General features: G+C 49.6%; 2 protein-coding genes and 1 long non-coding RNA gene across 3 annotated transcripts; 1 reads left to right on the top strand and 2 right to left on the bottom strand.

Annotated features, from left to right (window-relative positions):
• Positions 1-11,463: 11,463 nt before the first annotated feature.
• On the bottom strand, positions 11,464-20,601 carry LOC101435701 (SPOC domain-containing protein 1). Its single transcript, XM_023592532.3, is given in 12 exon segments — positions 11,464-11,674; positions 11,676-12,292; positions 13,190-13,376; positions 13,638-13,727; positions 14,192-14,341; positions 14,677-14,828; positions 15,640-15,751; positions 17,553-17,678; positions 19,089-19,205; positions 19,290-19,449; positions 20,267-20,348; positions 20,526-20,601. Coding segments are annotated over 11 exon segments (1,848 nt in total). The 5' UTR covers positions 20,335-20,348; positions 20,526-20,601; the 3' UTR covers positions 11,464-11,605.
• On the bottom strand, positions 20,400-45,477 carry LOC139439633 (SPOC domain-containing protein 1-like). The gene is made up of 6 exons (XM_071217171.1): positions 44,101-45,477; positions 22,277-22,318; positions 21,108-21,284; positions 20,735-20,923; positions 20,526-20,601; positions 20,400-20,413 (listed from the first exon to the last, which is right to left on the bottom strand). Exons 1-6 carry the CDS (start codon positions 45,475-45,477, stop codon positions 20,400-20,402), a joined length of 1,875 nt encoding a protein of 624 aa, XP_071073272.1.
• An 11,048-nt stretch (positions 45,478-56,525) lies between these two features.
• On the top strand, positions 56,526-59,128 carry LOC101435407 (uncharacterized). Its single transcript, XR_188687.3, has 3 exons — positions 56,526-56,732; positions 57,726-58,367; positions 58,735-59,128. It is a non-coding gene; the product is annotated as an uncharacterized lncRNA (long non-coding RNA).
• Positions 59,129-60,948: the final 1,820 nt, after the last annotated feature.

Here is a 60,948-nt window from a genome sequence, read left to right as displayed (position 1 = left end):
CACCTAGCACTGCACTTGAATGACTAGAGAAGGCAAAGGAATGGGATGGAAATATTTTCTCCTGGTAACAGTGGGGAAACGGAAGCAGGGACCAAGAGAAATATTCATGAATCCGGGGGACGCTTCACTTAGAAAGGGAAGCTGGGCCAACTCTCCGCCCTCTGCCCTCTGGAGCCGATCTCTGACCCAGTCCCCTCCACCCCTGGCTCCTGAGACCTTCAGGAAGCCTGGAGCGCTTCACGTCACCCACTCCTGCTCAGGCGATTTCACCTCTGCCTTCAACAAAAAGGGTAAAGAAATCCCCTGAAGCTAACGACGCCAAAAAAGGCCAGGTTGCTCTCCAGAGGGCAACGGCACAGCAGACGAATCTGCAGCATTGAGGACTGTGGGCAGACTCGAGGAACCTCCTGACCACCAGGATTTAATCTCTCAAGTGATTCTTAAAGGAATGACCAAGCGGGAAGGATGGGGGAGTGGCCGGCCTATCCAAGGGAGCCAAGCAGAGGTCAGGGATGGGCTGTAGGCCTTCCTGGAGGCAGGGGAATGGCCTGGTTGACTTTCCTAGGAATTGGTTCTCACTCGAGGGGCTGCCACTCCATCTCAGGGCCCATCACTCACGTTAATTACCGAGAAAAAGCCAATTTCTCCTAATTTCCAGACTCCAAACGACAATGTCATTAGGCTGGGTAATACACAGAGAAATTGTGCGTATCTGTCTTGGAACATGTCTTGAGCCAGAATAGGTGAAGATGCCCCTGGCAGGGAGTTGTCTCAGAGATGCTCCCCGTGGCAGACAGCCAATTATAGGAAGAGACGCTGTGCCACCAGGGCAGAGGTACTCTCCCTCTCTGTTTGACAGGCCCCAATGGTGGTGATTAAACCACACTAAGCAATGTTATGGTTAACAGCCCAGAACATGCAGACCCTGCCAGATATGAACAGAGCCCGGGATTCCCCTCTCAGGTTTACACAAGGCTGTGAAAACCCTTGTCGGATGAACTTGAACTCACACTTGTCAACGGCCAGAGCCCTTCCCAATCTTGCCTGCACCCTTTGCCATGAGCTCACCGCCCACCTCTGGATGGAGGTGTCTGGGCACCTTCTTATCTCTGGCAGGGAGGAGCTGGCCATTCCCATGCACTCTTTTCTTCCCTCAGCAAAACCACCTCCGCGGCTGTGAACAGAATGCAGCCCCCAGCCCTGGAACACCAGCCCCGGCACTGTCACAGCCCTTCACCTGCAGCGTCACACTCCTCATATTTAATCCTCACTCAAGCCCACTTAACGTATGAGGAAATCGAGAGAGAAGTGATTTGTCCAAGCTCAAATCTCAGAGCTAAACTTGACCCCAGGTCTGCCCAATGCCAGTGCTCAGGCTTGAGACAGAGTCCTCTACACCATCCAACCAGAATTCCAGAGCACGTACTAGGTCCCAGCTCTTGATACAGAGAATCAGACACAAACAGGCCCTACCCTCAAGAGCTCAAGTGAGGGAGAGGCAGGATGTAAAAATATAATTATAGCTCAGCGTGATCTGTGCATGACACAAAAGAGGAGATACAAAAGGTTTATTCTCACCAGTAATCAAAGAAATGCAAATTAAAACAACAATATGATGCAGTTTTTATCTATTGAAATTAATACAGTTTTTTTTTCTTTAAGGCAGCACCATTGTTGGTGAGAACTGGAATGGAGGGCACTCTCCTATTCAACTGATGAAAGGGGAAATTAGAACCACTTTTCTGGAAAGCAGTAGGTCAGTGGTGTCAAGAGCTTTAAAAACAGACAGATCCTTAGGTCCTAGGTCCCATCAGTCTACCTTTAGGAACTCAATCCAAGAAATAACCCAAAGATAGTTCTTAAAAGACTATGCACAAGGATGCCTATTGCTGTTATCTAAAACTACAAAATCACAACCCACACAAATGTTGAGCAATAGAGTGTTGGTTAAATAAATTTTGATACATCTATATATGAGTATTTTGCAACCATTAAAAGTCAGTTCTTGAAGGATTTTTAATAACCTGGGAAAATGCTCACTATAAAATGATTAGTGAAACAAAGAAGGAACAAAACTGTACTTGGAAGACGGTCTTAATTTTGTTTAAAAAAATCAGTGCATTTAAAGCAAGTCTGGATGGAAATAAAATGAGTTATCTGAGAGGATTATGGGTAATTTTGTTTCAATTTTCTGTTTTTCTTCTACAAATTTTCTGAAAGACAAAAGTCCTTAGATGTAAATGCAATGGGGGGGGCGGGGAGAGGTTAGCTCAGGATGTTATGGGAATTCAAAAGAGGGGCCCTAACTCAGCTTGGGGAAGGTCCAGGAAGGCTTCCTGGTGGAGGTGGTGCCTGGGCTGAGTCTCTGAGAATGAGTAGCCTTATCCAGTAAAGGAGGGCTTGTGTTCCAGGTATACGAAACTATGTATTTTCTGACTTCTGGAAATGCTTGGCAGCTTGTGTGGCCAGCTGAAGTGGCAACAGGTAGAGCCTGTGGACGCCGAGATGGCAATGAGCAGGGCCCACACTGGCGAAGGGCTGGACGGCCAAGCTGAGGAGTGGCACTTTGCCCTGAGAACAGCTGTGAGTTAATGGGTCCTAGGCAGCGGGGGTGGCATGGGGTGAGGGGAAAACATTATCCAAGTCATGTTTTAGAAAGATCGTTGTGGCCGCAGAGCGGAGAGGGGACAGGGCGTGGGGGCGGGGCGGGGCAAGCCGCGGAGCCTAGAGACCAGGGAGCCACCAGGAGGCTGTCGCCTCACGTGGGTGGGAGGAGGCTGGGCTGGCTGGGCTGCGGTGGCAGAGGAGGAGGGGCCTGCTGGGGCCACCAGGAGGGGATCTTACAGGACTTGGGGATCCACTGGAGAGGGGAGGTGGGGGTGGAGGAGGGGAGGCTGTAAGCACACGCTCGCACACACCACACACTCAGAGAATTAGACTGCCATTTCAGAAGTGCCTTTCTCCCCCATTTCCCCCAAATGGGCACATTTGGGGCTTATTTGACATTGGGCTGCAGACCCTGGAAGAAGTTGACCTTGGCCCCGCCACCACGCCTGGGCTGACCTGCTGGTTCATCCTCAGCCCTGAGCACCTGCTGCCCACCCCCCGCACTCCTAGCCGGCTGCCCTGAAGGCGGGGGCAGGTGAAGGGAAAGCCACAGGGAGGTGAGGGCCAAGGAGAGGGGAGTGGGTAGGAAGGCCACGGCTGGGACCCTCCCTCAGGACGCAGACACTGCCACACGCATGGGCGTGGGTCCCCACATCCAGCACGGTCGAGTCACGGACAGGAGTGTACACCCAGAGACACAGCCTGACAGGCCCTGCCACACGCAGCCACACACCCACCGTCTGACAGCCTCAGAGAGTCAGCCCAGACTGAGTCTCACACTCAGGCCATTGTGCTCAGCTGGAGCCCCCAGGGTCCTCTGGCTGCCCCCCCACCCCAGCCCTACACCCCCTCCCCCCTCCCAGGAGGACAGGACAGAGGGCTGGCAGAGGGGCCAGGACCGGGGACTGGCACAGGGACCAGCAGCCAAATGGGGCAGACGGGAGGGAGGCCTCCGAGAAGGGGTTGCCAAGGCAACAGGCTCCTGCAGAACCAACCAGAGGCTTGGATTCTCGGCTCTTATTTTTAGAAGTTGGGCCTGGGCTGGTGGGGCTGGCCAGTGGGCCAGGTGCCCCTGGGCAGTGCTCGCGGGCACAGGCACCAGCATCGACCCTCCTGAGGGGCTCTGGTGGGCACTGCCCACGCCCAGGCTTTTCCCACACACGCCCCCAGCTCCTCCCTCTACCCTCTTCTCTCTTCACATAGACCCAAGGTCCCTCGACCAGAAGTACCCTCCACCCCCCCGCCCCCGCCAGCTCCCGGGAGCGGGGGGCACAGCCTGCCCTCCCACTGCAGCCTATTGATGTCTGTCGCTTCATTTATGGGGGTGGGAGGCGTGGAAAGGGGCTTGGCCAGATTTGCAGGGTGCTGTGTGTAAGGCTTGACTGACGATGTGTGTATGCATCTGAGGGGGAAATCACGCTCACTCTCAACTCTGTGTGGGGGCGTGTGCATGTGTGTGAGGGAGACTTCCCTCTTCTACGGGGGCAAAAATGAAGCCCCCCTCTCCCAGAGCCCTCCCCTAACGTCCACCCCTGCCGAAATCTCTAAAAGGTGGGGAAAAGGCAGAGCTCTCAAACTGGAAGGGCAGTGGAGGGCCTGGCCCTCGTTGTCCCCCCTTGTCTAGCACCTACCTATGTCTGAACAGGTGGCTTCTCCCAGGGCAGCAGGGTGGTGGCAAGGACGGTGGGGGCAGACAGACCCAGGTAGACAGAGACTGGGTGAGGGGGACAGCAGAGGCTCAGGCTGACTTTAGGTGACTCCTCCAGCTGCTGGGGATTTCTCCGTTAATCTGGGACTGCTTGTTTGCATTTCATTTGCCTATATTTGCATAACAAGGGCCTGGCTGGCACCAGAGTTTGAAATTCCTGGCTTGGGTAATTGTGTGAAAAGAGGGGCCTCTGGAGATTGAGCTGGAATCCAGGGGCCAGGGAAACAGAGGCAGGGGGCTGGTTGTGTAGACGTTGATGGTCTGCACCCAATCCCAGGAGCCTCCACTTCTTCCCTAACCCTGGGGCAAGAATGGGGTGGGAGAGGTGACAAGATTAGGAGTCCAGTCGTCACTGAGAGCCCCTGGCCCCCAGCAGGGAGCTGGGCCCAGAGCATTGAGAGCCCATTGAGGCCTGAGTGTGGTCAGGGCAGAGTTGGGGGGGGAGGTAGTAAAACCCCACAGCCTCTGCCCCTGCCACCTCCTTCAGGCCGCCTCTCCAGCCAGCGTGCTTGGATCCCATCCTGGAGAAGCCACGTACTAGCTCCAGTACCTTCAACCTGGGCCACCAAGGCCGCTGCCCTGGGGCTCCCCTTTCCAAGGCCCCATTCTGGCGCTCTCCTGCACGAGGTGAAGAATTCGAAGATCCATGGGGCTGTGCCCACTTAGTGCCCCAACCTCCTTCAAGACCCAAAAATCCCCTGCCCAAACAGCCCCCACCAGCTGCCTGGGCCTGTGGGGCCCCGTGCCCACGTCCTTCCTCCTCGGGCCCAAGGGGCGGCCACAGGGTGGCTCTTGGCCAGGAGCGCGGACCAAGCTGGGCCTGGAGGGTTGGGGCGCGCACAGGAGGCCCCTCGTGGTGCAGGATGGAGCCCCGGGTGGGAAGAGAAGCGGGGGGAGGGGCCTCCATTTCTGCTCTTGTCCCGGGCTCTTCAAATGTTTGGGGAGGCCCTGACAAGCTGTCTGACCTTGGAAAGTTACTTAACCTCTCTGTGCCCCCAAATGCGGTTAATAATAGTACCTGTCTCCTAAGGAACTGAGTTAATTCATGTAAAGCACTTAGAGCAGTGCTTGGCACAGAGTAAGAGTGCGTGAGTGTGAGCTGTTGTTATATTACCTAATATCCTGGGAGCTGGCTCTTTCCCTCCAGCTGCAGCAGCACACCTTCCCTTTCACTTGAAGAGAGTTGGGAAAAAGTAGAAGTAGGGACATCTTCCATTTGCTTCCCTTTCCTCCTGCCTCAGAGCCGAGAACCTCCTTCCTCTTCCCGCCCACCCCCTGCACCCCCAGGTCAAAATGCCAGCAGGGCAGCCAGGTCATCGGACCTAACCTGGCAATTTGTTAAATGTCCTGATAGGTTGAATGAATGAATGAATGCATGAAAGTTAAATAGAGGGCTGGGGTGACAGGACTGCCAGGCAGATGTTTTGGCTTTGGGAGCCGCAGATCTGTTTCTCTGAACACCACCACCGCTTGCTGCTGTTTCCACTGTGCGGGGCGAGGGGCCTGGCCGAGATCCCCTCGCGCTCAGCCTGGCGGCTCTGGTGAGCAGTCCCGGCTCGTCTCTGTGGAAGGGGCACGTGCACCTGTACCTGTGGGTACCGGGGGCGGTGTCTGCCTGTGGCTGGGCCCTTTCGTGTCCTGTGGGTGCCTGAGCATGTGCCGGGGCCTCCGTGTGAATCCATCTCCTTGCCCAGCCATGAGAAGCCCGGGGGCAGACCCCGAGCGGCCCTTGGCTGGGGGGGCTGGGGAGCCGCACTGCCTGCTTATTTACACTCCTGCTCTCCGCCCGGCAGAGCCAGGCCTCGGGCGGTCACCCGCGTGTCAGCCAGTGGGTTAGCGGTGGATGGAGAGCTCTCCTGGGGCCCCGTGCCTCCGCCATCTGGCTGGGATCAAGGAGAAGGCAGGCCCAGCCTCGGGACTCCTCTCTGGGGCCTCAGGCTTGGCACCAGGCTCATTTCAGAGAGTGGAGGGTGTGTGGGCGGGTAGGAGTGGGGGCCTTCACAGGTGACTTTGTGGGTTCGATCTCTGGGGTGGAGGGAGTCTGGGCATGGGTGGTTAGGTCTAGGTGGGATTTTGAATACAGGTTTTTAAGCGTTTGCATTCAGGACTGTGTGTTTGTTTCTGTGTCCGTGACTGTGTCCTTGTGCTTTGGGGTTCTGTGCAGGGTGGTGTATGTCCCAGCCTGTGGGTCAAGTGCACAGGAAGCTCTGGGTTGGGGGAGAGGCAGGGAGGGCTCGGACCCAGTGGGGCCTGGAGCTGTGCCCTTTTTCCGTGAATTCCTGGTTTGACTTTCAGTCAGGAGAAATTAACCAGCTCCCTTTCTTACAAAACTGTTCTCATTTCTCTCCTCCTACTCGGTAAAGCACATTGGTCCTGAGCTGCAACAGAGGAGCTGGAAGTCCCTGAGCGGGAAAGTAAGGCAGCCTGAGAGGATCCCTGACTGTCATCAAACCCTGTCCCTTGGAGGTGAACCCTGTTTCAGGCATCATCAAATTCCCAGGCTCCCCGAGAAGCGGCGCCTAGAAACTCCCCTCACCTGCCTCAGCACTGAGTCAGGAAAGTCACATGGCCACCGAAAGACACACGTAAAGCCACGCTGATGTACAGTCACACATTTACCCAGACACAGGCACCACCACAGCATCACGCAGGAGCCTGACACATGTGCAGTCACAGATCTGCCAGACACTAACCCACATACACTTAAAAATACTCATACAGCCACACAGTCACACAGATGTGCAGGTATGTGTGTGTTCACAAAAGTACTCATAAATTGGTGAAATCGCCATACACACTCTTGCAAGGACACACGTGCTTGGCCTGACGGGCATGCAGACATACTTGCCTGTATACTCTCACACTTTCTGTCCTTCTGTGTCCTCTCTCGCCCACATTCTAGTTCTCCTTCTAATGCCCTGCTTAGCCAAAGGCCCTTTGCATGGTGAGCCTCAAAGAAGAGCAGATGCCCGTGTGCTTCTGCAGGGGACTTGTGGAGCTGTGTGATGGCATTCTGTGAGTGGGTCTGTAGATGTATGTCTACACGCACGTTTGTGTATCTGTTCAGTACTATGTGTATACAGCTTTGCGGTCCAGGATCCACAGGCGGGCTAGGCTGGCTCCCCTCCCGGCAGAGGCTATGGCCTGGGGCGGGTCTGGGCGGGACAGGACTGAATCCCCCAGCCATTGACAGTCGTATTTACAGAGCTCCAAGTAGGACGTAATTGCTTCTATTAATCTTTTTCTGGTTGTTAATTGCTCACTTATCGGGTTGTGTATTATGCCAACTGTTGCTCTTAATTCGCCTCCATAGCTGCAGGTGTTTGCTGCCTTATTAACTGTTAATCGGCGTGGCTAGGGATGGAGACTTAATTGGCCCCCAGCATGGGACAGAGGCAGGCCAGCCAGGCACTGTCAGGCTCTCGGCCTGTCCCTGGAGCCTTCATCTGCGGAGCACAAGTGGTTAGCAGGGAAGGGGCTGGCCCACCGCCATCCTCGGGCAGACATCAGTCCTACAAGCCATGGTCAGAGTGACAACTCATGGTATGACTCCCATGCAGTTCAGCTTCCTCCAGAAAGTCAACTGACGAAACAGAATCCAGCTCCTATACCACCTCCCCTTCACAAACAACCATCGTCTACCTAGGATAGGAGCCAACCTTGTTTATTTTTATTTTCTGGACCTAACTGAGAACGAAGAGACCAACACAGAGTGGAACTAGTTCTCCCCTTTAACACTGCCTCTGTTTCCCATCTGATCTTAAGAGTCAAGGCTGTTAAGGTTACAGAGACACTGGGAAATAGGAGGACAACATATCCAGAAGAAGCCAGAGCAGGGAGGACTGAAATTAGACCCAGTAAGGACTTCCCAGCTATTCAGGAGGAAATCTGGAGCAGCTGGAGTCCAAACAAGAACAAGAATGTCCAGGAGATCTGCTGCTCCATCCCAGCCACCCTCAAGGGGTCTCTAGAAGCCTCTGCTTGCACAGCCCCAAGAACAGGAAACTTGTTCCCTCCGCAGCACAGCTACACAGCTGCAGCTGTGAGAGGGTTCCCATACTGAGCTGCTGTTGCCCCTCAGTCGCAGCAGAGGAGTCCCCATTGTCCATAATGGGGAGACTGAGGCCCAGAAAAGGCAAGGGAGTGGCCCCAGGGCTCCCCAGTCCTCTATGGTATAGGCTCAGACATGTGGATCTCCCAGCGAAGTTTCTGCCCTCAGCCTCCTGCTCCTTTCCAGGCATCTCAGCCCCAGTGGGTATTTCCTCAGTGACCACCACCTCAGCTCTGGTCTTCAGCCTCCCAACTTCAGTAGCAGCTGCTGTAGCCACCTCAGGCTCCATCAGCTTTGGGATAGCAATGTAGTGTTTCTGGAAATAATCGGTTCCCTGAGGGAGACAAGGATATATATACGCTGCGGGGAGGGGTGAGTGTCTGCTGCTCCAGCCTCCAAGCAGGACAAACAGGCAAACCAACAGTCCTCATCTTGTGCCGCATTGAACCCATCTACCCTGACATCTGGAAGTTTTTCCTGGTATCTGGCTGCCATCTCTTGAGCTGCAAAGGAAGTTGATTCTGCTTTGAGTGCTGAGAGGAGCGGGGCTCTTTGTGGGAGAGAAGAAGTTACCATGGAATACCTACTGCATGCCAGAACCAGCAACATGCACACAAAAGCAGCATCTCATTGAACCTTCACACCACAGAGAAGGAAACCGAGGCACAGAAAAACAAACCAAGCTTGCCCAAGGCCACACACCCAGGAAAGGGCAGAATAGGAATTCCAAACAGGCCGAGCATTGTCTGGGGAGGCTGGGTGTCTGTGGACACAGGTTCCCGGGCGGGTTTCATGCTTATGGTTCAAGAAGGAGGGGTAGTGGCAGGGGAGCGGTGGTCACTATCCCTGTTCACCCACCCACCCCACACCTGGGAACATCATAGGTAAATCTGCATGCATGCGCAGTCCAGGTACCTATCCAGCTGTTTGAGAGAAGCAAAGTGAACTGTCCCGGGATACTTGCCCAAGCAAGTTCCGGCCCCGCCTCGACAATGACATGCAGATACATGTAAATTTGTACACACAACTGCTCAAACCTTTGGGGGCAATGGGGTGACACTGGAGCTCTTACTGTGGAAACCTAAACGCGACCCCCCTCCGCCCCGCACACGCAGGCGCATAGACACGTCGGGAGAGACCCAGGGTTCCTCGCTCCAGAGCCCGGAGGCCCCCGGAGTCGCAGAGGGTGAACCCGGAGGCTCCTCCGAGCCCGCGTCCAGGCCGAGGGACAGAAGCCGAGGTCCGGGGCCAAGCGCGGGGAGCGCAGAGTCGCGATCTCTGCCCGCCCGGGGGGTCGTCTTCCACTAATCCGGGGGAGCTAGGTGGCGGGGCCCCCCTGCGACACCTACTCCTGCCTAGCAACGCAAGCCCGCCCAGCGTTGCTTAGCAACGCGCCTCGAGCCTAGCAACCACTGGGCATGCCCCCTAGCAACAACTTGTCTAACCCAAGCTCCTGGCCTCAGCCAAAGGCAGCAAGATAGGGGCTTGTGCAGTAGGGGCAAAAGGTGAGGTGGGAGTCATGCTGCACAGCTCCCAGAGTCGAGGCAGGGTGCAGGATTTCGGGGTTCACCAATTGCCCCCTCCGCGGGGCGAGGTGGCGTTATCACCCCATTTACGGGAAAAACTGAAGCTCCTAAAGTACAGATCTCGTTCTTCCCTAAATGCCCAGAGAATAAACTCTCCCCGACGTGGGGATCTCTTCCGTCTCTGTCGGGGGAAACCCTGGGCCTAGGCGAACCATCGTGCACAGCCCTCTCCCACCCCAATCGGCGTTAGGAAGACGACCCAAGTTGCCGGCTCAGAACAGGAGCCGCGGGTTGCATAGTAATTTACGACGTTTGCATACGGCGGGCAGGCTGTGGCACTCCCACGGCCCTGAGAGCCAGAAAAGTTCCCGCGGAGTCCCCACCCCCTCCCCCGGTTTACCTGTCCAGCCCCTCTCTCTACCTCCCACCTGCGCCCCACCCGCACCCCACCTCCAACCCCCTTCCACCCAATTCCCGCCCCTCGCCCCGCCCCTCGGCAGGCCTCCTGTCCCGCGAGCCCCGGCCTTCATCCCAAGGCCGAGGGCCCCCTCTGCTGTCGACCGCGGGTAGGGCAGCCGCAGAGCTAGTGGGGCAGAGAAAGACTAGGCCCCGCCCCGCCCATCGCCCCCTCCTCTCAGTCCAGCTGGGTCCAGGCGAGGCTGGCACGTGGGTAGACTTCCAGAGGAGGTGGGCAGGGTTTACTCCTCCTCGGGCTCGGCGGCAAAGAGCGGGAGCCTGCCAGGGGTTCCCTCCCCCAAGCCATGCCTTATTTCCCCAAACTGGGTCGGTCAGCGAGGGGGCAGCTGGTTCCCAGGTCAGTTCCCAGACTCAGTTTTCTCGAGGTGCACCCCACACTAACACGCTTTACAACTGGAGTGGCTGCTAGGAGCTCATTCCAGAACCAAGAGGGAACAGCACCATTCAGCTCTAACTCCAGTTCCCAACCCCAGCCTGAATGCCCACCCCAAGGCCAAGACCCCTGGCTTTCTCTGGTACCAGGTTCTAGCAGGAAGTACAGGGAGAAATTATCCTACCCGGAACTCCCAACTTCCTCAACGGAGCTCCCTGTGCAGATATGGAATCAGACACATTCACACATTCACACACCTGTCCGCAGGCTCACGCACAGTTAGAGGCCCTCAAAGAGGCACACAGACACATAGGGGATGTGGAAGAGGTCTGAGCTACCCCCAAACTATTCAAAGGAAAAAATCTTGGTAACTGAAAAATTAAAAAAACATTATAATGTGCTCTCCTTTTTCTCTTGCAATCTCTAAGTGGCTGTACTCCTTCAACAGTCACTCCATTTCTCTCCTCTCCACTCCAGTCCTGCCTTCTCTCTCATCACCACTTCTTCCTCCTAGTTCAAAATCCTTTTGTCAGCTGAATCCTGGGGCACAGGACCTCGGCAGCTAACAAGGCTGCCACACTCCACCCCCTGCACTTAGATTCTACTAAGTCTGTGCCCAGAAACTCTCAAACACACCGACTGGTCTGGCGACTCTCCTGACCAGTTAGCAGATGCAGCCCTTACTTTGCCAAACTCTTTATTGAACCAAAATCAACACCAAACAGATTGCAGAACAGGAAACAAACAGGGCATGTGCGTGGAGCTGACCCTTCCCTTACTCCACCCCTGCCTCTTTCCCTGGAAGAGCTCAGGGTGTAGCACTGGTGAGGGAACCAAAACCCCTCTCCTGGTAGGTGACAGAGTCAGGCCCCTCTGGAAAGGGGGCACTCAGAGCCAGCCCCATCTGTAGGACCCAAAGAGGAGTCAGGGGCTTGGGCCAGGGGGCTCTGGAGCTGCAGGGGGCTGGCAGAAGAGGCCAAGTATTCCAGTGGGTGCAGGGGGCTGGGGAGGTGCTGCAGAGAGTAGAGGCAGGAGCTCCTGGCCTGAGGTTGACAGGGAGGCTTGGAGCTGATGGCTCATGGTCACCAAGGATTCAAGGTGCTGGAGCAGGGCTTGGTGGGGGCAGGAAGCCCTGTGGAGGTGCTGGCCATGGTGCTGGCCAGCAGCTGCCGCTGCTGAACAGGGTGGCCAGGACTGGGACCAGCCTGGCTCTGGGGGCCTCTGCCCTCGCCCAGGCCCCTGCCAGGCTTCAGGCTCTCCCCATGGTCTCCCCCTGCTTCTGGAGGACTTCTGCCACCCACAAGCGCGTCGTGGAGTCAGGCTGCTTTTGTCCTGGCTCAGTGGCAGGGTACCCCCTGGGGGAGGGGAGTCCTTCAGGGCCACGTCCTGCGCCCTGACCTCCGGCTGGTAGAATTTCATTTCCACCTTTCTGTTGAAGGAGACCGTCTTGCGAACCTTACCCTGCCAGGGGCTGGAGCCTGCTGAGCCTGGCAGTCCTGCCTTGGGGAGCAGCACAGCCAGCAACAAGCTTGAATGAGTGACTTCCAGGCCTGTGGTGGGGGCGGGGAGACAACAAGAGCCTAGTGGGGAGAGTGCAGCGCCCCTAAAAGCTGTATTCTGGGTGCAGCAGGAGGGCTGCAGGTTAGACCCTAAGAAGAGCTTCCCAGCACTAAGGCCGATGGAATGGTGGAAGCGGGAGGGCGAGCCTGTCTCAGAAGATTTGGGCTTAGGTGGAAAAGGGTTCACCTGACTGAGGCAGGGCCTGGATGGTTTGATCTCAAGGCCATGGGTTCGAAGTCCACCCAGGGCCCCAAGGACGGGCAGCTCTGAAAGGCCAAGCGCTTTGCTCAGGGAATGAGCACAGTCCACCCCTTGCGCCCCCCACCCCCTCAGCGGCTTCCTGGAGCTGCGGCCTGGCTGGTGTCCATACACAAAGGCCCCGCGCGGCCCCGCATAGCTATGGCAAAAACATCCCTCTCTCCTGTCTTGGGCAGTGCTTTCAGTCCACAGTTTGTACGTCATGCCTCTGTCCTGCTGTGTCTGCCCCATGAGTGTCTGTTCCAGGGTGCCTAAGCGGAGGGGCCGTCTAGCGTGGAGTTGGGGAGCCCAGTCTCTGCAGCCACGCCACCTGGGTGGAAAGCCTGGCTCTGCTGCTGAATGCTGTGGGACCTTGGGCAAGTCACTGACCCCCCCCCCACCTCAGGGTCCTCATCTGTGAAATGGAGAAACAATAGTACCTGCCTGATGGGATTATTCTAAATACTGAATGAATTAATACGGGTAAAGCTTTGAGATCGGTGCCTGGCGCGTACACGAGGAGGAGCTACGACTGGTACTGTTGTCATCACACTGGCCTGTCTCAGGAGTCCCCTTCTGCGAAGTGCCTGCCTCCATCAAGGTCACCAAGTCAGGGGAAGCAGGGACAGCGTGGGCCTCAGGACACTCACCTGGGCCTCCAAGAGGGCGCAGCCTGGCGGGCAGGGGCTGGAAGGCCGGCAGGGGCAGCAGGACCACCCCCACGTGTTCCACAGCGGCCAGGCCGTGGCGCTGCTTGTTGTTGAGGTAGGAGTAGAGCAGCCGGCAGTTCTGGGTATCCCGAGTGCTGTGTGGGCACAGCCTGACCACACTGACATCCTGCGGCCACGGGAGAGAGAGCAGCTCTAGGCGCAGCCGCCCTTGGCTCCCGCAAGCACCAGGGGCTCATCTAAACCTCCGAGAACCCTGAGGAAGCAGGTCCTGCTTTTGACAGCAGAGGAACCGGAAGGGCTTGCCCAGGGTCACACCGTGAGTCTGCAGTCACGCTGGGGAGGAGACCCGGACATCCCAATACCAAGGGAAGGGTGGAGGTGCAGGTAAGAGGCTGGGAGGAAAGGGGCGCCCAAGGGGGTCAGTTACCTTGGCCTCGGCTGGGCAGATGCTGGCCAGCAGGTCCCAGACTGTGTTGGGGGGGATGCAGCCTGCTGAGCGGATCACCTCGGGTAGGGTCTGGGGCAGCAAGGACAAAGAATCAGCCCCCAGCTTCCCACCCACTTAGAGGCGGTCTCCAGACAAGGCCCCAGGGGCTGAAGCCTGCGGCAGGGAGGATGGGCTGGCAGCCTACCAGACCAGGGGTGTGGGGGGTACAGCTCGTCCAGGGCCATCTCCTCCGACTCACACCCTCATCGGCTCTTGATCTGACTAATCAATGACCACGCCTAAAACCCTCCCCTGGGCCAGGGCCAGGGCCAGGACCAGGGCCAGGCCAGGGAGGTACCTGACTCCTCCCCCAGGTCTGTCTCGCATGGGGAGTCGTCTTGGCAGGAGTGGGGCCAGTGCCTCATTCGCCCCATGCCTACACAGGGCCTGGCGCAGAGCAGTGCCAATGACTTGTTTTAGAAGGAATGAGTGACTGAGTAAATGACGGGGTTGGTCAGTGGGTGAGGCGTCCCCGCGGAGCAGGACAGGAGTACCTGGACGAGCCGACAGCTGTGCCCCGAGACCAGGTGGGCCTTGGCCCGGAACCGCTTGATGGAGAACATGTCTAGAGCCCCCTCCCAGGGCGGCTGGCTGGGTGGGGCCTTTGTGGGCCCAGCTGGGGTCTGAGGCCTGGAGGGAGGGACAGAGAGACAGGGCCAGGCAGAGTCGGTCACCAGGACTTCCCCTGCCTCTCTCTCCTAACTCCTGCTCCTTTCTTTTCAGAGCAGGTCCTGTGTCCGCACTGCAGAGGGGCTGGAACGAAGGCCACAGAGCTGGCTGAACCCGCGTGCTGGCCCAGCATGTGCACGGGGGACCAGGAAGCTGGGCTGATCAGTTCCACTGCCCAGCTGGGGAAACGGCAGGCTGTGAAGGAGGCAGGACTTGCCCAAGGCCGTACACAAAGAAAAGCCCATGCTGTGCCCACTGCCCCAGCTGGTGCCTCCCCCCCCAGGATGTCCAGCCCCTGCCCCCAGCCACACCTGTCCTGGGGCTCTGTGAGAGGCTTCTCCCTGTTCGGGGGCATCTCTGGAGAGAACTCAGGGGCTGAGCTTGGAGCTCCCTGAAAGACGCTGTCCTCTGGCCTCCTGGCGGCTGTGAAGGAGCCTGGCAGCTCACACGAGGGCTCCCAGTCTGCAAATAGCAGAGGCAGGAGCTGGAACAGGGCCAGGCAGCCAGGCCGAAGCCAGCTGCAGAACCAGGGTTGGAACCCAGTTTCTTTATTTTTTAAAATATATTTTTTATTTATCTTTAAGAGATATATAGATCACATAAAATGTTACATTAAAAAATTGAGAGTCCCATATGCCCCACTCCCCACACCCCCTCCTCTTCCCACATCAACAACTTCTTTCATTAGTGTGGTACATTCATTGCAACTGATGAATTTTGGAGCACTGCTACACAACATGGATTACAGTTTACCTTGTAGTTTATACTCTCTCTCAGTCTATTCAGTGGGTTATGGAAGAATATATAATGTCCTGCATCTGTCCTTGCAAAGTCAGTCAGGACAACTCCAAAAATGCCCCATATTACACCTTTTTCCCTTTCCCTGCCCTCAGCAACTTCCATGGCCACTGTCTCCACATCAATGATACAATTTCTTCCATTGCTAGAATCATAATAATTCTATAGTAGAATACCAGTACGTCCACTCTAGTCCATATTTTATTCCCCAATTCTGAGGACTCTGGGATGGTGATGCCCACTCTGCCTCTTAATTGAAAGGGGTCTTCAGTCCCACATGGCTGATGGATGGGACTCTCCTGCTTGGAGATGTAGACTCTCTTGGTTCCTTAGTGTTGAACCCAGTTTTTGAAAAGCCCCGGGGCACGGGCACCCCCACCCTGCCCAGGCTGCTAGCCTCTCTTGCTGCTGAATCCCACACTGGGCCCCAGCCTGCCTGCCGCCCATGTGGCTCACCTCTGTGCCCCCTTCCCACCTGTGCAGATCCGGCAGTCGGGGTCTAGGAAGTGGCGCTCGTGCTGCTCTGTGGTGTCCTCCAACACAGCAGGCAGGGCCGGTGGGCTGCAGTCCAGGGACACTGGGGGGCCCTGGATGACAAGGAAGGGGAACCAGGAGGGGGGCTGGGAGAGTTAAGGGCCCTCCAAGGGAAGGGAACCTCAGGGTCATGGTTTATTTCATTTTTCCAAGTAATATGTTATTTCATTGCCAAAGTACTGTGATTAAAGGAAAACTGGAAAATAAGTAAATACTGGGGGGAAAGAAAGCACCCATCCCAATAGTATGAGATAACCGTTGATCTTCTGGTTATTTCTTTCTAATAGTTTTTCTGGCATAGGGCTTGGATCCTTTTACTAAAATAGCTGGGATCAAATATTCATTTTCATCTTGTAATTTTGTCCATCAATGACAGCAGAGGCATTTGCTGTGCTATTCCACAGTCTTTTTCAACACTGCACTGATAAGGCAGGCTGTAGCTGACACCACTTCTGTTGCTAAACATCTGGATTGTTTCCAGCTTCTCCCTAAACAGCACTGTGGAGATCTTTGTGCAGAAAGAATTTTCCTCAACTTTGAATTATTTCCTTAGGACAAGTTCTCAGAAGCAGAGAACAGATTCAGGAAGAATGAACATTTTTTTAGATCTTGATATTCCTTGCCAAATTGCCAAATCACTTTTTTTCACTCACAATAGAAATAGCTTTAAACTCAAAACCACACACACACACCATGTGCATTGTAAAATAATGCCACGGAGAATAAGGAAAAGAGTAAGCATTGCTTTAGGAAGAATACTCTAAGTTTGAAATTAGATTCAAACTTGCATCTGCCTTATAAAGCAATTCCACAGTAGTGCCAAAGCACAGACTTGAGTTCAAATCTCAGCTCCACCATCTGCAAACTGCATGACCTTGGACAAAAGGCTTTAGGTTCCTTATCCAGGAAATGGGCATAGTCATAGCACCGGCCTCGTAGGTTGTTTGAATGAAGCCCTACTTGTAAAAGGGGCATATAGTAGATACTAAAAAACATGTAGAGATTATTTTATGTTCTATTTTCTCCTCCTCTACTCTTCTCCCTCCTCTCTTGAGGCTGAGGACTTCTCTCCAGGTCTCCCTGGCTTCTCCCCCTACATTTACACATCCATGTATTCAGTCAATGAATACGGTGCCAGGGGCCTGCCCTCCACCCCCATCCCAGACACAGCCGATGGGACGGGGGTGAGCAGCTGACCCGTGGTGAGAGGAGCCAGTGTGGCCTTTCACTGCGAGTGGCTGAAGAGAGCCGAGGGGCAGTTCTGAACGGCTGCAGGAAGCAGAGCTGGGGGGGGTGCAAAGTGGAGGCGCAGCAGGGTGGGGGTGAGGACAGGTGAGACACCCACCAGCAAGAGAGACCGATCCCCTGGTCACTCCAGGCCTCAGGGGCAAGTTCCAGGAGGCCGCCCCCTGGACTGGCTGCCCGCGGGCCCTGGGTGCCACCCCACCTGGAGAGTCTCTTGCCCTTCCTTTGAGGAGTGAGGGCCTCTGTGACACACACACGCAAACATCTGACCCGCACAGTGTGGCCCTTCTGATTCCCAGAGGTCCAGATGGAACGGCTGAGGGTGGGGGTGACCAGTGTTAGAGCTGATGGCCACTCACACGGGGCGCCTTGGAGTTAGGAGACAAGGAAGGGACCAGCCCTGCGGAGGCGCTGATGGAGCCGATGGCCCTGCCCCAGCCCCCGCTCACCTGCACCCTGTGGGTTACACTCATTCTCCCCATTTTTCCATGGAGAAGGTGGGCCTCGGCATGGCCAGGTGACCTGCCCAAGGCCACACAGCTAGTGAGGTTGAGGGGTGGGGTCCCTGGGTACAGGCCCCGCCTGGCACCTGGCCAGGCTCCCGCTTACCACCAGGTCCTCCAAAGTCAGCGTCTGGTCGGTGTCCCGCTGGATCTCGACCTCGCCCTTGTGGGTCAGTTTGGTGGACGGGAGGCTGCACAGCTCCCGCTGCTGCTGCTCGAGGATCTCCAGGCCCTGGCAGGTGGAGCAGCTCGCCAGCTGGGCTGGGGGCTCTCCCGCCCCAAGAGCCTGAGTGCTCACCCTCGTCCTTCGAGGCCCCTCTCCTTCCACGCCAGGCCCGTCCCTTCCTCCACGCTTTTGCTTCTGCCATCGGCCTCACCTGGAATGCCCTCCTCTCTCAGCCCTCATTCTCTTTATTCCACTTGTTCACGCTTCAACTCAAGTCCTGCCTCCTCCAGGAAGCCTTCTTGGCCTTTGCCTTCACCCACAAATCACTTCTGCTTCTGACTGAACCCACCTTCTGCCCTGGGAAGGGTGCTGCATAGTAGAAAGAGTGCAGGCTCTGCAGTCCCAGCCGGGCCATTAACAGGCACCCACCAGGCAGTACTGCCGTGGGCCATCCCCTCCCCTGTCTGAGCCTCCACTCATCTGCTCTCTGGAACAGGGTGAGAGCACTATGTCAATATACACCCTGTTCAGCCTGGACCTGGCTCCTGGTAAATGCACGCTGTGATTAGCACTGTTGATCAGTGTCACCCTGTCCAAATGTCCCTCCTTTTCCAACAATGGCTGGACGACAGGGGTCCTCTCCTCCCTGGCTCTGTGCGTGCACGGCCCCACGCTTGCTTTAATGCTGTCACCATCTTGAAATTCTTAATACTATCCGAACAAGGGGCCTCCGGTTTCAGTTTGTCCTAGCACAATGAAGGGATGCAAATTAGGGGGACAGTGCTGCCCCCGGCCCCCCCGCAGGGCCTGGTTGGAAAGTCAGCCTAGAATTGACAGATGCACCCCATCAGCCCAATGTCCCCCAGAAGCGGGGCCTCAGCCCCCCACCCCATCCCCATGGGCCCTGGTCCCTAGACTTCTCCCTCCCTCTCTCACTCAGCCACCGACAACTGTTAGGCAAGCGTTCCCTAAAGCCCACCCGTCCCCACACCCCGCCGGCCCCTGAGGAGCTCCCTGGCAGGGAGAGGCCAGTGGACACAGCATATGGGCTGTCACCGTGAAGTGTGGGGACCGCGGGGCCCCTTACCCGCTGGGAAGACTTCTAGTCTGGTCCAGGGCTTCCGAGGCCGGGGGGAGGGGCACCTCAGGGGTACACCCCCCATGGAGAGCCGATGACAACCTGCGCTCCCGCCTCCCACATCGTTCCCAGACTTTCCCCTTTCCACCACCATGGTCAGCCAAGCGGAATACGCCGCCTCTCCACCCAGCTCTCCATCCCCAATCCCTTCTATTTCTGCCCCTTTTTTCCTTGTGGGAAGGTTCTTTCGGCCCCTCTTTCCCTCTTTGTTTCCTTATTTCCATGTTTCTCTTGTCTCTGCCTGTCTTCTTCCTCAGTCTGCTCTCAGTTCCTCCCTGCTCCGTCCTCGGCCCCCCCACCCCACCCCTCTCCCCGACACCATCTCCCTGGCTGCTCACCCTTCTCTCCTCCTGGTCCCGCCAGCGGGCCAGCTCCTGGGGGGCCAGCTGGCTTGCGCTCATTCGCACCAGGCTGTGAGGGGTGACATCTCCACGCACCACCCTGAGGAAGAGGTCCTGCAGGGGCAGGGGCAGCTGCACCACCGGCTCCGCGGCGCCCCGGCCGAGCGCACGGCAGGCCCAGCCCCGAGCCCCGCTCACCGGGTTCCTGGGGTCGCGCAGGTTGAACACCAGGCTGCGGTACTTGGCCTTGTAGCGGCAGGTGGTGCCTTGCGCCAGGTTGAAGAGGGCTGCCTCGATGCCGGCGGCGATGCCCTCCACCGCCTCCTCACTCGGCGCCAGGTGTGGGTGCGCCTGAAGTCTGAGGGGGGAGGGCGCACGGGGCTGAGGTCATCCAGGCACCCAGTCCCAAAGAGGAGGGTCAGGCATTCTGGGCCAACTCTGCTTTCTGTTCCGAGCAGTCTTCCTCCACGAACCCTTTCATTCTCACCCTAATCCTGAGCAGAAAGTCTGTGACCGCCTCCGTTTACGGATAGGGAGACTCAGACCCAGCCAAGGCCACGTGGCTGGTGGCAAGGTCACGATGTGAATCCACATCTGTCTACTGCCCTGGCCCTGCTCTCGCCCTGGGCTCGTGGAGCAAGGGAGGAAGCCTGGAGGGAGAGGCACTATCAGGGGCGGGGACACAACCCCGGCCGGGAGGTCCAGAGACCCGGATGGAGCTCCGAATCCGCCCCCGACTTGCTGAGTGGCCTCTGCCAAGGCCTGTCCTCTGTGGGCCTTGCTCTCACCATTGGAAAGGAGAGCCCTGGGCTCAGATCTGAGCAGCTCCCAGCGCGGTCTCCTTGTGTTTGACCGCCTCTGCCTGGGTGACGCCCATGAGGACTGGAGCAGATGCTGAGAGCTGCAGGGGCTTCAGGGACCCGCCTGACCGTGAAGCAGGGACCCGGGCTCAGATTTCAGCTCTCCAAGCCTGTCTCACGGGAAAGTGACGTTGCAGCTACAAAGCAGGGTGAGTCGGGGTGAGTCGCTGAGACTCATGGCAGCCCTGAGAGCGCAGCCCGGCACAGTCTTCTTTGACCACCGAGACCGCAGGTCCCAGGACCCCTGGGAGGGGCTGGTACGCGGGGGCAGCCCCGGGCCACGGTTGGTCAGGGACGTGGAGAGGAAGGCCTTACCGCATCCGCAGCACCTCCTGCACGGCCCGGACGACAGTGCCCCGCACCCCAACATCCAGGGGCAGCATCTCCTGGGGCTGAGCTATGGGAAGAAAGGGGGGGGGGTACTGAGGAGGTTGGGGAGGGGGCACACTCAACACTGAGGGGCTCAGGCAGGCAGGGCAGGGGTCTCACAGCCCCCACCCCTGTGGGGAAGAGAGTCCCCAGCAGTCCCACGCAGGACAGGAGGCGGCTGGGGGGGCCCTCCCTGGCCCCTCACCTGAGTCTTCCTCCTCCCTGTCTCGAGCCGCAGGCTCCTCCTCGGCGTCCACTGGGCCACCCTGTGGCAGCAGGGCCTGCGGGGAAGGGGCGAGGCACTGAGGCTGCGGCTGGGGCCAGCTTCCTGGCCCGGGGGACCCTGCTCAGCAGTCACCGCCCCTGACCCGTGCTCCAGGGCAGGAAGCGGTGTGGCTGTGCAGAGCCACTCACCCCTGGACGCTCGGCACCAGCCTCCTGCGGGAGGAAGAGGTGGAGGAGAAAGCAGGGTCCCTGAGGGGAGGGGATGGCTGCTCGCCAGCGCGGGGTGGGGTCGGAGGTCCTGAAGGAGGCGGCGGGCCGCAGGGCCAGCCAGTGAGCCCGGAACCAGGGCCGAAGGCCACCTGCTGCCTCTGCCAACAGCTGGAGGCACAGCCCCTCCTTCACCCTCTCAGGGGCTGGGGAGGAGGAGCACCCAGGCCCCAGGGCCGGCCGAATCCGGGGCCTCACCCCGCCTCTGGCTGGCTCACACCACCTCTCTGAGCCTCGGTGCCATCTCTGGCATCGGGTGTGAAGGTGCCTCCCGCGGCAGAACCCCGTTCTGTACCTGGGACCCCGCAGGGCGCCGGGCCCTGGGCAGTTGCTTCCTTCTGAGCCTCTGGGCAGGTGAGGCTGACTTGGTCTCCGTCAGGTCCTCCAGGGCCTCCAGCTTTGGGGGCTGTGGCCCCCCCGCCTGGCCATGGCCAATGGCCCCCAGGAGCCGGATCACGGCCCCGGAACCAAGCTGCAGGGAGAAGAGCGCCTGAGAACGAGGCGAGCAGGCGTGCTCCTCCCCCTTCGGGGTGCTCGTCTCCCCTGGAACTTCCATGGTGCTCTCCTCACTCCACTCCTGGCTCCGTGAGGGCAGGGAACGTGTCTGTCTGGTTCCCACGCAATTCCCCAGGCCTGGCGACAGGCTTGCTGGCACCAGCCGAGCTTCACCCCAGCCACGTGCAGAATTAGCGGGAACCTGTGCAGGGACTCTGGGCCTCACCCTGTTCTGACTCCACCTCCTGGCCAAAGTCCATCAGACCCCTTCTCAGGGGTTACTGACCTGCTCTTTGCCTCTCCCTGAGGAAGCCACATGGTGAATTCATCTATCAACCCCTCTGTGAGGCTGCTGATCACTCCCACTATTGTCCCTAGAGAAAGCCCTTGATGACCATTTCAAGGTACAGAGTGGATTTTGGTCTTCTAATGAGCTACAGATTCTACGCTGCTGCCTCTTTTGCTGTGGGTGCCAGGAAGCTCAGTGTTAACATTGAGCCTAGCAGTTGTGCCTCTACAGGAATAGTAGAGTGTGAAGGGGTTGTTGTAACAAAATTCCCCCTCCTCATTCCCCTTTCTTGACTTTATCAGGCTTTTTTTAAGGAGGTACCAGGGATCAAGGACCTTGTACATGGGAAGCAGGAGCTCAACCATTTGAGGTACATCCGCTCCCTCTTCATCAGGCTTCTATCCTGTTTTAAGTGTGTTTTGATTCTTTTTATTTATCGCAAACCCCAGAGAATTGTTCTGGAAGCAAGTGGGTTGGAAAACGAATTCTTGAATGATTATGAAATGGTCAGATTCCAAGGTTTGAGGGAAACTGGAAGTCTGAATTCAGTATCACGGCAGGTGGGGGGGATATTAGGATGGACTGGAGGAGAATAGGCAGGGGGCTAGGGTTACACCTGCCGGGGAGGACCCCTCCCACCCCACCAGCCCTGGGAAAGGGGAGGAAGACTCGAAACCTACGTAGCACACGTGCTTCACTCCGTGGGGCATTTCTACTTGCTCCTTGAAGAGAAAGAGGATGCAGAGATTACAATCCAGAAGACCCTGTGACCCACTGAAGGGAGTCACACCAAGAAGACACTCACAGCATGAAAGATGTATGGTCAGTGTTCACCAGGTCAGCGTTTGTAACAAAATGTTGGGTACAATCCAATGTCTATCAAAGGGGGAATGGTGACTAAATGATGACTCATCATATTATGGATTCTATGTGACCGCTTAAAAAAGGCAAGGTTGTTAAAATAAAAACTATCATTTACTGAGGACTTACAAGGTAAGCATATCACAGATGATTTCATAAGGTCTCAGAACAATACCATGAGGTAGGTACTATTTCTATTCCCATTTTATGGATGAGAAAACTGAGGCTCAGAGATCTGAAAAGTCCCATAGCTACTAAGTGGCAGAACTAGGATGAGAACCTAGTTCTGTGTGACATCAAAGCCGAGGATCTTAATTAGTGGGCTATAATGGGAGATGGCCCTGAGAACATCAGTGTGACAAAATCTGGGAAAAGATGTGATAGTGTATTATTAGGAGAAAAGGAAAAAAATTGGTTATAGAATAGTATCTGTTGCATAAGCCCACTTATGTAAATACATATTTATAGATGCATAATGGAGATTATCTCTGGGAAATAAAATTCCAGAGGGACTTTTGATTTCTACTTGTAGACACTTCGATATTTATGATATTCGAAATGAGCACATATTTCTCTTGTAATCAGAAACATATTTTTATTTTAAAAATTCGGAACAGTGTGTGTAGCATGCTACCATTTACATTAAATAGCAAGAAAAGAATTTTTAAATTTGTCTTTGCTTGAATATGCAAGAAAAATCTCTGGAAGCATGCACAAGAACCTAGTAACTGCGGCTGCCCGCGGGCATGGGACTGGATGGCTGAGAAGGAGAATTTCACTCTTAAAAATTTGAACCAGGGTAATGAATTAGCCTTTTTAAAAAGTAAATTGAGACAGAAGGGAACAAAAAAGAAAAGAGGGGACATCTGGGAAGGAACGTAGCAGGAAAGATATTAAGAATAGCTCTTCACAGTTTAAAGCCTTTTGGCTGGCCCCGGTCTCAAGGGTGTTTACACCAGCGTTAGAAGGTTCCAAACAATAGGCAGTGGGACTGAGCCAGCAAAGACTTTAGATACTGGACTTATCAGACCAGAATATAAAATACGTTCTAGAATTTGTTTAAATAAATAAGAGAATGGGGTCAAATACATGAGTGAAGGGCAAAACACTATTTTTCTTTAAAAGACCAAGCAGATTTGGTTGAGAACCAAATATGACTTCGAGAGAGGAAAAATATAGTAATTAAAATTTAAAACTCTATGGATAGGTTTTACAGCATATTAGACACAGCTGAAATGAGTTAGTGAACTGGAAGCTAGGATTTAAAGAAATTAACCAGAATATATGCAGCACAGAGATTCAAAGAGACACAAAGGATAGAGTGGGAAAGACTAATTAATCTAAAGTTCCAGAAGGAGAGAGAGGAGCAAACGAGGCAAAGGCAGTATTTGAAGACATGATAGCTAAGAATTTGCCAAGCTGATGAAAGGCACCAATTCACAGCTTGAAAGATCTTGATGAATTCCAAACAGGATAAATAAAATCAACACCAAGACACATCAGTGGCATTCTCAACACCACTGATAAGGAGATCTTAAAAGCAGCTAGAGAAAAAACTGGTAATAGTTAATACTTTAAAAGCACTTAAAATGTGCTACCATTGGTCTGACTGCTTTAGTTATTAGTTCATTCAATCCTCACCACAACCTTATGAGGTAGATATGGATATTGTTTTGCCCCCATTTTACAGAAGAGGAAACAGAGGCACATAGAGGCACAGAGAGGTTAATTAGCTTGCCCAGTGTCACAAAGCTACCAAACCAATAAGCTGGGATTCAAATCCAATAGTCTGATTCCAGAGGCCACACTTTAACAACTATGTTAAATGCCTCTTACCAAAAGGCATTTTATCTACAAAGGGATGGCAATTATACTAATAGCTACCTTCTCAATGGTAATAATGAAAAGGCAAAAGGTAATAGAATATTTTCAATGTGCATAAAGAAAATAACTATCAATTGTGGGCAAAATATCTTTCAAGAATGATGATGAAATATAGATACTGCAGAGAAAAATCAAAACAGTTTTTGTTTTTCTTGAGAATTTTTATTTTTTTCAATAAACAAAATGCTAAAGGATGAACCTGAAGCAGCAGAAAGGAAAAACGATCCCAGATAGAAATGCTGGATGCAAAGAGTAATTCCGAGCAAAGGATATGATAAACGTGTCCTTAAATCTAAACAAAAATTGATTATCCAAAATGTACAACTTTTGGAATTAAAAAACAAGATAGCAGGAAGCGGACTTGGCCCAATGGATAGGGCATCCACCTACCACATGGGAGGTCTGCGGTTCAAACCCCGGGCCTCCTTGACCCGTGTGGAGCTGGCCCATGCGCAGTGCTGATGCGCAAGGAGTGCCGTGCCATGCAGGGGTGTCCCCCGTGTAGGGGACCCCACGCGTGAAGAGTGTGCCCCGTAAGGAGAGCCGCCCAGCGCGAAAGAAAGTGCAGCCTGCCCGGGAATAGTGCTGCACACATGGAGAACTGACACAACAAGATGACCCAACAAAAAGAAAAAAAAACACAGATTCCTGGTGCCGCTGATGAGGATAGAAGCAGTCACAGAAGAACACACAGCGAACGGACACAGAGAGCAGACAAAACTGGGGTGGGAGAGGGGAGAGAAATAAATAAAAAATAAATCTTAAAAAAATAATAATAATAATAAGATAGGGAGAGAACCAGCAAAGATGGCAGCAAAATAAGGAGCTCCTAGAGTCAGCTCCTGCTACAGGGCAGTTAACAGACACCCGAGCTCTCTGGAGCTAGCTGAAGCACCTGTTCGGGGGCTCCAGGAGACCAGGAGAGCATCCTGCAGCATCCTTGAAGGAATGGAAGGAGAAGACTGCTCATCTGCAGAAAAGACTCATAAGTAGAGCACTCCACGCCCCGGAGGCCAGAGCCCATCCTCCACCAGAGGCACGAGCCACCTCGGGAGCTGTTCTGCAGCTGGAATTGAAAGCTCCACTTTTCAAAAATGGGAGGAAGAGATGGTTGGTCACCAATTTCAGCTATGATGAGTAATTTCAGTGGACTAAAGTATAATCCTGAGAACAGCTAAAGTTTGAGCCTGTCCAAGTCAGAAAAAGGCTGGTGGCAGGAGGGGATGTGGGGCGGACTGAAAATCACAGTGCTGGTGGGGACCAGCTTCTTTCCACCCAGGTCAGACTGCAGCTCTAGCTTAGGCCCCAGGGCCACCTCCAGCAGGGAGGAAGCTGCAGGGACCTGTGCCAGCCTTTCCAGGAAATTACCGGCCAACTGCAGAGGCTGGTGATTATCCTACTCTGGCATCACGAGCTGCCCCAGGAGCTATTCTGTGGCTGGAATTGGAAACTCCATTTTCCAAAAACAGGGGAGGAAGAGACAGTTGGCTGCCAATTTTGGCTAGTGATTGGTAGACTTGGCTGGCTAAGATATAAAGAACCCTGGGAACAGTGGGGGTTGAACCAGCCCAAGTTAGAAAGAGGCCGGTGCCGCCATTTTGATTCCACCCCAGCCTGAGGGTAAGCCCGGCTGACCAAACATCACAGTGATGGTAGAACTGGTTCTTTCACCCAGATGGGTCTGCAGTCCTAGACTAGGCTTCAGCCCCACCTCTGGCAAGGAGGAGGAGGCTAGTGGACCCTGAACCATCCTATCCAGGTAACTGCAGGTAACTTCGGCTGACAGAGCCTGAAAATCAGAAGTCTATGGGGGCAACTGTGGTCATGTTGGACCCGCACTGCATAGATTGCTGCCCACACCTGCAGCTCCATCCCTGCCCCAGGCAGGGGAGAAAGGGGCATGAAGCTTCATTAGTCTCTCTGAGCAACTACAGTCTAGGCCAGCATGACTTGGATTATTCCACACAGCTGTGACTCTGTCCCTACCCCTGGCAAAGGAGAAAGTTGGAAGAAGCTTCATTGGTCCCTGGTGTAATGAGGGCAGCTTGAGCCTCCACAGCTTACAGCACCAACTATATGCTTGGCTCCTACTGTACAACCAACAAGGGAGAAAGGACAGGAAGCCCTAAACTAAAGAGAAAAACTGCACCCAGAATAAATACTCTAGAGTAAGCCAGATGCCAAGACACCAACAAAAAATTACAATCCATACCAAGAAACAGGAAACTATGGCCCACTTAAAGGAACAAGATAAGCCTCCAGATGACATAAAGGAGTTGAGACAACTAATCATAGATGTTCAAACAAATCTCCTTAATAAATTCAATGAGATGGTTAAAGAGATTAAGGATATTAAGAAGATACCAGATAAGCACATAGAAGAATTTGAAAGCATACATAGAAAAATAGCAGATCTTATGGGAATGAAAGGTGCAATAAATGAAATTTTAAAAATATTGGAATCATATAATAGATTTGAGGAGGCAGAAGAAAGGATTGGTGAGCTTGAAGAAATGGCCTCTGCAAGTGAACATACAAAAGAACAGATGAAGAAAAGAATGGAAAAAAATGAACAAGGTCTCAGGGAACTGAATGACAGCAAAAGGTATGCAAACATATGGTCATGGGTGCCCCGGAAAGAAAAGAAAATGGAAAAGGGACAGAAGGAATATATGAAGAAATAACAGTAGAAAATTTCCCAACCCTATTGAAGGACATAGATATCTGTGTCCAAGAAGCACAATGTACTTCCATTTGAAAAAGTCCAAATAGACTAACTCTGAAACACATACTCATCAGAATGTTAAATGCCAAAGACAAAAAGAGAATTCTGAGAACAGCAAGAGAAAAGCAATGCATAACATAAAAGCAATACCCAATAAGATTAAGTGCTGATTTCTCACCAGAACCCATGGAGGCAAGAAGACAGTGGTCTGATATATTTAAGATACTACAAGAGAAAAACTTACAGCCAAGAATCTTATATCCAGCAAGACTGTATTTCAAAAATGAGGTGAGATTAGAATATTCACAGATAAACAGAAACTAAGAGAATTTCTAAGCAAGAAATCAGATTTTTAGGAAATACTAAAGGGTGTGCTAGAGCCTGAAAAGAAAAGATAGGAGACAGAGGCCTGCAAGAGAGTCTAGAAATGAAGATTATATCAATAAACGTAACTAAAAGTATCAAAAGAATGGTGAAAATAAAATATGACAGATGAAACTCAAATAGGAATAAACTTAACCAACTATGTAAAGCACTTGTATTCAGAAAACTGCAACTCAAAGTTAAAAGAAATTTTAAAAGGCCTAAATAATTGGAAGAACATTCCATGCTCAGGGATTGGAATACTAAATATCATTAAGGTGTCAATTCTACTCAGTGATATATAGATTCAATGCAATCCCGATAAAAATTCCACCAGCATTTTTTAAAAAAATTGAAAACATGACGACCAAATTTATTTGGAAGGGTAAGGGGTCCTGAATAGCCAGAAACATGAAAAGGAAAAGCGAACCCTCATCTCCAGACTTTAAATTATACTACCTAGCTATAGTGTTAAAAACAACATGGTACTGGCCTAAAGACAGACACACAGACCAATGGAACCAAATTTATGATTCAGACACAGATCCTCACATGGTCAAGTGATTTTTAACTAGCCTGTCAAACCCACACAGCTCAGACAGAACAATCCATTCAACAGATGGTGCTGAAAGAATTGGATATCCATAGCCAAAAGAAGGAAAGAGGACCCCTATCTCACACCTGATCTAAAAATTAACTCAAAATGGATCAAAAACATAAGAATAAAAGAAAGAACCATAAACCTTCTAGAAGAAATTGTAGGAAAATATCTTCAAGACATGGTGGTAGGTGGAAGATTCTTAAAGGAGATAAGAGGAGGACTGAGATGGACTACTGATGTTTAATGTAGGTGGCAGTTTTAATTAGCTTTACTGTAAAAGTGTGGAAATGTATAGAGTGGATTGTAACACATAGTGAGTAACAGCTAGTTTATAAATGGGGATGTGACTGAAAATTATAGTCTAGTGTATTAAGTCAGGGTTCTCTAGAGAAATAGAATCGGGAAACGGACTTTGGCCCAGTGGTTAGGGCGTCCGTCTACCATATGGGAGGTCCGCGGTTCAAACCCCAGGCCTCCTTGACCCGTGTGGAGCTGGCCACGCGCAGCGCTGATGCGCGCAAGGAGTGTCGTGCCACGCAAGGGTGTCCCCCGCGTGGGGGAGCCCCACGCGCAAGGAGTGCGCCCGTGAGGAAAGCCGCCCAGCGTGAAAAGAAAGAGCAGCCTGCCCAGGAATGGAGCCGCCCACACTTCCCATGCCGCTGACGACAACAGAAGCGGACAAAGAAACAAGACGCAGTAAATAGACACCAAGAACAGACAACCAGGGGAGGGGGGGAAATTAAATAAATAAATCTTAAAAAAAAAAAAATTAAAATCTAGAGAAATAGAATCATTAAGAGATCTGTCAATAGTATGCAATTCTATAAGAGTCTCTCACGCAGCTGTGGGAATGCACAAGTCCAGGTTCCGCAGTCAGGCCACAACTAAGGGGCTGCAATGAAAGTCCAATGAAGGTTCTTGACGAGTTCCGGGAGATGTTGGCTCTTCAAAGACGAGTTGGGAAATTCTCTCTCAATGCTGGAATCACTTCCCCTTTTAAGGGATTCAACTGATTGGGTTAAGGTCACTCATTGCTGATAGAAATCTCCCTGACTGATGTAATTATAACCAGTTATCTATGATTTACCACTGCAGTAAAGTCAATGGTGACTAAAGTCCATAAATGCCCTTGTACAGCGCTTGCTTGACCAAACAACTGGGTACAATTACCTGGCCGAGCTGACACAATAGCCTAACCATCACATCTAGGTATACAAATGCCAAGTGACAGAATGCTAGAGAATAATCTAGGAACTGAATAGCACAGAAAACCAAGAGGTGGATGAGAATTTGTGGTTGATGGCACAGATGCACGAGTGTCCTTTGTGAGCTACAGCAAATGTACATCACTACTGCAAGGTGTTGGGAACACACGGGAAAAATACAACTGGAGTGACTATGGGCTGTGGTTACCAGTAATAATATAACATTCTTGCATCTAAGCCAAAGATGTACTGTGTTGATAATGAGGCAGTATGGCAAATGTGAGCCAAATGTACATTATGGACGTGGTAACAATCAGATGATATTGTCCACTAACTGTCCCTGCAGCACCACCCAGGACAGGTCCAACCCCTGAAAATGTCCCCAACATCACATCTCTTCCTCCCACTCCCTACCCCCAGCAGCCACCATGGCCACTTTCTCCACACCAATGCCACATTTTCTTTGATTACTAATCACAATAGTTCATGAATAGAATATCAGTAAGTCTACTCTAATCCATACTCTATTCCCCATCCTGTGGACCCTAGAATGATTGTGTCCACTCCACACCTATATCAAGAGGGGGCTTAGATTCCACATGGATGCTGGATGCAATTCTCCTGCTTTCAACAAGCATCATTCTTAAGATATTATAAAGTAAGGTAATAAATTGAAAGAAAGATGAAGGAAGGAAATAAAGATAAGAGCAAAACATAATGACACTGAAAACAAACACAAGGGAGAGGATCAAAAAAAAACCAAAAATCAGTTCTTCAAGAAAACAAAGCAGACAATTCTCTGGAAAGACTGATTAAGGAAAAGAGGGAAGATATAACTGAACAATAATTTGAATGAATAATATGAATGCACAGACTTTAAAAAGATAATATGAAATTCTTGTGAAAAACTTCATAACAACATGACAATAAACTTGAAAACTCAGATGAAACTGATGCATTTCTAGAAAAAATAACTTACCAAAATTGACTCAAGGAAAAAACTGAATAAATCTATAACCATTATAGATAACTTGAATCAGAAGATTAAAATCAACCCTAAAGGAAATATCTTCCCTAAAGAAAACACCAGCCCAGACTTTTTTTTTTTACATTTTAGGCCAAACAGTTTTATAAATTTTGACCAAAAAAATTTTTTTTAAACCTACTATTCAGTCAGGCTTACAGTATCAGGCATTCAAAGAGCATTTATTTTGGTCTAAATGTAGTTCTCACTCCCCTCCCCGCCCCCCTTGCTGTTTTTGCTGTCTCTATCCATTCGCTGTGTGATCTGTATCTATTTCTCTTTTTTGTCTTCTCATCTTTCTCCTCTAGGATTCACCGGGATTCAATCCTGGGGACCTCTGATGTGGAGAGAGGTTCCCTGTCAATTGCAGCACCTCAGTTCCTGGTCTCTGCTGAGCTTCACCTTGACTTTCCCCTTCGTGTCTCTTTTTGTTGCATCATCATCTTGCTGCGTGACTCACTTGCGTGGGCCCTGGGTCACAGCACAGGCACTTGCGCGGGCACTTGGCTCGCCATGCGGGCACTCGGCTTGCCACACTGGCACTCGCACAAGCACTTGGCTCACCACATGGGTGCTTGCATGGGCACTCAGCTCACCACACAGGCACCCACGCAGGAACTCAGATTACTGCATGTGCACCCAGCACACCTCATGGGCACTTGGCTAGCCACATGAGCACTTGGCTAGCCAAACAGGCACTGGCTAGCTGTACAGGCATGTTTTCTCTTCTTTTTTTTCACCTAGAGGCCCCAGGGATCGAACCCGGGCTCTGCCATATGGTAGGCAGATGTCCTATAACCTGAGCCATATCCGCTTCCCTTGACAAAATTTAAAATGGCCTGTATCCATCATTGCAAGATCATGTAGAACCACCAGATTTTTTTTTTTTAACCAGTGATTCTACCAAATGTTCACAGATCAAATAATTCCTATTTTATACAAATTATTACAAAGAATAGAAAAAGAGAAAACATTCTGCAATTCATTCCTTGAGGCTAGCAAAATCTTGGTGGTATAATTTCACAACAACAGTATGAGAACACACCATTTCAGGCCAGTTCACTCACAGATATAATACAAAAATTCTAAACCAAATGACATCAGAAAACATTTTAAAAATATTAAAACCTGGGAAGCAGACTTGGTCCAGTGGATAGGGCATCCGCCTACCACATGGGAGGTCTGCAGTTCAAACCCCGGGCCTCCTTGACCCGTGTGCAGCTGGCCCATGCACAGTGCTGATACGCACAAGGAATGCCGTGCCATGCAGGGGTTTCCCCCGCATAGGGGGGTCCCACGCGCAAGGAGTGCACCCCGTAAGGAGAGCCACCCAGCATAAAAGAAAGTGTAGCCTGCCCAAGAATGGCACCACACACAAGGAGAGCTGACACACAAGATGACACAACAAAAAGAAACACAGATTCCCATGCCGCTGACAACAACAGAAGCGGACAAAGAAGAACACGCAGCAAATGGACACAGAGAACAGAAAAAGGGGCGGTTGAGGGGGGAAGGGGAGAGAAATAAATAAAAAATATTAAAACCTGAACAAATTGGGTTTATTCCAGGAATGAAAGACAGGCTTACCATTAAAAAAATCAACTAATGAAATTCACTACCTTAATAAATTAGAGGATAAAAATCATATGATTAAATGCAGAAAACAGGTTTGATAAAACATAATATTCATTCAGAATAATTAGCAAACCAGGAATAGAAGGGAGCATCCTTAACCCAATAAAGAGCATCTACATAAAAACACTGCAAACATCATGCTTATGCTGAAATAATGACGTTTCCTTTAAAATCTAGAACAAGACGAGAGTCTATGCTATTACTTCTACTCAGAGTTAGACTAAACATTTACCTAGCACAGTAAGAACTGTAAAGGAAGAAACAAAAATCTTATTATTGTGTATGATATGACTTTCCACAAAGAAAACAAAATCCTATAGATAAATTATACGATTTAATAAAAGAGTGCGGCAAAATCTCTGGATACAAAATTACTAAACAAAACTCAACTGCATTTCTTTTTTTTTTTTTTTTTTTTAAAGATTTATTTATTTATTTGTTTATTTATCCCCCTGGGCCCCCCCTCCCAGTTGTCTGCTCTCTGTGTCCATTCACTGTGTGTTCTTCTGTGACCACTTGTATTCTCTGTCAGTGGCACTGGGAATCTGTGACTCTTTGTTGCATCATCTTGCTGTGTCAGCTCTCTCTGTGTGTGGCACCACTTCTGGGCAGGCTGTGCTTTCTTCGTGCTGGGCGGCTCTCTTTACAGGGCACACTCCTTGCGCATGGGGGCTCCCCTATGCGGGGGACACCCGTGCGTGGCAGGGCACTCCTTGCGCGCATCAGCACTGCGCATGGGCCAGCTCCACATGGGTCAGGAGGCCTTGGGTTTGAACCCTGGACCTCCCATGTGGTAGGCGGACGCCCTATCCGTTGAGCCATGTCCACTTCCCTCAACTGCATTTCTATACACAGCAACATCAGAAAAGGTCATTTTTTAAAGCTACCATTTTATAATAGCATAAAAAATATAAAACAGAACAACCAAATATTATGTCTCTCTGATGGAAAGAACACACTACCATCTATGAAGTAGTTTGGGCTAAAAAATTTGAACCTGATTCTAATCAAACCTGTAGATTCAACCTAGTTTCTTCTGAAACAGACTGCAAGCAAAAACCAGATATAAAAGGAGAATTCATAGATTAAAAAAGACTTAAAAGACATATTAATCAGTTACCACATATGGAACCTAATTGGATCCTGACTTTAAAAAGACAAGCGGGAAGCGGACTTGGCCCAGTGGTTAGGGCGTCCGTCTACCACATGGGAGGTCTGCGGTTCAAACCCCGAGCCTCCTTGATCCATGCAGAGCTGGCCCATGCACAGTGCTGATGCACACAAGGAGTGCCATGCCACGCAGGGGTGCCCTACATGCAAGGAGTGCGCCCTGTAAGGAGAGCCGCCCAGCATGAAAGAAAGTGCAGCCTGCCTAAGAATGGCACTGCCCACATGGAGAGCTGACACAGCAAGATGACGCAACAAAAAGAAACACAGATTCCCGTGCCGCTGACAACAGAAGTGGACAAAGAAGATTCAGCAAATAGACACAGAGAACAGACAACCGGGGTGGGGGGGGGTGGTTAGGGGGAAGGGGAGAGATATAAATAAATAAATAAATCTTTTAAAAAATAAAAATGAAATAAAAATAAAAAGACAAGCTATAAAACTAAATTATCACCTGTATAGCACCATTAGAAATCTGGACATTGACTGAATCACTTGATGATACTGAAGTATTATTATTAACTTTTGCTAATGCTATCACATTTTTTTTAGGAGGTACAGGGGATTGAACACAGGTACCTCACACATGGGAAGCAGGCATTCAGCCAGTGAGCTGCACCCACTCCCCAATGACAGCTGGTTTTTTCATTTATTTTTTGTTTGCTTTTAGCAGGTACTGAGGATTGAACCCAGGACCTCACACAGGGGAAGGTAACACCAAACCACTTGAGCTACATCCGTTCCCTATTGCATTTTTAAAAAAGAGTTTTAGTTTTTGACTTTTGGAGATGCAAACCAAAATATTTATGGATGAAATGAAATTATATCTGATTTCCTTCAAAATAATTTTAGAATGGGGGAGAAAGCGAATGAGAGTATGGTGGCATGGTGGGGACAAGACTAGTCACAGGTTAGTAGGTGCTAAGTCTGAGAGGGATGAGTACATGGGGATCGTTCCAGGGGTTGGCATTTTTTTTTTCATTTTATTTTTTGTCTGTAAAAAACCATAAAGGAAATATTTTAGGCTTGCCAGCTCTATGGTCTCTACAGCAACTACTCTATCCCTGTCATAGACAACATGTAAATAATTGCACTGTGTTCCAATAAAACTTTATTTACAAAAACAGGGAAACAGACTTGGCCCAGTGGTTAGGGCGTCCGTCTACCACATGGGGGGGTCCAAGGTTCAAACCCCGGGCCTCCTTGACCCGTGTGCAGCTGGCCCATGCGCAGTGCTGATGCGCGCAGGGAGTGCCGTGCCACGCAAGGGTGTCCCCTGCGTGGGGGAGCCCCACGCGCAAGGAGTGCGCCCGTGAGGAAAGCCACCCAGCGTGAAAGAAAAGTGCAGCCTGCCCGGGAATGGCGCCGCCCACACTTCCCGTGCCACTGACAACAACAGAAGCGGACAAAGAAACAAGACGCAGCAAATAGACACAGAGAACAGACAACCGGGGTGGGTGGGGGGGTTAAATAAATAAATAAATAGATCTTTAAAAAAAAAAACAAAAAAAAAACAAGTGGCCAGTCCATGGGCCATAATTTGCCAACCCCTGTTTACAATTCAGTCTATTTTTATATATATTTGAAATTCTTCATAATGACAACAATAAAAATGTATATATATAGTACTTAGAAAGATATCTGGAAAAAGGTATGTATTGAAAGATATTAGAGAAGACCAAAATAAATGGAGAAATACAATATGTCCATAGATTGTAAGACTCTATATTGTAGAGATGTTAATTCTCTTCCAACTGAGGTATAGGTTCAACATATTTCCAATCAAAATCCCGACAAGTTGTTTATGAAGAAATTGACAAGTTGATTGTGACATTTATATGAAAGAGCAAAGGACTGTAATAGTGAAGCTCTTCTTGAAAAACAAGGAGAGGAGACTTGTCTCACCAGATACCAATAATTACTAATAAGCTATTATAATTAAGATTGTTTATTATTAGCATAGGGATAGACAATTTATCAAGATGAGTAAAGAAAGACCAGCAACCAAGCCCACCATGTGGAGACTTGATGTAAAACAGAGTCGGGGAAGTGCATATGGCTCAAGTTATTGGGCTCATCTACCATATGGAGAGGTCCCAGGTTCAGTTCCCAGGACCTCCTGGTGAAGGCGAGCTGGCCCGCATGGAGACCTGGCACAAAAAGATGATGCAACCAAAAAGAGACACAGAGGAAAAGACAATGAGAGACACAACAAAACCAGGGAGCTGAGGTGGCTCGAGTGATTGAGTGCCTCTCTCCCACGCTGGAAGGCCCAGGATCAGTTCCCAGTGCCTCCTAAAGAGAAGAAGAGAAGAGAAGACAAGCAGACACCAAAGAATGCACAGCGAATGGTCAGAGAGAGCAGAGAGTGAGCACAAGCAGTGTGGGTGGTGTGGGAATAAATAAAATTAATCTTAAAAAAAATAACGAATATGAAATAAACAAGCTGCCCTAGATAGCAAGAGACTGAATGATAGGCTTGCAGGAAATCGGAGGGTGGAGGAAGGATATGAGCCGATGTCTGCAGGGGTGGAATTTAAGACGAGATGGTGACTGAGAGCTTTGAGTGTGAGGCTACGATTCTTCTGTGCAGGCCTCCAAACAGAGCTCTGTACAGCTCGAGAAACACTCATTCTGCCATTAAGATGACTGTAATGAAAGAAGAGCCACGCCTGACATTGGAGTTTATGACAGAATTTAGAAGAGAAATGTTTTCAGTGTAAATTAACATCATAGAATAAATTGGATCACTGTCTAAAGATAGCCATTTCAGGAAGAGATGAGAGGTGGAGGCGTCTTTGGGTCATGGAGCTGCCCTGGATGGTGCTTCAGAGGTAATCACCGGACATCGTGGATCCTCACAGGGCCCACTGGATGGAATGGAGGAGAGTATGGGCCATGATGTGGACCATTGTCTATGAGGCGCAGAGGTGCCCAAAGATGTACTTACCAAATCCAATGGATGTGTCATGATGATGGGAACGAGTGTTGTTGGGGGGGGAGGGGGGGGTTGGGGGGTGGGGTTGAATGGGACCTCACATATATATTTTTAATGTAATATTACAAAGTCAATAAAAAAAAAATAAAGATAAAAAAAAAAAAATAACGAGCAGACAATGAGCCAGACAATGAGCAAAAACAAAACAAGTAGGAAACATATGTAGTTCAAGCAGTTGAGTGCCTGCCTCTGACATGGGAGGTCCGGGTTTGGTTCCTGGTGTCTCCTAAAGAAAAAAACAAGCAGATGAGAAAAAAGAAAAACCAAACAAGAACAGACACAAGCAAAACAACAAGCAAACAGACAAGGGAGCCGTCTTAAGGTGGAAAAATACAACAACAAAAAAACAGAGTTTGGCACTGCATATAAGAGGGGAAGTACAGAATTTTCAGTAAGTGGTCCTGAAACAACTGGATATCAATATTTTAAGAAATTTAATTGGATCATGACCCCACATCATTCACAAAATCAATTCCAGGTAGTTTAGAGAGCTAAGAGCAAAAGGCAAAACAAATTATGCCAGAACATCCTCTTGGACTTGGGATAGGAAATCTTAAAAAGATTAAAACAAAAAACAAAAAAAACCCACAAAGTAGACAAACCAAATCTAAAATTTATATGGAAAGACGTGAGACTCAGAATGGCCAAGAACAAAGCCTGAGGAATGAAATGTCTGGCTTCAAGACTTAATATAGAGAAGCGGTCATGGCTCAACTGATAGAGCATCTACCATATGGCGGGCCCAGGGTTCGATCCCCAGGGCCTCCTGACCCATGTGGTAAGCTGGCCCACACGCAGAGCTGCTGTGCACAAGGAGTGCTGTGCAAAGACTATACCCTGCAAGGAGAGCCATCCCACATGAAAAAAGAGCAGCCTGCCCAGGAGTGGCGCCGCACATACGGAGAGCTGATGCAGCAAAATGACGCAACAAAAAGAGACACCGATTCCCGGTGCCACTGAGGGTACAAGCAGACACAGAAGAACACACAGCGAATGGACACAGAGAGCAGACAACATGGGGGAAGGGGAGAAAAATAAATAAAATAAATCTTAAAAAAAAAGACAATATAAAGCTGTAATGATTGCAACAGTATGGTATTGGTAAAAGAATAGACAAATACGTCAATGGAGCAGAATAAATAGCCCAGAAATAAACCCATACAAATAAAGTCAACTGATCTTTAACAAGGGCGCAAAGGCAATTTGATGAAGAAAGAATAATTTTTTTAAATAGATGGTGCCAGAACAATTTGACATTCATGTGCAAAAAGAATGAATCCAGACCCACACCTTACACCTTTTGCAAAAACTAACTCAAAATGGATCCTAGATCTAAAAGCAAAATGCAAAACTACAAAACTTTTAAAAGATAACATAACAAAAAAATCTATGTGACCTTGAGTTTGGTGATGACTTTTTAGATACAATACCAAAAGCATGATCTGCAAAAGAAAAAAACTCATGTTGGGCTTCATTAAAATGAAAAATTTATGCTCTGCAAAAGACACTGTTAAGAAAATGGAGAAAAAAAAAAGAACCACAGATTGGGAGAAAATATTTGCAAATCACATATCTGATAAAGAACTTGTATCCAAAATATCCAAAGAACTCTTAAAACTCAACAATAAGAAAATATGCAACTCAATTAAAAGATGGGCAAAATATCTGAACAGACACATCACCAAAGAAGATATGCACGTTGCAAATAAGCATATGAAAAGACACTCAATATCATATGTCATTAGGGAATTACAAATTAAAACAACACCTCTTTTAGAATGGCTAAAATCCAAAGCATTAACATCAAATGCTGACGAGGATGTGGAGCCCCAGACACTCATTCATTGCTGGTGAAAAGGCAAAACAGAACAGCCACTTTGGAAGACAATCTGGCGATTTCTTACACAGTTAAACATACAGTCGTGCTCTTAGGTATGTACCCAAATGAGTTAAAACTTAAGTCCACGCAAAAACCTGCATCCAAATGTGTATGGCAGCTTTATTCATAATCACCTAAAACTGGAAGCAACCAAGATGTCCTTCGATAGGTAAATGGATAAACAAACTGTGGTACATCCATACAATGGGATATTCCCAATCAGTAAAAATAAATGAGCTAATTAAACTGTGCAAAGACACGAAGGAACCTTAAATGAATGTTGCTAAGTGAAAGAAGCAGGGCTGAAAAGGCTTCACACTGTATGATTCTAACGATGTAATATTCTAGAAAAGGCAAAAATATAGCGAGAGTTAAAAGGTCAGTGACGGGTGGAGGTCCGGGGGGTGGGGTGGGGAGGAAGATGACCAGGTGGAACACAAGACATTTTCAGGTCAGTGAACTATTTGGTATGCTACTGCAATGGTGGATACATGACATTGCCCATTTGTCAAAACGTACAGAACTCCACAACAGAGTGAAGCTTAATGTAAACTATGGGCTTTAGCTAATGTTAATGTGTTTATATCAGTTCATCCGTTGTAACTAATGTACCACACTAATGCAAGATGTTAATAACAAGAAACTGTGGAGACAGGAATATGGGACTTCTGTTCTTTTTGTGCAATTTTAATGTAAATCTAAAAGTGCTTTAAGAAGAAATAGTCTTTTAAAACATCAAAAATTAAATCATTGATTAACCTGACTATGTTAAAATGAAGAATTCCTGCTCATCAAAAGACATTACAGGGAAGCAGACTTGGCCCAGTGGTTAGGGCATCCATCTATCACATGGGAGGTCCGCAGTTCAAATCCCAGGCCTCCTTGACCCGTGTGGAGCTGGCCCATGCGCAGTGCTGATGTACGCAAGGAGTGCCCTGCCACGCAGGGGTGTCCCCTGCGTAGGAAGCCCCACGCGCAAGGAGTGCATCCGGTAAGGAGAGCCACCCGGCACGAAAGAAAGTGCAGCCTGCCCAGGAATGGCACCGCCCATACGGAGAGCTGACGCAACAAAAGAAACACAGATTCTCGTGCCACTGACAACAACAGAAGCAGACAAAGAAGAAGATGCAGCAAATAGACACAGAGAACAGACAACCGGGGGGGGATGGGGAGGAGGGTATATAAATAAATAAATAAATAAATAAATAAATAAATAAATAAAAATAAATCTTACCCAAAAAAAGACATTACAGGGAAGCGGATGTGGCTCAAGCGATTGGGCTCCTGTCTACCATATGGGAGGTCCAGGGTTCAATTCCTGGGCCTCCTGGTGAAGGCAAGCTGACCCGAGTGGAAAGTTGGCCCACACAGAGGGCTGGCCTGCATGGCAAGCTGGCCTGAGCAGAGAGCTGGCACAGCAAGATGAGATGATACAACAAAAAGAGACACAGAGGAGAGACAATAAGAGATACAGCAGACCAGGGAGCTGAGGTAGCACAAGAAATTGAGCACTTCTCTCCCACATCCAGAAAGACACAGAGCAGACAAGGGGAGTGGTGTAGAAAAATAAATACATCTTTTTTTAAAAAAACACATCACTAAGAAAGCAAAATTTTGAGCCACACTCTGGGAGAATGTATGTGAAATATATATACATAACTAACAAAGTAGTGTCCAGAATACATAAAAACTTCCTGCAAATCAATAAGGAAAAGCTAAACAACCAAAAACATTTTTGACAAAAGACCTAACAGGAATGCACGAAAAGATTCTCCTTAGTAACAGGGAAATGAAAATTAAAAGAACATTGACGGGAAACAGATGTGGCTCAACCAATTGGGTTCCCATCTACCATATAGAAGATCCAGGGTTCGATGCCCTGGGCCTCCTGGTGACAGCAAGCTGGCCCACAAAGAGTGCTGGCCCACGCTGGAATGTGCCCCCCTGCATGGGAACGCTGCCCGGCAGGAAAGCCGCCCCACGCAGGAGTGCCGGCAGATGCAGAGAGCTTGCACAGCAAGATGACACAATAAGAGATACAGAGGAGAGAAAATAAGAGGACATAGCAGAACAGGGAGTTGGGGTGGTGCAAGAGAGTAATCGCCTCTCTCCCACTCCATAAGGTCCCAGGATTGGTTCCCAGAGCCACCTAATGGGAATACAAGCAGACACAGAAAAACACACAGCAAATGGACATAGAGAGCAGACAAAAGGGAGCATGGGGGGGGGGGGGGGGGAATAAATAAAATAACCCTTTAAAAAAAAAAAGAACATTGAGACAACACAGCATATCCCCATTTTGGCAAAATTGAAGTCTGATAAAATCAAGTGTGGGAGAAGATAGGAGCCATTATGTGTACACTGTAGGTGAGAGTGAAAACTGTTTCAACCACTGGCACTGTTTAAGTAAAATGTATACCCTATGACCTGGCAATCCCAGTTCTAGGAACATACCCTGGAGATATCCTTGCCCATTTGCACCAAGAAACATGTACAAGACTGTTCAAAGCAACAAATAAATAAAAGAAGGAAAAAAACACAAAACCGCAAGCAACCCAAATGTCCATATGCAATCACCAGAGAAACTGTGGCATGTGCATGCAATGGAATACTTGCTTCCAACATTTAGGAGCCGTGTGACCTTGGGAAAGTGACTCTGAATGCCTCAGTTTCCTCATCAGTAAAACAGGGATAACACTGGGGTCTACCTCCTAGTGCTGAGGCAAGGATAATGATTCAAGGCTCTTAGAAGAGTGCTGGGGCCACTCTTTAAATGCTAGTGTTAATATGGCTCCTTGGCTCCCACCCTGGAGAGACCCCCACCTTCCTGACAGCTGACCAAACCCCAGTCTTCCCACTTCCATTCAACACAGCCTCGTCCCTGCCGATCTCTCCCACCTCACCCTTCCCCTGCTGACCCACCCCACCTTGTGCTCCTGTAATAATCCAGGCTGCCTCCTGCCTCTGTGCCTTTGCACAGGCTCTGCCCTCCTCCTAGTCTGACCTTCCTCTCTTCTCTGCTTGCTGGACACCCAGTTCCCTTGCCCAGACTGAGCTCAGACAGTGCCCCCCCTTCTCTTCACCCCTCCCCAGAGCAGACTCAACTGCCCTCTGGGCACCCCGGTCCATTGCTTCAGCCTGTATTGGGATCCTGGTTACTTGCTTTTCTTCCCCTCCCAAACTGTGAGATCCTTAGGGAGCCCCTGGTGGGCAAACAACAATAAAGTCCCATAAAAATCTAAACCCTTAAAGCCAGGCCTTTGGTTCCTGACTCGGAGCACTGACTCTGGAGTCATGCAGGCCTGCATTCAAAGTGGCTTCACCGCTTACTTGCTTTGTGACCCTGAGTGAGTCACTTAACTTCTCTGAGTCCCAGTTTTCTTATTCAGTAAAATGAGGGCATTAACACTGATGTTTAGTGCTGCTGTGAGGATTAAACAAGATAACATATGTGAAGTTCCTGGTATACAGTAAGTACTCAAAAAAAGAGCTATTCTTAGGCTGCTCATCTGCAGGGAAGACTGGCCCCACACACATCGCAACACTTTGCAACTTCACACAGAGCTGCCCTTCCTGTGCCCCTGCGATCCCATCCTGCAATCCCTGCCCCACAAAGCGGCTCCAGACCTCACTGGTCACTACAGGACCTAGGAGAGAGGAGATGGGGACCCGACCTGGAAAGAACATAACACAACCAGCCTCTCCTTTCACACTCTCAGCAGGTCTGGGGCCCAGCTGGTTCTCCCCAATTAATAGAGGAGGAAACTTAGGTTCAGAGAAGAGATCCGTCTTGTCCAGGTCACCCTGTCACAAGAGGCAGAGCCTGATCTTGGACCTGTCTTCCACTGCCCTGGACCAGGTTACCTCCAGGGGAAGGTGTTGGTCTTAAAAGAGGCTCTGGGCCAGCTGGTCACTAGGTCCACGCTTGCTCATGCCCCACTCAGCCCTGTCCCCAATCATCTGCCCTTCTCTGTCACAGCAGGCCACAGTTCTTCCGCAGCTGGCATCAGTTGCCATGGCAACGGGTTGTTTGGGAAGCTGTGGGATGATGGCTGTGCTGTAGAATGGAGGAAAGGGCCTGGAGGAGAGAGCTGCTGGGGGCTGCTGCTGCCAGCCAGGCCTGGTTCCACTGCCAGGCTCAGGCAGACCCCCAAAATGCTGCACACCCGGGAAACCTATTTCTGGGGATCTCGAACAAAGAAATCACCAGAAATGGGGAGAAGCCAGATGCATCAGGATGTTCACCTCTGCATGACTTACAGCAGGACAAAACGAGGTGACCTTTCCCTTGTGGCAGGCACTGCGCTAAATGCCAGGCACGTGTCAGCTCATCTGTCCTCAGCACCACCCCGTGAGGTGAGTATTCCTAAACCCTCACTCTGCAGAGGAGGGACTGCACACTCAGGGGTGGCGCTGCTTGCCTAGGTCTCTCAGAAATGAAGCCAGGATGGGGCCTGGGCGCTGAACTGCAGCAGCGGAAACAGCGAAGGAAGTCCCAGCCCATCCTCCGCTCCCCGCAGCGCCCGATGGCTGTGAAAAATATGTCCACAGACCGCCGTGACGCAGGGCTCAGGGCAGGCCAGGGCACGGCCGAACCATCTACCACTACGGCAGAGCTCCCCCAAAATAAACGAGGTACATTCCCGGAACAACAAGGGATAGACGAAGCCTACTTAGATGTAAAAGGGCGCAATGCACAGACGCTCATGTGTATGTAGTTTATAAAATGAAGACTGGAAGGGCGCTAACCACTAACAGTGGTGACCGCAGGAGGAAAAGCGAGCTTGGAGCACGGGGACCTGGGGACTTCCTCATTCCGTGTTAACAAATTAATTGTAAAAAAATTTAAAATACCCAAAAAAGCAGTTATAAAATTAGATGCTTATGACTCCATTTCTAGTGCATATACATAGGAAAAGGATGGAAGAAAGGACAGATACCAAAATGTCACCAAGAGTTAAGTCTGGATGTGGCAATAGGGTGAAATTTTCATTTTCTTATTTTCTGTGCCAAACACCTAGTCTCTTATTTTTTTAAAAAAATCAATTTTGAGTGATGTTTACATTTTATTCTAATTATTGTACTGAAGACTGGTAAATTGCACAGGCTAATCCAGCTCTGCTTCTTATTTGCTGTTTGGCCTTGAACAAGTCACTTCACCTTTCAAGCCTCAGTGTTCGCGTCAGTAAAATGGGTACATATCAAGAGTATCTACCTCATAAGGCTGTAACAAAGATTGAAGACAAAGAAAGCACTTGGCACAACACCCGGCACACATTCAGAAAGCTACATGGTTTACTATTGTAATGACCTGGAAGATTCACAACCAGGCAAGACAACCTGCCTGAGTTTGTGACTGGCTCTGTCATTTACCAGCTGTGTGATGTGGGGCCCATTACCTCACCTCTTTGGGCTTCAAGTAAGGATTAAATCAAAAGTGCCTAGAACATAACACATATTCAATAAATGTGGCAAAATTTCAATTGTGAGAAATACACACCAAAAACAAGTAACGCCATTTTCTCCCTTTGGTGTATAAACTAGTTACTGTGATTATTTTTTAAATGATAGTTATTATTATAAGTAAAGAACAACAGATGGAAAAATGATGGCTATAGGGAAGAGCTGTGAGAGCTTGGAAAATTCTGTTAACCTCCCTGAGTCTCAATTTTCCCCTCCAGAATATGGGGCTAAATGGCTATCATTAACACTAAAGGAAAAGTAAATTTCACATGAATTGAGCAATTTACCTTGTGCCTTATATTGCATTAAGACACATTATTTTATAATATAATCTCATTTAATCTGCAAAACAACTCTACTACATTTGAATTAGCATTCTCTCTTTGCAGATGAGGAAATTTAGAGAGGTTAAATAGTATCCCAAGGTCATTCAGTGAGGAAGTGGGCAGAGGTAGGATTTGAACCCAGAACTCACTGACTCCAAAAGATGAAGACTCCCTCATAGGCGCTTAGTAAATGTAGTTTATTTTCTCTTTCCTAACCTCGATGGGCTTCTGTGTATGCATCCATCAAATGGGTGTGAGGGCCACTGTCCCCTAAAAGGCTGTCCAGCTTAGCTCTATTAAGCTGCACCACCGCACACGGTGCTGGGATGTGTGTCCCGGCATGTCCCACCCAAACTTCTCAGACGCAGCTCACCAGTTTGGCGCAGCCTCCTGAGCTGGATTCCTCTGGCTGGTCCTGGTTAGCGTTGCCTGAGCTTCTGCCTGCGTCTGGTACCTGGGCCTGGGGTGCTGGCCTGCTCCTCATCTTAGCACACTGGGATCTTCTCCGCCCCCCAAAAGGGTCTGTCGGGGCCTTGCTGGCTGCAGGTTCCGGGGGGAAGCCGAGGCAGCCCAAGAGCTCCACAGAGCCAGCACAGGTGTCTGTGGCAGCAGGGGCTCCTTGCCCCCTCCTACCCCTGGACACTGGCTGAGCCTCGACCTCCAGCTCCTCCTGGTTGTATGAGGGGGCCAAGCCACAGTCACTGCCAGCCCCTACGACGCGCTCGGCTTCTCGGGGCTCTGCAGAAGCCTCTCCAGATACTCCCCAGCACAGTGCAGGGCTCTGTGGAGGCTCCTGAGGGGCTGGCCGGGGGGAATGCCCTCCACCGGGCAGCAGGAGCCCGAAAGGGCCATGGGGGCTGCCTGGCTGGGTCCCATTCCCTGAAGCTGGCAGGGCACTTGCCATCCAACTTCCACCTGGATCCCCAGGCCAAGTGGAAAAGAGAGGACTGCGAGGGCCTCCCAAGGGCTCCACATTAGCATCTTCAGGGGGGCCTCCCACAGGGCGGGGGCTGCCCTCACCAGAGCTGTGACCAAGCCACAAAACGCCACCAGCTCCCTCCCCACCCTGTGAAAGGGCCCCATCCATCCTGCTATTCTTTCTTGCCCGGGAGGTAGCTGGGCCTGGAGAGGACGGCAGGCCCCTTTTGGGGGGCTCCTCTTTGCTGAGGGTGGGGCTTCTTCCATCACACCCCAGAGAGGTCACCCTGGCTTCTGTGGCCTCTCTGGGCCTGGGGCAGCTCGCCTCCGCCGCTCCTGCCGGCCCCTGCCTGCCAACCGGAGCTCCGTCTGGGAGACCCACAGGCAGGCCACCAAGATTCCTGGACTGGCTTTCAACTAAGATGTCGTGCAGGGAAATCTGGAGTCTCTTGGAGGCCAGGGTCCCCTGAGCAGGCACTGCCGGAACCTGGCGGTGGAGCCTGGGGTCAGGAATTGCATCCTGGCTCTGGCCCCTGGCTTGCAGCTCTAGGACCACCAAACAGGCCTTGGTGCCAGAGCCCTCAGCCCCCTGGCCGGCCCCAGCAGCACCCCCTGCCTGGGAGCTGGCATCTCCACGGGCCTCTTCCCTGAAGGCCCTCTTCCCGCTTCCGGCCCAAACCAGGGCCCCAGAGCTCGCCCCTGGCAGGTCGGGCGTCAGGCCAGGCACAGAGCTGACTCCTTCCCTGTCCTCCTGGAAAGGCGCACAGCTGCGGAGGGGACCTACAGCAGGGTCCTCTGTGCGGGGGCCCTCTGCGGCCCTCTCCTGGGACATGGCTGCTCACCTACAGGAGCCAACAGCAAAAGGCAGGCCCTGCGAGGAGAGGGAGAAGGCGTCGGCCCGAGGGTCTGCCCGGCCAGCCCATTCGAGACACACCGGGCCAGCGGGGGTCTGGGGGGCCCTGCCCACCCTGGAGGCCTGGGAGCTGCAGGGGCACAGCATGAGAGACGTAGGCTCCACGCAGGGCCTGGCGTCGCCGCCCAGGAGCGAGCGAGGGGAGGCCTGCCTCCAAAGGAGGTGCTGCTACAGCCGCGTGACGTCTCCCATCTTTGAGAGTTTACATTTTTGCTTAAATGGGATATGAGAGTAACAGTTACCGTTTATCCAGTACTTACTTAAGTGCATTATTTCCTTTCAGGCTGGCAACCCCGGGGAGGGACCAGATTCAGAGACAGGTATGAAGTGGGGGAGCCCGGCTTCTTCCCCCAACTTCAAGGCCAGCTCTGAACCACTCTAATTCCTCCTCCCTCCTCCTGTTCTGCTAGACACCCCACCCAGGCGCCCAGGGACCCCGGCCCCTACCCGTAGAGCCGCCCTGGCCCGAGGCCCCCGCGCCCCCTCCCCGGGCTCCACGCCCACGCTGGGCAAGGGCTGGCGTCACGTGACGCGTGCAGCCCGGGGCGAGGCAGGGGGCGGAGCCCCAGGCGACGCGCACGGGGCGGGGCCTGCGAGCGCGGGCCTTCTCGCCCGGCAGAGGGCGCTCGCTCCCTCCCGAGGACTTCCAGGAGGAGGCGCTCATTTCCAGGAACAGGAAGAGAGATGGGCGGGTGGCCGGGCTTAGGGCTCGAGGCGGCCAGGGGCCTTAAACCGCTGCGGAGAGTTTAACCTTGATCCTAGAGCGACAGCGATTTACTCGGTGCATCCCTAGGGGAATTTCAAAAACAGATGTAGACTTTTTGCCTAATTATTTATTATTTTATTATTTTCCCAAATATTAATTCATGTAGATGAAGATGTGTATTCAAGCCAAAGAGAAGGGTTTGAAATAAAAAGTTTAAAACTTCTCTTGCTGCCCAACCCCTCCACCCCTGGGGTTTGTGTAATAGTCTTAAATATCTGTTTCTTCTTTAGATTGTGTCTCTTGACTCTCCTGCGTCTTGAATAAGTTCCCTTGATCTCTTCTCCTCCCCATTTCTGCCTTCCTCCAACTAAACTTATTTTTGCGTCATTATAGCAACTACATTTTATCCTGTAAAAATCATTCAGTTTGCCATAGTTTGCCCCTAGGCTGGTTTTTAGTGTTGAACACCCAGTGACATTTTTAATGCTGTGATTATGTAAATACTTCCACTACAAGACCAGGCATTTGAGAGGCGTCACTGAGAGGGAGCAGGAATTCTCCCTCACTACTCACTACTGAGAAGCTTCTCCCTCAAACGGAAGGTGGAATTCATTCAATGGAACACTCCACTGCAGTCAGAAGGATCTCAACAACATAATGTTGAATTTTAAAAAGCAAGATAATTCATTTAATATATTATTAATTCATTTAGTGAATATTAATTCATTTAATACAATAGCAAGGGAAACTGAGCGCAGGGTATGCGGGAACTCTGTACTATCAACCCAATTTTCCTATAAATCTAAAACTGTTCTGAAAAATAATTTATTACCTAAAATTTTTTTTTTAGATTTAAAAGCTGCAATGTAATCCAGATAGACTTGTCGTGATCTGGCTGTCAGGGTCGCAAACGAGGGAGGTAAGAGTTGAGACTGGGTGTTGCGACTGGCCATAATCACTGCTCTAAGGAAGTAATTTTTTAAAAGTGAGATCTCCAAATGTGGTATGTTTGGGCCATGATGGCAGAGATTAGACCAGGCCTCCCCAACACAAAGTGAACTAAGCCGTTCTTGGATAATCAAAGGCTCCCACCATTGGGCAGAGAACCAGAGAGGCAAAGGTGTTTGTTACTGGAGATAAAAGAACGGTGAGGGAAGCGGATTTGGGTCAACTGATAGAGCATCTGCCTACCACACAGGAGGCACAGTGTTCAAACCCTGGGCCTCCTGACCCGTGTGGAGCTGGCCCATGCACAGTGCTGATTCGCGCAAGGAGTGCTGTGCCATGCAGGGGTGTCCCTCGCGTAGGGGAACCCCATGTGCCAGGAGAGCCATCCAGCTCAAAAAGAGCACAGCCTGCCCAGGAGTGGCGCCGCACACACAGAGAGCAAAATGACGCAACAAAAAAGAGACACAGATTCTTGGTGCCACTGACAAGAATGCAAGCGGACACAGAAGAACACACAGCGATGGATACAGAAAGCGGAAAACGGGGGTGGGGGGAAGGAGAAGGGAAATAAAAATAAATAAATAAATCTTTAAAACAAAGAAAAGGAGAGCTAACACTTACATAGAGCTACTGTGAGCCAAGGATTGGCCTGAATGCTTTAACTATATGAAATTATGTAACCCTCACATCAAGTCTGTGAGGTGAGTACTGTTATCCCTCTTTTACAGGTGAGGAAATAGACCAGGAAAAGTAACTTAAACTTGCCCAAGGCTAGTAAATGGCAGACTTGGTTTTGGAACCCAATTCATCTCTCTCGCCACAATATCTCTTTGATATTCTAGCATGTCTCCCTGTCATTAAAAATAAAATAAGATTTTGCCCAGGAATTGGCTCAATGCTGTTTATTCCACTGATTTATGACAGCCTCTCTAGTATTCACCTAGTTCCCATTAATGCATGAATTTGCTTCTTGACTCTTTATTCTGTTCCATTGATCAGTTAGTCTATTCCTGACCAATATCCCATTGTGTTAATTCCATAGTTTTGCAACACATCTTGATATTTTGGGTTTTTTTTAAAGATTTATTTCTCTCCCCCCCCCCGCCCCGTCTGTTCTCTGTGTCTATTTGCTGCGTGTTTTTCTTTGTCCGTTTCTGTTGTTGTCAGCAGCACAGGAATCTGTGTCTCTTTTTGTTGCATCATCTTGTTGTGTCAGCTCTCCGTGTGTGCGGAGCCATTCCTGGGCAGGCTGTACTTTCTTTCGCGCTGGGTGGCTTTCCTTACGGGGCGCATTCCTTGCGCGTGGGGCTCCCCTACGCGGGGGACACCCCTGCGTGGCAGGGGACGCCTTGCGCACATCAGCACTGCGCATGGGCCAGCTGCACACGGGTCAAAGAGGCCCGGGGTTTGAACCGCGGACCCCCCATGTGGTAGACAGACGCCCTAACCACTGGGCCAAGTCCGCTTCCCACATCTTGATATTTTGGGGGCAAGCCCCACCACGTAACTTGGTTCCTATTTTTCATAATTTTTCTAGCAATCTATAATCCTTTATTCTTCCATATGAACTGTAGAAGTATTTTGTCAAGTTCCCTGAAGAATTCTATTGGGATTTACATTAGAATTACTTTGAAAGTAATTAAAAAAAAGTAAATAAAATGAATTTCTTTGAATTTACAGATTACAGGTATAAGTGAATGTTTATAATATTGAGTCTTCTCATCCATAAATGTGATATACTGCCCTCGTTCTTTCATGACTTCAATTCATTTTTGTGATTTTTCATTCAAAATATTATACATTTTTATTAAATTATTCTATATTTTATAATTTTTCTTGTTTTTCCCCCTATTATCTTCCCTATTAGTTATTGCCAACATAAAGGAAGGCAATTATATTTTGTTGAAACTAGATCAGAAATTTTGCTGAACACTTAATTCTAATGGTTTGCCTATTGATTCTTTTGTAGATATACATAAGTATATGATCATATGGCCTAAAAATAATTATAATTCCATCTCTTCCTTTCTACTCCTTATGTGTCAATTTCATTTTCTTATCTTATTACAGTAAGACTGACGGTGCATATTGGATAGATGTATGAAGATCATTTTCTTGCTTTTAACTTTAATTGGGAAATTTCTCAATTTCACAACTAGATATGAATTTTTTTTCTTTTTCTTTTTTGTTGAGGTACCAGGGCCAGGGATTGAACACAGGACCTCTTATGTGGGAAGCCAACACTCAACACTAAGCCACATCAGCTCCCCCGTGAGTTGGTCTCCTCCTCTGTTTGCTTGTTATTTTGTTTTTAGGAGGGACTGAACCCAGGACCTCCCAGGTGGGAAGCAGGTGCTCAACCACTTGAGCCACATCCTTTCCCTTAGATATGAATTTTGCTGTAGATTTTTTTTAGATTACATATATAAGGTTATTAAGTTGATAAATGCTTTTTTCATTTATGAGTCTTGAAGTTTACTGTAATTTTCCCTATTTTGAGGTAGTTGTATGGTTTTTCTGCTTAAATCAGTTAATATGATGAAATACATTGATAGAATTTTCTAATATGGAGTCATCCTTGCATTCCTAAGACAACCCCTACTTAGGTATAATGTATTATTTTTTAAAATACTCCTGCATTTGATTCAAGATATTGTAGTCAGAATTTTTGCATCTATGTTTAGAAGAAAGATAGGTTAATAATTTTATTTTCTATCCTGTCTTTTCTAGTTATTTAAATCTTTTTTTAAAAGATACATAGATCACACAAAATGTTACATTAAAAAATGTAAGAGGTTCCCATATACCCCCACTCTTTTCTAGTTTTAACATCAAGGTTATGCTATTCCTTATAACAGGAATTAAGTAGACTTCCCTCTTTTTCTGGCCACTGAAACAGTGTATGTATAATATGGATATTCTGTTTCTTAAAAGATTTGGTAAAATTTGTTGGAAAACTATCCGTGTGCTTTTTGATCAGTGAGTTTTTTACTACTGCCTCAATTTATTAAATGATTACTGTTCTGTTCAGTTCTATTACTATTTTAACCAATTTTAGTAATTTTTATTTTTCTAGAATTTGTCCATTTTATATGGGTTTTCAAGTTTAATGACATAAAGTTGCTCACAGTCTTCTCATGACTTGAGTGAGCTCTATCCTATCAGTTATACTTCCCTTTTCATTCCTAATATGGTGTATTTTTGCTTGCCCTTTCTGTCTCTCTCTCTTTCTCGATCAGTCTTTCTAGAAATTTTTCAAAGACCTAGATTTTTGTTTCATTTATTATCTCTTTTTTGTTGTTGTTATTTTTGTATTTTCTATTTCATTATCTTCTGCTTTTATCTTTTTGTTTTCTTGTTTGTTTTTCTTCTTAATCTTTTTTTTCAGCTTTTGATATTATCTTTATTTTTTCTTTTCTTCTACTTCCTTTGGTTAACTGTTGTTCTTTTTATTATTTCTTGAGACAAACCTTCAGCTCATTTTACAAAATCTTTCTTACTTATAATTTATTCATTTGTTGCTATACATATTCCTCTAAGTACTGCTCTATCCACATCCTATAGTCCCTGATTGATGACACTGTTACTATCATGTGACTATTTTATAATTTCCACTATAATTTACTCTCTGATCCATGGACAGTTAGAAATTTGTGTGTACATTTAATTTTCAAATAATGGAAATTTTAAAACTACCTATTATTATTAAAAATAGCTGAGCGGTGTAGCTCAGTGCTTGAGTGCCTGCCTTACATGTATAAGGTCCTGGGTTCAATCCCTGGTACATTCAAAAATAATAATTTTTTAAATGTAATTTTAATACATTGTAATTAATTTCTTTGGTGATCTAAAGTGTTGCCAGTCATTGCTAACATTCTGGTGTGCTTAAAAAATGTAAATTCTCATTCAATGGTATGAGTTTTTCTTTCCTCTCTATATTAACTTGTTTTCAATTCATGTTATTCAAATCTATAGTCTATAGAAATCAAGAATTTAGTGCATAAAACAGAAACCACTCTTAGTATTTTAAGCTGAAAGAGATTTAATAAAGAGAATTAGGTATTTACAACATCAGAAGGGCTATAATGATGGACCCTAAGTCGCCCCTGGAATGCCACCACTCGAACTATTCTGGAGAATACAACATTGTAGTAGGAGTCCAAAGCTCTGGACACCAGCATTGCCATCATTGCTGCTACTTCCCAACATTTACAGAACCAGGGACCAGATACGGATGCAGAAAAAATTGATGGCTCTACAATTATGCTTTAAACAGTAACAACAAGAGAAATGGACAATGGTACTCACCCCTCATCCATCTTCCAGATTTCTCACAAGGGCTGAAATTGGTGGAACCTAAATCACATCTAAAACGCTAAATGCAAGGGGATCTGGGAAATAGTTTTCAGCTTTCTAGCCTCTGCCATATATGAAGGCACACTGAGATGTGGGAATGGGTGCCAAGGGAGTCAGTTTACATTCTTTTCTACAATATTTTAAATTATTTTTCATCTATTTAATCCATCAATTTTGGAGAGAGGAGTGTTATAAAATCTCACACTATCATTGTGAACTTGATCATTTTTGCCATCATTCTGTAAGTTCCTTTTTGTGTATTTCAAAATGCCTTTTTTAGGCACATACAAATTCAGAAGTATGTACATCTTTTGCGTAACTTGTACCTTTCATTATACCAAATGTTCTTCTTTGTTTCTATTGGTTTTTTTTTTTTTTTGCTTTAATTCCATTTTTCTGGTATTAATGTCACTACAATGCTTCCTTTTGGTTTGTATTTAGCTAGTGTTATTTTTCTATCCTTTTATTTTCAACCTTTCAGTATAGTTTTCCCTTTCAGTGTGTCTCTTGTAAATGGCAAATAGCCAGATTTTTAACATCCAGTCAGAACATCTTTGCCTTTAATCATCGAGCTTAGCCCATTTGCATTATTGTGACCACCCAAATATCTGGTTTTGTTTCTACCATCATTTCTTATGCTTTCTTCTTCATGATTCTCTTTGCTTCCTTTGTATCCTTTTTTGTCTTCTTTGAGATTTATCAATTTATACTTATCCCCTTTATCTTCCTCAACCAGACTGGAAATTATGTTTTCCTATTTCGAATATTTAACAGTTACCCTTAAATTCATAGCATATATACTTTAATTTATATTTCTCCAAGAAAACCTAAAGTCATTGGCATTTTTATCCAAGTAAGACATTTGCCTTAGTATGCTTCACTCCAAGCACCACCTTCATTCTTTTTCATTTTAATTCCAGCTTTTTAATATTTTCTTTTCACAGGCATAAAAAATATTCTTTAGCCTTTTTATAGTCAATACTTATTTAAACGTATCACCAGAATCTACCTACTTTTTTACTTTCAGTTGCTTCTTGCACCAAACTCCTTCTGTGGAAGAAGTAAAACCAGAGACACTAGAGGGGAAGCTGTGCTGTCATTCAGTGGGAGATGGTTTCTTCAGCAGATATTTATTGGACATTTCCTATGGCTCAGGATCTTTTCCTATATTATCTCATTTAATCTGCACATCAGCGCTATAAGATAGGAATATTATTTGCTTTTTTGAGAGGAGAAAAGGTGAGGCTCAAATGGACAAAGTGGCTTGCCTGGGTCCACGCACCTGGGGAGCAGCACAGCTGGTGTTCAAATTCAAGTCCAACTCACTCTAAAGCTCCTGCTTGAGATCATATTCTCCCGAGGCAGGAATCAGACTGGGTCTGCCTTGTTTGCTCTTTTATTCACAGTACGGATCGCCGTGACTGGCATTTAGTAAGGAAGAAAACACACACACGCACACAAGCAGCCAGAGAGATAGGAAGAGAACAATGGAACAGCATCATATATGCCAAAGGGTATTTTTTAGATAATAAACCTTTAATTTTTAAATAATTTTAGTCTTACAAAATCTTACAAATATAATACAGGGAGTTCCACCTACTGCTCACTCAGTTTTCCTCGTTGCTGACATCTTACATTACCATGGGACAATTGTCACAGCTAAGAAAACAATATCAGTACATACTGGTAACTAAACTCCAGACTATATTCGGGTGGCACCCGTTTTTCCACTAATGTCCTCTCTCTGTTCTGGGATCTGTGCAGAGTACTACACTGCATTGAGCTGTCATGCCTGAAGTTTCCTCTAGTCTGTGACAGCTTCTGAGGCGCACCAGTCAGGTAATTTGTAGAATGCGCCTCAATTTGAGTTTGTCTGATGCTTTTCTCCTGATTAAACCGGGGATTTGGGTTTGTGAAAGAATATCCCAGGTGGCATGTCTTCTCATCACATCACATCAGGGGGTACATGAGAGTGGTGTGACATTGGTGATAATCTGCCAAATTTCCCCAGATTTTTCCACTATATTAAGAAAAGAGCTTTAAGTATTTTCAAAGAGTGTTTAATGGCATGGTGAAAAGGTCATAATGTGATGTTAAACAGGAAATACACCAACATGTTGACAGTGGTTCTAAGTTATTTTTTATCTCTTTCACTTTTCTGCATTTTATCAGTGTTCTACAGTGACTATATGTATTAATTGAAGTTTTAAAACGTTTTTGAAAAACTGCATATAGTTTGGCCTCCATTTTGTAAACTACACATACAGACATGTATTTATAGGAACAAATTTGTCAGGACATTTCTTTTTTTTTTTTTTAAAGATTTATTTATTTATTTAATTCGGCCCCCCCCCCTCCCCCCCCCCCCCCCCCGTTTGTCTGTTCTTGGTGTCTGTTTGCTGCGTCTTGTTTCTTTGTCCGCTTCTGTTGTCGTCAGCGGCACGGGAAGTGTGGGCGGCGCCATTCCTGGGCAGGCTGCACTTTCTTTTCACGCTGGGCGGCTTTCCTCACGGGCGCACTCCTTGCGCGTGGGGCTCCCCCACGCGGGGGACACCCTTGCGTGGCACAGCACTCCTTGCGCGCATCAGCGCTGCACATGGCCAGCTCCACACGGGTCAAGGAGGCCGGGGGTTTGAACCGCGGACCTCCATATGGTAGACGGATGCCCTAACCACTGGGCCAAAGTCCGTTTTCCCTAAGGGCATTTCTAAATGTTGACAGCCAGGTGTCATCCAGGGGAGGCAATTTTTATTTCTTCATTGTGAATTTATGTGTTTTTTCATTGTTTACAGTAATTTTTATTGGACCTCAGGGACATAGAATTAATTACATTTAGCATAATCATTGGACATATATTGGACATATATTTCATCATTAGGTCATATGCAGCCTTCCTTAAATTGTTTTCTGTGTTCATTTTAATATATAAAAATATCCATGGGATCACTGCCCATTATGAAAACTAAAACACTTGTAAGGTCTTCCATCCCCCAATATGGTCCTCCCACTTTCATCTACCCAAAGTGACCCCTCACCTGTTCACATCTGTATCTATTTCCCAAAAATATTTTTCCTATGTTCAATTTTTATTAAAACAGCACTGCAGGGAAAGCAATGTTTTGGAATTCACTTTTATCACTAGACATTGTTATTATTCCATCCATATTATTGCATTTGACCACTTTACATCCATTTTAATTGCTGTATAATATTCCATTGTATGCTATTCCAGAATTTGTGTCTGTTCTCCCAATAGTGGTCATTTGGATTATTTCCAGGTTTTATACTAATAGAAACATTCTTGTGTGTCTCCTCGTGTACACGATAAGAGTTTTTCTTGAATATAGGAAGGCAATTTCTGAGTTACAGTTTGCTTAGTTTAGTTCCCTTAAAGCACAGCCTGAGACAGACTTAGGGGTAGGTAGTTTATTGGAAGTAATTCCAGGAAACAGGAGTGAGAGAGCAGGGAGGATGAGAAAAGAAAGATGGAAAAAAATTTTAAAGGGTGCATCATTCAGGTCACTGCTGGAGAGTTTGATTCTCTGAAGAATGGACAGAGGGGGCTTTTATCTGCAGGCTCCTGGGTCCCCATGCTCAAGGGCTGCTCCTGGGACATACTTGCCCTCAATTCCAGGCTGCGTCCATGCATGGGCCCAGTTGGCTCCCCACAGTCAAGCAGTCTCCGACGCACAGGGCATAAACCAGACACGTGTGCGTCTCAGCTGAGCTCAGTGGGCCCTGCGAGGCTGCGTGAGTCTGAGTTCCGGTGGAACCACAGCAGCAGCTTAAACCAGAGGTGGGAGGAGGGGCGTGATGCTGGCTCTGGGGCGACTGCCAGATAGGATAGGTAAAGGTTTGACTTTACGAATCAGCGACAAACTGTGTTCCCAAACGGTCAGGCTGATTCACGTTCACACTGGCAGAGTGTGAGAAACGCGCCTGATTCACATCCTCCCTAACTTGGTATCAGGCGTCTTAGGGACCACTTTCTGACTCCGGTAGTTTCTCCCTTCCTTCCTTTCTTCCTTCCGCCCTCCCTCCCTTCTTTCTTTTTCTTTTTGCTGTAAGCATGCACTTTTTTTTTTTAAGATTTGTTTATTATTTTTTAAATTTCTCTCCCCCCTGCCCCCAGTTGTCTGCTCTCTGTGTCCATTCGCTGTGTGTTCTTCTGTGTCCGCGTCTATCCTTACCAGTGGCACCGGGAATCCGTGTCTCTCTTTGTTGCGTCATCTTACTGCATCAGCTCTCCGTGTGTGCGGCTCCACTCCTGGGCAGGCTGCACTCCTGGGCAGGCTGTGCTTTTTTCTTGCAGGGTGGCTCTCCTTATGGGGCACACTCCTTGTGCATGGGGCTCCCCTACATGGGGGATACCACTGCGTGGCAGGGCACTCCTTGAGTGCATCAGCACTGCGCGTGTGCCAGCTCATCACATAGGTCAGGAGGCCCTGGGTTTGAACCCTGGACCTCCCATGTGGTAGGTGGATGCTCTATCCATTGAGCCAAATCTGCTCCCTAGCATGTACTTTTTTTGCATTCATTTCTTTTAAATTCAGAAAGAGAAATAAATCTGTTTTTTTTTTTAAACCTTCTACCAGGGTCCCAGAAGTGTAAAGACCAAGAACGGGCCCGGGGGAGGCCCCCCGGTGTTGGTGACCCTAGGGAGCGTATCTGGCAGGGCAGGGGGGTGGTAGGGCGGAGGCTGATCACGCCTCAGAGGGGAAGGGCGGGGTGGGGAGAACAGGGATGCAGCAGAAGGAAGCCAAGCAAGAGGTTTGGTAGCAAAGAAAGGAAAGGATTGCAAGGGCAAGTGGAAGGATTTCCAGAAAAAGAGAGCCGAGTTTATAATCAAATGAGAAGGCGCCTGAGCCAGGAGCTGCCTGCGAGTGAAGGGCCACGTGGCCCTCACCGTCCTCTCTCCCCGCAGAGGGCGCACGGGCTTTGGAGCCAGGGTGTGGGTGGAGTTCAGGGCTGCCAGCGGGAGCTGTGAGGGCGGGAGAGCCCCGCGCCCCGGGGCCAGCGGGCGCGCCCCACCTCCGGGTTCTGTCCCTCCCTTCCTCCTCCAGGAGTCTGCCAGCTGAGGCCCGGCCTGGATTAGGGGGCTGGGAAGCCTTTTGGAGGGTCGCTCGGCTGAGAGTGCAGGGCCTCAGATTTCCGTGAGTCTACGGTAGGTAAGGTGGGAGCGAGGGCCAGGGGCCCAGGTGGGAGAACCAAAGGGGCTTCTGAGACTCGGGGGGAGATGCAGGTGGTGACGGAGGACCCTGAGCTGCTGCTGGCATGGCAGGGAAACTGCCCTGGTGAGGCGCTTGGAAGTGGCCTGTGGCAGGGGCGGGGCCTCCCTGGCTGAACACCAGCAGGGTGCGTGGACGTGGAGTCCCGAGAAAAAGCCTCGTCCTGCCCTGCCCAAAAGAGGCTGAAAGGGCAGCGACACCTCCACCCTGCCGGTCGGCCCATCCCACCTGTTCCCCTCCTTTGTCCCCATCACAGTGGCCCTGTGTCCCAACCCTGAGTCCTCGCAGCCAGAACCTGAGGGCCAGCCTTGCCTCGGCCCTCTCATCAGCCGTCCAGCGTGTGACTCGGCCGCTCTGCTTTTCCAGGCAGTTCCCAGGGCCAGGAGGCCTCCTGCGGCCCCGGCTGCTCTCCTCTGGCCTGTTCCCCAGGGGGCGCGGGATCCTCTTCAGTCAGATTACACAGGAGGCTGGGTGGCTCATTGTGCCCATTTCCTCGGGCTGCCACCTTGGGTTCCATCGTGGATTCAACTGGGCAGAAGCTTTCAGTTTTGCCTTCCTGAGATGGAAATTTGATTGACTTCTCAAGGTGCTGGGGTGGGGTGGGGGGCAACGGTGGGGGCGGGTTCATTTTCCACAGGCCTTAGCGCACATTCTTCACCCTAGCCTTATAAGCTGTGGAAAGGAGGAGCGGGGCTGTCCTGGACCCCAGCAGTCCCACCGCCCAGACTAGCCAGGAGAACACACTTCCCTGGAGGCACCCCCTACACTGCCCTCCAGCAGTGGGCCCTGCCTCTGTGCACCGTGCCCCCCGAGTCCCACTGCCCTTCAGCAGAAGGCAGTGGCTGCTCAGCTGGAGGGCGCCGTCGCTGCCCACTGCTCCACCAAGGCCAGCCTGGACGTGCCGCTGCTCGCGTCACCCCACCTCCCAGGTTCCCCAACATGCGGAAGGACGTGTCATGGTGGTTGTCCTCATGAGCTGGGAAACCAGAAGCTGACCTCTGGACCCCGGGCAAGAGGCTCTGGAACAAAGGGCACACAGCTCCACGTCCCAAGGTTCAGTCCCCGCCCGAAGATGGACAGAACTGCAGGCACCTGGAGCCTGCAGAGGCTGCTGGGAGCTGCCGTCCCTCTGACCTCCACCCTCTGACCTTCTCTGGGTACCCTTGCTCCTGTGCACCTGGGGTCATGCCTGTTGCCACTGGACATTGCTAACCCTTGTAGCTCTGGACCACTGCCAGGTTGGCTGGGCCTTGTGCTCTCACGGAGCCCTCCTGAGGTGCCAAAGAACGTGGCTACACCTGTAAGTCCTGCGCCCCAGCAGGATGACTGGAGTCCCTGTGCGTCTAGGAGCTCCTCGCAGCTCCAGAGATGGCCAAGTGCCCCGCAGGGACGGGGACAGAGGCTGCCAGCCGTAAACTCAAGCTGCGGCTGCTGCAGGAGGATAGCTTGGGCTGGTGAGACGTGGGCCTTTTCCAAGGCTGCTGACAGACACATGTCAGATCGACACAACTTATCACCGTTGATGCTGACCCTGCTCAGCTGGCCGAGGCAGTGGGCGTCAGTGTCTCCACGTAAGTCCCTCTTGTTTGGAAGGGAGTCTCTGCCCACGGCCCTCACTGAAGCAGTGGGGAGTCGGGCCCCGCCCCCTTAAGGGCCCAGCATCTACATACATTACTTGGAATTCTGCATAGGAGACTTGTCTCTTTTCAATCATTTATTTATATCATTTATTTATCTCAGTATAGGTTCATGGATATTTATTTTATACTTGGAGTTATAATCCAGTGCTGTTTTGTTTTGTTGTTCATATCCTTCCAGTTTGGGTCATTGGGAGCTCTTCTAGTCGGCTCCTGTGTTTCTTTGGCACAGCCCCATTATTGTGTGTGTATGTGTGTTTTAAAGCACTTCCTTGCCTTCTGGCACTACATATTGTTCCAGGCTCATCTCGTATATTTGCTGCCCTGTTGGGGACCTTCGCCCTCACTGATGTCAGATGTCGGGTGCAGCAGAGCCCAGGCTGAGCCACTCCTTCGCCCGCCCCTGCCGCTTGCTACCGGGCCTCTGCACCCTAAGCCCTGCCCGCGTCTCCAGGCACGGGGGCGCCCAGAGCTGCTGGGCACACTGAACTTTGGACCCTGCGCTGTTCCTCCTCCCCCAGCCACTGCCCTGAAAAAACAGGGCCACCCCCCCCACCACCCTGTTGAGTCTGTCTGCCAGTTCTGGCCCCAGAAAAGCTTTGTAACTTTTGTGATGTGGCTGCTATCCTCAGTGTGTGCCGGCAAGCTAATTTAAAGGACAAAACAAAATAAATGCTTCTTTATTATCTTTGAAACTTGCTTCGTCTTCTCCATTCCTGGAGTTCAGATACGTGTGAATGGCTCCCTAGCCTTTTGCCTGAAACTGTTTTTCTTACACACCCTTCCAAGTGGCCAGTGCAGCGTCAAGATCTCTGGAATCAACCAGACTCGGATTCTAGTCATAGTGACCTGGGCAGTCACTCGATCTCTCAAAGTCCCAATTTCCTCATCTGTAAAAGAGGGATGATATCCTCCAAATAGCTACTGTGTAGTGAGCATCTACTGTGCGTATTAGTGAAGTCTAGGAAAAGCATCTCGTATGTTGCTGAACACACATAGTAGGTGCTTGATCAGCGGGAGCTATTGTCACTATGAGGAGTAGCAGTAGGAACTGCTGTTTGTCTCCGCCCCCCGAGTCACCCTCTCCGCCCTCTAAAGGTCAGGCAGCACTAGATCGCTCCTCTCTGCTCACAATCCAGCCAGAGTCCAGAATCCACACCCACGCTGGGATTCAAGACCTTTCAGAATCCTGTCCCCTCTGTGCCCCCAGCCTCATCTCCTCCCTCCCCACCAATCCCCCCAGACCGTTCCCTGTTCCCAAACAAACCTTGAGCCCCCACCCCACCGCCACCCCGCCTTGGCCTGCGTGGTGGCCTGCGCCGGCAGTACCCCTCTACCCCTGCTCCATCTGGGACGCCAGTCAACCAGCTGCAGCCTGGGGCTCCTTCCTCCTTCCAGCACCTCCCCAGTTTTGTGATGGTTCATTGACCCACCTGCCCTGTGCCCGCCCCCCTTACCGGCCAGGCTGCCCGCGGTCAAGGTCACTCGAGAGTCGCGCAGTAAAGAGGAAAGGGCGTGGGCCTAGTGTCTGCGCCTGGCTCTGATCTGCACCTGGACCCTGGCTCTGCAGCTTCTCAGCTATGGGGCCTCAGCCACGTTCCCTAACGTCTTTGAGCCTCATTTTCCCTATATTAAATGGTGATAATAATAGTGGTTACTTCATAGGAATGTAGCAAAGATTTAAGTCGATAATCCGTGTAACGCACTTTGCATAAAGCTCGGCACACAGGAAGTGCTTAATAAACAGTCCCTTTCCCTCTTCTTATTAATATCAGGCAGCTGGAGTTGCCGGCTCTGCCAGGCTCCATTTATTGATGGATTCACAGCTAAAAATAGAGCTGCAGCCTTGGGGAGCAGGTCTTCCCGGAGCCGGACATGGACGCCCTTGGTACTGCTTCTCCCTCCAGGGACCTCTCAGAAAAACACAAATCGTGGTGCCTCCAGCCTTCTCCCCATTGGCTTCCGGGGCGGGTGTACAGAGGCTGCACTAGCTCATGCCCACAGCTCTCTGAGAGGCCCCTGCGATCCAGCACGCTGCTTCTCACCCCAGCCCTGCCATTCGCCAGCTGTGTGACCTTGACCAAGCTACTTTCCTTCTCTGAGGATTATTATTCCCTGGCTCAGGAAACTGACAATGTTAATAACACTGTTATAATAACAAGCAGAGCCTTTGAGGCCCACGATCAGCTCTGGGATTCAGCCTCAGTTTCCATACCTGTGAAATAGCACAGTAGCTCTGGCCTTACAAGGCTGTTGTGAGGTTCCAGCAAGGTCATGGGCAGCAGCCACTGACTGCAGTAATGCCAGGCAGGAACACGAGTTATTTAAAGGTCTGTCTCCTGATCTAAGGGTACAGGGAGCAGACAGAAATTTATTTTAGCTGTTTGTAGCTATTGATCCACTAGCCTTGGAAAATGCAAAGAAATGCATTCCACGACCAACACCTTGTGTCTTGAGCTGCGAACAGGCTGGCCCTGCCGGTGGATAAACCACTTCTTCTGTGTGATCGACTTTC

This window comes from Dasypus novemcinctus, chromosome 9, assembly GCF_030445035.2.
Source record: "Dasypus novemcinctus isolate mDasNov1 chromosome 9, mDasNov1.1.hap2, whole genome shotgun sequence".
Taxonomy (NCBI): domain Eukaryota; kingdom Metazoa; phylum Chordata; class Mammalia; order Cingulata; family Dasypodidae; genus Dasypus; species Dasypus novemcinctus.
This window is presented reverse-complemented; position numbering and strand designations above follow the sequence as displayed.

Coding starts and splice junctions, on each gene's coding strand:
- LOC139439633 (XM_071217171.1), bottom strand. CDS start 45,477: ATGTCCCAGGAGAGGGCCGCAGAGGGCCCCCGCACAGAGGACCCTGCT. Junction 21,285..22,276: donor GAGTGAAGCACGTGTGCTAC/GTAGGTTTCGAG, acceptor TTCTCCCTGCAG/CTTGGTTCCGGGGCCGTGAT. Junction 20,924..21,107: donor GGCGCCCTGCGGGGTCCCAG/GTACAGAACGGG, acceptor CTGTGCCTCCAG/CTGTTGGCAGAGGCAGCAGG.